Raw genomic sequence first — 60,948 nt, 5'->3', positions numbered from 1 at the left:
TCCCATGGGATGCTTCCTTGGTGCATAGTTTATATTAACTCAAATGGAAAGGCTCAGAAAGTTTGCATGTTTTGGACGCAAGGAAGTGCCCTTCTGTCCTCCACAGAAGCAGTCTCCCTTCTTTGTGCACAGAACCCGGTTCGTAGAAGCAGAAGAAGGAAGAAGGAAGAAGAAAGAAGAAGGAGGAGAAGGAGGAGAGGAAGAGGAAGAAGAGTTGGTTTTTATATGCTGCTTTTCTCTACCAGAAGGGATCTCAAAGCGGCTTACAGAACAGAGATGTGGGGCATCAAACCCAGCTCACCCGGTTAGAAGCCACCTGTCTTAACAACTGCACCTAGCTGGCTCTTAAATTGGGAGATTTTATTATTTGACTTCTGTGCCTGTAAAAATATCCAAAAAATTTTAAAATGTTGAAACTCCATATACCCACACCCGCACGTATACACATGCATATACGAAATCCAATCAAACTTCAGCTGCTCGCTTTCTCCATAGCAATCTGCAGGTTAAAAATAAATGTGCTCAATATTAATAGAGATGTGAACACCTGGGGGGAAAACAGGGCAGGTGGGACCAGGGGAAAAGTTTTTTCTTCCCCTGCAAGATCTTGTCAATTTTTCCTAAGAAAAATTCGGAAATTTTGGAGTCCAAGGGGAGAAAAGAGCCTCCTGTGAAATATTTCTCCTTTTAGAATTAGCGGAATGCTTTGACAGGTATGGTGTGGTGGATATGCTGTAGAGCAGTGGTCCCCAACCCCCGGTCCGTGGACCGGGACCAGTCCGTGGATCAGTCGGTACCGGGCCGCGGCTCCTCCCCCGTCCTCCTCCCTGGCTGCTGCCTCAGTGGCTGCCCTGCCTCTCTGCCACTGGCTCACCTTTGGTGCCCTCCAGAGGCCACCATGGCTGAGGTTCCCCCTTGGCATGGCACTGCACAGCTGCTGCTGGCAGTGCCCCCCAGCGGGTGGCAGGAAGTCAGGGGCACCGGCAGGAAAGCAAGTGGAACAGGGGCACAGGCAGAGGTGGCGATGTCACTCGGCAAAAGACTACCCCCCCCCCGGCCTCAGTAAAATTATCAAGCGTTCACCGGTCCCCAGTGAAAAAAAGGTTGGGGACCACTGCTGTAGAGCAGAGGAAAACTCCAGTAGATCATTGACATCTCTAACCAGCTAACAAAATAAAAGTACAACTGCTAAGGTTGGGGCAGGGTGCATCAGCTTGCTGTTTTCTCAAGGATATATTGGCAGTTTTGCTTGTAAAAAACTAAAGAAGTTATCACTTTTAAATTCCATAAATCCGTCAAAGATAGCAATTCGATATGCTAAGCAAGTTATAATTGATGCATTTTATGTTATACTTACTGTCCTAGTAAGCCCAAATTAACTTTACTGCTTTTAGTTTGGGTTTGCTAGGACAGTAAGTACTGGATATATTTCAATCCCACCCCCTCAAAAAAATTTGTTTTTCTGGAGGAGAATAGGGAGGGAGTCTTTTCTCTGTGTCTTCAAAAATTTTGGATATGTTACATCTCTAATGCTTAGCACCAACCAAGCTCAGGGCCCCGATGGAGCTATTGTAGTTCCGCAGGGCCTGTCAGACGTCACTCTGCCGCCAGGACTATGATTGAGGCCACGGTGGTTTAATTCCATAGGGTCCTCCTTCTACTCCTCCGTGTTTCCCGCCTCTCCTTCCACTGTTGGCACCTACTATCCAACCCTGCAGGGCAGATGGAAAATGGCAGGGGGAGTGGATTTATCTTGGTTGCTGACAGCTGTTAATTCCAGCAATTTTATGATGTTTTAATTGTTTTACTGATTATGGTAGCCTAGCATTATGAACTGCCCTGAGTCACTTCACATAGTGGGGTGGTATACATGCTGAAATATAATAATAATATAATATAATAATATAATAATAATAAACTTTGCTCATTCATTCATTCATTCATTCATTGGTCAAGGGACCAAGCCCTATGAAGATAGGTTGAGGGACTTGGGAATGTTCAGCCTGGAGAAGAGGAGGTTGAGAGGGGACATGATAGCCCTCTTTAAGTATTTGAAAGGTTGTCACTTGGAGGAGGGCAGGATGCTGTTCCCATTGGCTGCAGAGGAAAGGACGCGCAGTAATGGGTTTAAACTTCAAGTACAACGATATAGGCTAGATATCAGGAAAAAAATTTTCACAGTCAGAGTAGTTCAGCAGTGGAATAGGCTGCCTAAGGAGGTGGCAAGCTCCCCCTCACTGGCTGTCTTCAAGCATAGGTTGGATGCACACTTTTCTTGGATGCTTTAGGATGCTTAGGGCTGATCCTGCGTTGAGCAGGGGGTTGGACTAGTTGGCCTGTGTGGCCCCTTCCAACTCTACGATCCTATGATCCTATGATTCTATGATTCTATGATTCTATGATTTATATACCGCCCTCCCCTTGCAGCTCAGGGCAGCTTACAGAGAACATGAAAACCAAACAACAGACGCAGCGTAGAGTCAATAATTGCATCAATGAACTACAACAATAACAGCAATAACAATAACATTGCTAACAATTGAACTGTTAACCTATCAACCATAACTCTGCCCACAGATTTGCCAATGCAGGGATTGCCCCATGGTGTGCTTAATGGGCATGGCTGCCTGGGAGGGGGTTCTGATGTGGATGACAATTGATGTCAATTCAGTTGACCTCAACCAAGTCTCTTCTTCCTTCCCTGAAGCCTACCAAAGTACGGGGGCTGTCCCTGAATCTGCAGAGCCTGCATCGGGCTTCTTTGCTGACGTTTCCCGAGTCAGGTCAAGGTCAGGAAGAGTGCCATGTTTTTTAAAAATGTGCGACAGGACTGAATACGCACCAGGATCAGCTGTGCTATTTCGAAAGAACATTCTTTTGCAGTTGAGCAACGCGAGCTGTCTGCATTATGCTATCAAACACCCAGTTCCCTGAGCAGTTTTTCCTCTTCGGGGCACGCTTCTTAAACATTATGGAATGTGACTCTAATCAGCAGCTTTTGTGACTGCACGCACACACCAGGAAAATGCACAGGTGCGCTGCAATGGTGTGCAGCATGCGTGCACATGACAATCGCGAGCCACTGCCCGGTTTCAGATTTCCCTTTTTGAAAAGCCCTGGAGAGCTCCAGACCTGGGAGAAGTTCAGGAGAATGTCCTGAAATTTTCAGGAAGCAACCAGGAAGTTCTTTCCTTTTTAAGTACTTCTGGAGCCTCCAATGTGGAGTTTGGGGGGGGGGGGACAGGGACCAGACGTTGCTGGAGTTACGGGGGGTCATCAGATGTACAGACCGTCATGCCTTTTCAGCTTAATGAATGTTTCAGATACGACCTGCTCCTTGCTCAGGAAAGAGTATAAGAATCACAGAATCCTAGATCAATAGGAAGCTCAGAATCTAGACCAGATAAAATTGTTGTACTCCTGAAAACCATGGTCATCCCCACCCCCTCCACCTGTCCAAACCTGTGATTCACCTTTAACACCCGATATGAACCAGCACCGTGGACTTAAAAAGAGGTTCGCTCTACTTAGGAACACACGGTCAGAAGGGAAGGCAGAAGCAAAGGTCTTATAACAGCAAATAAAACTGTAAATTGTCAAAATATTGTGCTTAGTTATGGAACCCCGAAAGAAACAGATGTGGGGTTAAACCCCATTGTTATCCTGAGTTCCCCTCACATCCCTTAGCTTAGAAATCTGAACTTTTCCAAGTCAGCTAACGTCCGGTATGTTATCAAGTTTACGGTTTTGAAACTAGCAAGAATTGTTTCGCATTTCCAAACGGACCGTCCGCCCAAACAATGGCGCAAACTTCACACAGTCTGTCACAGATTTCCGATTATGGAACCAAGCTGTTTGGGGGGAGATCTCGGAGGCTAATTGAACCAGGGAGCGATTTGCACGGGAACGGTTTCCTATCTTTCTTTCTTTTCTTTTTTTAACAGAAGGGGGGAAAAAAATCTATGACCAGAGATCAAACATAGGCATTTTTTTAAAGCATAAGCAAAACAGCTGAATGTTAATAGTGATATTATGTCTCCAACTAGTGTGCCTTTAATAGACAAATTCCAGCTGTTGCAGAAGAATGTTTTATTAATCATCGAAACAGCCTCTTGTGAGCAGAAGGGTATTCTGGGATATTCTTATGCAATCTCTCTTATTCCATATGGCGACTACCTGGCCTGCTCCTAGGGGTGCCAACTGCCCTGGGGGGGGGGTCATATCCTCTCCCTTTAATAGAGGTTCTTCTCCAAGCTTATTTATTTATTTCATGGAATCATAGAGTTGGAAGGGACCCCCAGGGAAATCTAGTCCACCCCCTGCCCTATGCAGATAAGTACAACTATCTGCCTACCCACAGTAACCCCAATTCCATGTCACCCCCCCAAAAAACCAGAATCTCTGGCCAGTCTGGCCTGAAGGAAAATTGCCTTGTGACTCCACAGTGGTAATTAGTAGTTCCTTGGGCATGCAAGGAAGGGCCACAAGAGACTAATGCTGGCACATCCCTTCCTGCCCACCCACTCCCAATCTGCCTAAGTTCATCAAGTCAGCATTTCTGTCAGATGGCTATCTAGCTTCTGCTTAAACACTTCCATAAAAGGAGAACCCACCACCTCCTGAGGAAGCCTGCTCCACTGAGGAACTGCTCTAACTGTCAGGAACTTCTTCCGGATGTTTAGCCGAAAATTCTTTTTCATTAATTTCAACCCATCGGATCTGGTCCGACCCTCTGGGCCAACAGAAAACGACTCTGCTCCATCTTCAGCAACCTGGATCTCGATTTTTCCACAGAAGTTGTCCATTTGTAGTTGAATGTTTTTGATTAGCATATCATGTTTCAAAAGTCAGAATATTTATTTATTTATTTATTTATTTATTTATTTATTTATTTATTTATTTCTGGATTTTTATACCTCTGAACCTCTAAAAAACATCAATACAATTTAAAATATCCAAACATAACAACAATACTCCCTAAAATTATTAGAATCAAGATGGCAGTAAAAATACAAACTTCAACCCCAACGTCTGAAGCAGCGGAACCAACTAGAGATGGAGGAAAAAGGAAAAGAAGAAAAATCAAGGAGTGGATCGTTCAGGGGTTCCAGGAAGGTCTAGTACCTAATCCTGGAACCAGGGGGGGGGGAGGGAGGGTCTATTGACCTATAACTATATGTCAAACATCTATTTTTCCCTAGCAAGAGGATGTAGGTTATATTTGGCAGCAACTAAGCAATAAAAAACAGAGCCTCTTGTGGCGCAGAGTGGTAAGCGGCAGAAATGCTGTCTGAAGCTGTCTGTCCATGAGGCTGGGAGTTCGATCCCAGCAGCCGGCTCAAGGTTGACTCAGCCTTCCATCCTTCCGAGGTCGGTAAAATGAGTACCCAGCTTGCTGGGGGGTAAACGGTAATGACTGGGGAAGGCACTGGCAAACCCCATATTGAGTCTGCCATGAAAATGCTACATGGCATCACCCCAAGGGTCAGACATGACCTGGTGCTTGCACAGGTGATACCTTTACCTTTAAGCAATAAAAGATGTCCATGACCTCTGATTTTCAAAAGGGCAAGCATGCTCTTTAATTGCAGTTGGCCAACACAAAGGTAAAGTTTATTCCATCCTTCTCTCAAAACAAGAGAAGGGGTTCCTACTTCCTACTCCCCAGTCACAAAAACAGTTAAAAATATATTTTAGCTGATGTGCTGTGCAAGCAGAAGGTTGTTTTGCTCAATTAGTGGGTCTTGCTAAGTATTACAATTTTATATTCCAAAAGCTTGTTGTTATTAGGTGCGAAGTTGTGTCCAGCCCATCGCGACCCCATGGACAATGATCCTCCAGGCCTTCCTGACCTATACCATTCCTCGAAGTCCATTTAAGTTTGCACCAACTGCTTCAGTGTCTCCAAAAGCTTACAGAATCGATACCTTGAATTGGATCTGGAATTCTATCGGCAACCAATGCAAATTGTTGGCAATCCTGCCTACTCCTGGACCTTTAACAACCTTTTCAACCTTTTCCCCTCCACTGAAAAGTTGTTCACACATTCCTGCCACGCCCCCAAAAGTGATGTCACCCAGACACTCCCACTGGATGTGATCACGCCACTCCCACTGCTACATCACAGGAAGTGATGTCGAGAGGCATCCCCCCCTCTTCTTCTGCATCATCATAATTGACGTGTCTAACCCCACCCCATCCCCACCTACATTCGACTGTCATATATTAATAGAAGTGCACTGCCAGAGTTGCCAACCTCCAGGCGGGGCCTGGAGATCACCAAGAACCACAACAGATCTGCATGGCTTGGGTTGCCAGCCTCCAGGTGGTGGCGGAAGATATCCCCTCTATTACAATTGATCTCCTGGGAACAGAGATCAGTTCAGCTGGAGAAAAGGGCTGCTTGGGAAGGTGGGCTCTAGTATTACCCCCCACAGAAGCCCGTCCCCTCGTCAATCCCACGCTCTTCAGGCTCCACCCCCCAAATCTCCACATGTTTCCCAGCAGAGAGCTGGCAGCCCCAACTTGGCATGTTCGGTGCCCTGCCTAACCATACTGTGGCAAGCAGCCACCCAAATATCTGGGAAAGGGTGAGGAACCCCTGGGGAGCTCTTGCAGAACCCCAGGGTTCCCTTGGAAGCCCTTTCAGGAAACCCTGGTTTAACAGCTCACAATGCACACAAATTTAATTGCGTGCGGAGAAGGGATGGGGAAAACTACCAGTGCTTGATTGATGCATACCCAGCTGTTGCGAAAGACACGGGAATAAGGTCCAGGTTCAGTGCCCGGCATTTCCAGTTTAAAGATCTGCCAGTAGGTGATGTGAAAGAAGAAGAAGAACAGATCTAACAGGACTGTGACTAGCCTAAGATCACCCAGCTGGCTGCGTGTGGAGGAGCTGGGAATCAAACCTGTGTTACCAAATTAGAAGCTGCCGCTCTTAACCACTGCACCCTGCTGGCTCTCCGAGGGGAACCCTCTCTCCCCCTAAAAAATGGCTACCTTAGATATGGCGAAGAAACTCTAGTCCTAGCCTGTGAATCTGTGCAGCGGATTCCAACTTGGAGCTCTTTCAGCAGTGAGGAGGCCGGGTTGCTGCTCTCAGAATAGACATTGTCTCAGCGGGTTCCTTTCAAACTCGAAGGCCAATGACTTCTCCATCACGCTCCAGTTGATCCCGCCAGAAAGCATCTCCTGTGTGGGTCATTATCCGCATAGCCAAGGTATTAAATCATTTCCTCCCCCCAAGCAGGCTTGATGGTTGGGCCTCAAGGTGGGAAGAGCTTCATTCCGACCAGTTTTACAAAAAGAAGAAAGACCCACAGCAATAATACTGTTCTGCAGATCATTCCTTTAGATGAAAATCCCTGCAGAGATTGCGGTCCTGCGTATCTGAGAGACCCACCCAAGGAACACTCTGTTCTTCAAATACCAACTGGTTGGTGGTCCCTGGCCCCAGGGAGGTATGCCTGGCCTCAACCAGGGCCAGGAGATTTTCCGTCCTGGTCCCTACCTGGTGGAAGGAGCTAGCGGAACACATCAAGGCCCTGCTGGAGTTAGCAAAGTTCCGTGGGGCCTGTAAGACGGAGCTCTTCCGCCAGGCTTTTGGTTGGGGCCAAAGTTTACCTCTCTTGACCTCCCTATTTATGGCCCTGCCCACCCATCTGACCATCTCTTTAGGTACTGATTCACTCCCAGACCAGCCTAGATATCTGGGAGAATTCCAACAATCGTAATACCCAGCGGAAGTATCGCTGCTGCTTTAACCTGCCATTTATTTAAATCGATTGTAAAACAATTTTGTCTGTTTTAACGTTGTATTTTATATAATTCTGCACACCGCCCTGAGCCGGCTTGCCAGGAGGGCAGTCTAAAAATCTAATAAAGAAAGATGTCACCCAGCAGGCCTCCTGTGTCTCAGAGTGGCTGACAATGGCCTTCCCTTCCTCTCCCCACAACGGGCACCTTGTGAGGCAGACAGGATTGAGAGAGCACTGAGAGAACAAGGACTTGCCCGGGGAAAGAGGTGCTTGGAGAAGGACCCCAGTGGGGTACGAAGAAGAAGAAGAAGAAGAAGAAGAAGAAGAAGAAGAGTTGGTTCTTATATGCCGCTTTTCTCTACCCATAGGAGTCTACAAGCGGCTTCCATTTGCCTTCCCTTTCCTCTCCCCACAACAGACACCCTGTGGGGTGGGTGAGGCTGAGAGAGCCCTGATATCACTGCTCGGTCAGAACAGTTTTATCAGTGCTGTGACTAGCCCAAGGTCACCCAGCTGGTTGCATGCGGGGGAGCGCAGAATCGAACCCGGCATGCCAGATTAGAAGTCTGCACTCCTAACCACTACACCAAACTGGCTCTCAATGCCATGTTTCTCCAGGAGAGCTGATCTCTGCCGTCTGGAGATGCAATGTAATTCAGGGAGATCTCCAGGCCCCACCTAGAGCTAGTCACAGACTCCTCTTAGAACCTATAAAAATAATTAAAGTGCCTCCTTGGAGGTGCCTCTAGCCACATGCCACACTCCAATGTCAACGCCGCTGCCCTGGCAGAAGAAAGGATTTCAGAAGCCATTTATAAACACCGATCTGTCGTCAGCCTCTATCGCCCCCAGCCCATTGCACCAGCAGACTCTTTATCTCTGATCTCCCTATTATTACAGCAGGAGCCTGCCATGTTCGCGGAGATGTGCCCCCGGGATCTGCACACGCAGCTTGTTCTTGCCACTGATGCTTGGCAGAGCTCTGCCTTGCCGGCCTCGCATTCTCCCGCTTTGATCTATTTAAAGAACCAATTAGGCATGTGCTTATCTGTGGTCATTGAAGCCCAGTTAATATATGCATGAAGCCATTGCCATCTTTTCCAGCTGAGATCACCGGGATCGTTTGGAGGGGCAATTGCTTGCGAAAGTGCTTTTTGGAAATAATCATTGGTAAGGCAGCAGACATGCAGTCTGAAAGCTCTGCCCATGAGGCTGGGAGTTCGATCCCAGCAGCCGGCTAAAGGTTGACTCAGCCTTCCATCCTTCCGAGGTCGGTAAAATGAGCACCCAGCTTGCTGGGGGGTAAACGGTCATGACTGGGGAAGGCACTGGCAAACCACCCCGTATTGAGTCTGCCATGAAGACGCTGGAGGGCGTCACCCCAAGGGTCAGACATGACCCGGTGCTTGCACAGGCGATACTTTTACCTTTAATTGCCTCCTGAAAAGTTGTCGGCTTGGACCCACAGAATATTAGACCGGTATCCATATAAAACAAACTTTCTCAACTTTTTTACCGTTGAAAAACCCCTGAACCATTCTTCAAACTTCGAGAAACACCAGAAGTGGGGTGATTTTGCAGAACATGGTTGAGAAGCAGAGCTGTGGACATGCCCACCAGAGGCCCCTCCCTTTCTCCCCTATTCCAGGCCCATCATTGACCATTGGGGGGGGGGAGATTCTACATCAGGGGTAGTCAACCTGTGGTCCTCCAGATGTCCATGGAATACAACTCCCATGAGCCCCTGCCAGCAAACGCCGTGTGCAGCTGAAGTAGTACAACAAAATTTGAGTCCAATGGCCCCTTTAAGACCAACAAAGATTTATTCAAGACTAGGGGCAAAGTCCGTTGCACCCAGGAATGCAACAGGCACTAGCACATACACCTGCCTTGAGATCTTCCTGGGTTCTGGTCCTCTCCTCCCCCCCCCTCAGTCTTTAGATCCAGTGTGGTGAAGTGGTTAAAAAGTAGCAGATTCGAATCTCAAGAGCTAGGTTTGATTCCTGACTCCAGCTGGGTTGCCAGATTCCAGGTGAGGCCTGGAAACCTTCAGGAAGATGAAAGAAAGACAGGATGAAAGAGGGAGACTGAGAACGAAAGAAAAAGAGGCAATGAAAGAGAGCAACTTACCAGCAGCAAGGCCATTCAGAAAGGCCAGCACCTCTTCCTCCCAGCAAGCAGCAGGAACAGGTAGAAGAGGACAGATAAGCCCCCGGATTGGCCCTCATTGGCAGTGTTCTCGACCTATTAGTTGCACTCTCCCAGGGAGGGCTAATCAGGTAGGGAGTGAGTTGTCCGCATGCAATTTGAACTGATTGGCCCTAATTGGCAGAGTGCAATTTGCACTGCGTGGCTCTAACTAGCAGAATGTAATTTAAACTGATTGGACCTCACTGGCAGAGTGGTATCTCCCTATTGGCAGCACAGTCCAAGGAAGGGCCAATCAGAAAGGGACTGAATTGTCTGCGTGCAATTTAAACTGATTGGCTCTTGTTGACAGAGTGCAATTTGCGCTGTTTGGCCCTAATTGGCAGAGTGCCATTTGAACAGATTGGCTCTCATTGGCAGAGTGGTAGCACACCGTCAGGACCAATCAGGTAGGGAGTGAGTTGACTGCCGGCAACTTCAACTTTATGATGTTTGGTGACATGATTGAGGATAGGTTTAAGTTTCATCTTGAATGGATAGAGTTTACTTAAGCTTGCCTAAGTAGAACTGATCTCCAGGCAACCAAGATCATTTCCCCTGGGGGGGGGGGGGGAATTGCTGCTTTGGAGGAATTACTCTATGGTATTTTACCCAGCTGAGGTCTCCACCCCACCCATTTCCTGTTGTGCCGTGACAGCATGGGGTTAAGAGCAGTGACTTCTAATCTGGAGAACTGGGCTTGATTCCCCATTCTCCCCATGCAGCCAGCTGGGTGCCCTTGGGCCAGTCACAGTTCTCTTAGGGCTGTTCTCACGGAACAGTTCTCTTTGAGCTTTCTCCGCCTCACCGACCTCACAGGGTGTCTGTTGTGGGGAGTGATGTTTGTAAGCCACTTCGGGAATCCCTCGGATAGTGAAAAACGGGTTTTTTTTTTTTTAAAGGCCCTTCTTCGCTTTGCTTTTACACATTTGAGTGGGAAATATAAAGATAAGTACAAGACAAATTGTTTTCCCTGCAGGGAAGTCTTGCAAAGCTAAATTAATTACCACTTGTGGGAAGTATTCAGGGAACGAAGTAATGGGAAACACTTTGTTACTAAATTAGATAGAAGCCTAGATAAGGTATTATTAGTTAACATGTCTAGGCTTTGTAGTATGCATTTCATCTCAGTTGTTCCTCCCCCCCCCCCATCCACCCACAAGGCTCTTCTTGCACCTAAGAGAAGAGCAAATCCAGTCAACACTAGGCAAAGGTTATTAATGAGGCCTCGACTTAATGCCCTACTTTCTCCACTTAATTCTGCACAGAGGGCCCGTGAGGAGGGGTGGGAGCGGTATCGGCATACACATGAACAAGCATTTCAGGAGCAACATTTCCCATGAACAAGAAGTTGAGCAACCATTGCCCCAAGATGTATTAACTGCCACTGTCTTACGTAACTTTTAAAAGACAAACTGTCCGTGCTTCATGGCTATTAGTCATGATACCTTAATGTACCTCTGTCGGTCTTTTTCAACTTTTTGACCGTGGAGCAACCCTGAAATATTCTTCAGGCTTGGCGTAACCCTGGAAGGGATGCCATCTGGCCACTCCCACTTGCCACGCCCCCCGAAGTCACGTGTTTGCAGTGTGCATGGCGTCCTGCATACAGTAAAATGCTTGTTAAATAAGAAGTTAGTTTCATTTTTGTGCGTGCAGTACCTTGCCTGAGCAAAACAAGGAAGCATCAATCTCAGCTGTCATAAAGCCCACTATGCAACCAGCCGTTTTTCTCAGGGGAAATGATCTGTGTGATTTGGGGGACCTTGGGAGATCTTCAGGCAGCTTGCCTCCAGCTGGGCTCTGAGAAGACATTCAGAAAGGGGGGGGGAGAAATGGGAGGAGCTAATGGGGGGATCTTCCCTCCCCTTCCTTTTCCATTGTGTGTGTATTCAACAAAGCCACAGCAGAAAAGACAGATCAGCAGAAAGCCATTCTGGGGCTATGGAGGGTGTGTTTCCTTCATGTTGGGCTCCCTAGATGCATTTGGACAGCTGTGGAACTTCAATATACAGAGGCAATATACCTTTGAATAAAGGTAAAGGTAAAGGTATTCCCTGTGCAAGCACTGAGTCATGGCTGACCCTTGGGGTGACGCCCTCTAGCGTTTTCATGGCAGACTCAATACGGGGTGGTTTGCCAGTGCCTTCCCCAGTCATGACCGTTTACCCCCCAGCAGCAAGCTGGGTACTCATTTTACTGACCTCGGAAGGATGGAAGGCTGAGTCAACCTTGAGCCGGCTGCTGGGATCGAACTCCCAGCCTCATGGGCAAAGCTTTCAGACAGCTGCCTTACCACTCTGCGCCACAAGAGGCTCATACCTTTGAATACCAGCTGTTAAAGAGACAAAGAAGGGTGTATTTCCTCAGGACTTCCAATTGTGCTTTGTAGATGCATCTGTCTACCTGTGAGAGGGGTTTTTTTTGAGGGGGGGTCGAGGTTCTGCTTTGAATTCTATTCAGTTTGCATACCAGATTAGCAAACTGCATTTTTGTCTGGATGAGGGAAAGAATATAGCCTTAGGACATGACTGATGCTATTCAGCCTGGGGAAGAGGAGGTTGAGAGGGGACATGATTGCTGTCTTTAAGGATCTGAACAGTTGAGTGGGGCAGGGAAAGGTTCCTGTTGGCAGCAGAGGAGAGGACCAGCAGTAATGGCTTTAAGTTATGTGTAGAACAATACCAGCTAGATATCTGGGAGGAGGGGGATTTTCACAGAGTAGTTCAGCAGTGGAATCAGCTGCCTAGCAGGTGGTGAGCTCCCCCTCACTGGCAGTCTTCAAGCAGTGGCTGGACAGATCCTTCTCCAGCACTGAGCAGGGGGTTGGACTAGATGGCCTCTCTGGACACTTCCAACTCTAGGATTCTGAGATTCTGAACAGTCTCACACCCTTCTGAGCCCATTAACTACCAAGGGACAATACACGTCAACCATCCCTGGGTCATCTGCAGAATTCTTCCCCAGGATCTCTCCTGTCTTTATTCTACTCACCTGCTTAACTGGGTGACTTAGCCCTGGGTGTAAACTGCACGGAGCTTTTATTCCAATCCCAGGTCGATTCAGTCCCTGCCGTCTACACAGAATACGATTTCCGTTTGGATTTTGGGCGATTTAAAATTTCCTTCTGCAGCAAGAAGGATTGATCCGGAGTGACCCTACCTTTATTGTGCGATATCTTAGAATGCTTTTAACCCTCAATATTTTTCAAATCCGGATTGGGAAAGCAAGCTCCTTGGTAGAGAACCTCTGATAGGCCACACCTGGTCATGTGACAAGCTTGCCTTAAAGGAGAAGCCCCTGATTTCTCTCAACTGCTGTTGATCCTGGATTTTTTCTCCCTCCTCCGCCTTCTTTGATCCTCTCCGCCCCTCCAAGAAAAAAAAGAGGCTCTCTGCTTGGCTCCTCCCCCCCCTTCAAGAAAAGAAAGAAAGAGGCTTGGCTCCCCCCCTCCCTTATGAACTACCCTAACCATGTGCAGAACACTTTTCTGTTTCAATGGGGGGGGTAGGAAGACCCGAGTTCAAATCGATCTGAATTCAACAGGATTGACAATGGAATAAACAACGTAAGTGCAGACTCTGCCCTTGTCTATTTTCTATTAGAGCAGGTCTCCCATTTTTGAACAGTGTAAACTGTATCCCTCATTCAGCAAACAATGGCTGCTTTGTATTGACCCTAATCTTTTCGAGGCTAAAAATGCAATATAATTAATATGTTCCGCTCTGTACCTAGGTGTCGCTCTTTTAAAGGTCTTATCTGGGAACTGTCTAGGATTAGAAAAGACTGTGCAAGATTGGGGGGATGTAGAAGAGGGAGATGGGAGACAAATGGCAATTCCACAGGGCTCAGAGGATCCTTCTTTGGATATGGGACGTGTACCCTCTGACATTTCAGAGTGACTGTAAGAGCTTGTTCCTTGCATCCTTAGGACAAGCCAGTACCTGCCTCCCATGATGTATGTACATGTCATCGAATTGCAATCGACTTGCGGTGATCCCAGCCAGGGACTTGTGTTTGCAAGCACCCATCATTGGATATAACGAAACAACATTTCTTCCACCGTACATAGAGGGAGTGGCGGGGTTAATCGCCAGGAAGGTTTAGCTGGAGTTCAGATACACAATTAACCCGGCAGTGATAGCTGGGATAGGATTGAAGACCTTATCAGTGACTTCTGAATGGCCGTCAGTCAGCGTACAAAGGCAAGTGTTAATGGACAGAAGTCTGGATTTGGGGAGGGGGGGGTAGCCCCAAGGTCAACTCTGGGCATAAACAGGAACTCAGAGACTAGAATGTGTAGTTGTACCTGCCATCCGTTACACCTGAAACAGATTTTGTTAAATGTTGTTGTTGTTGTTATTACTCGATTTATTTCCTGCCTCTCCCCGCAGGCTCGAGGCGGGTGACAACAATCTCAACCCCATTAAAACCCCATTTAAACTTAGAATCATAGGATCACATAATCATAGAGTTGGAAGGGTCCACACAGGCCATCTAGTCCAACCCCCTGCTCAACGCAGGATCAGCCCTAAGCATCCTAAAGCATCCAAGAAAAGTGTGCATCCAACCTTTGCTTGAAGACTGCCAGTGAGGGGGAGCTCACCACCTCCTTAGGCAGCCTATTCCACTGCTGAACTACTCTGATTGTGAATTTTTTTTCCTGATATCTAGCCTATATCGTTGTACTTGAAGTTTAAACCCATTACTGCGTGTCCTCTCCTCTGCAGCCAGCAGAAACAGCATCCTGCCCTCCTCCAAGTGACAACCTTTCAAATACTTAAAGAGGGCTATCATGTCCCCTCTCAACCTCCTTTTCTCCAGGCTGAACATTCCCAAGTCCCTCAGCCTATCTTCATAGGGGTTGGTCCCTTGGCCCCAGATCATCTTCGTCGCTCTCCTCTGTACCCTTTCAATTTTATCTACGTCCTTCTTGAAGTTAGCCTTATTGGTAAGGCTAACAAGAATAAAGATGTATAAGTACCCAGGCAGCTAAAATTGGAACATCAATTTGCATACAGATGTGGGATCCTTCCTTCAGGCACTTACCTTGAGGCACAGAGCCGGGCTGGGTCTGTTGAGTCGAGTCCTGAATTATAGGGGGAGCGGTTTTTATTATGGATCTGTTCTTCTTTACTCTCTTCATGTGTTATTTGATTCTTTTCTTTACTCTCTTAATGTGTTGTTTTATTGTTTTCATTCTGTTGCAAACCGCCAAGAGCCGGCGGGCCCAAGAGTGGCGGTTAATAAACCTAATAAATAAATAATAATACAGGAATAAACGACAGATGTGGGAACTGAATGTGGCCAGTGGTTTCCCCCCCCCCTCAAAAAAAGTCCCAGTTCTTGTTGCTTTGTTAGGGACCTTGAGGATGAGGAAATAAGGGTCTGGTTCAGAAGGGTGCTTGCACTCAAAAGCTCACGCCTTGATTAAATCTTTGTTGGTCTTAAAGGTGCCCCTGGACTCTGATTTTATTGTGGTCATTTGGTTTTCCAAGAGATTAGGAACAAACTGGAGCGTATCCAGCATCAAAGATGGTGAAGGGTTTGGAGACCAAGACGTATGAGGAAAGGTTGGGGGAGCTTGGTCTGTTTAGCCTGGAGAGGAGACGACTGAGAGGGGATCTGATAACCATCTTCAAGTGTTTAAAAGGCTGCCATGTAGAGGATGGCGCAGAAACAATTTATTATTAGAGCTCAAAAATGCTTAAAACCCATAGAAGAATATTGTATCCATTGGGCACTCATAAAACATCTCAGTGGGTACACCACAAACGTCAGCAAGTTCACACCTAATGTGCTTTCATCATACTCCTCTTCATCAGAGGTCAAAATATTTAAAAAACAGTTGTATACAACTATTTTTTCCAATTTACAACTGTGGGGGGGGGGGGAGGGAACTTAAAAATCTGATATGGCTGGTTCTGGTCCTGCAAAGTATTTGTATTTGCAGAATCTTCAGCCAGCAAATATTTCCTTTTCCTCCCCTGGGTCCTGGAAAATCCGGCTGTGCGCCTTCTTTGGGGGAAGGTCCAAAACTTTGACTTTTCGTCGGCCCTCCAGCCGAGCACCTCAGATCGCAGTGCCTGAATACCCTATATAATTTCCAGGAAGCAGAATACAGAGTACCCCACAGCAGCTGAGCCAATGTACAGATTTTTTAAAAAGATACCAGAGTATTATTGAAGCCGTGCTGGGTAGCATTTGGGGCTGTGTGCTGGTGGTCTTCCTTGTGAATGCTGGTCTTCTCCATAAGTAAGTGGGTTAGTCAAGAAGCAAGGTCACACTGTACAAAACGTCCCAAGGTGACCTTTGATTCCTTTGAATGTGGTATTGGAGGAATGTTCAAATGCCAAAAAGACACACATGGGCTCTGGAGTTATTCAAACCTGAATTCTTCCTAAAATGACCAAGCTTTGGTTCTATTCTGAGGGGACAAGACAGATGCAGGCAGGTAGCCGTGTTGGAACCACAAGAACAACAAAAATTCCAACTGGTAACAGTTAGGACCTACAAATTATTTTACTTTTATTGTGCACAATATTTTAGAAGCCACTCTAGGAATTAAAAACAGATGTCCAGCCCATAGGCTGTTGCAAACCAAGAATCTATGCACGATGTGAACCAAAAGACCGACGCATTTCAGCCCTTGTAGAGCCTTCTTCAAAGGTCTGGTTTTAACACACACTGGTTCTTAACACAAATAAAATATGTTCAGCAGCCAATAAAAGCTCCACCGTCAGAGCTGCCAAGTAGCAGAGTCACTTAATGGAAGAAGAGGTCTAATTTTCTGTCATCCGCACTCTTCCAAAGGCGGCCCCAAACTTTCAGGGGTGTGTTTCCTTATTAGTGCATGTATTGCAATGAGCAAAGCTGTGTTGGTCTGAAGCAACAGACCCAAATTTGAGCGCAAGAGCGGCAAAGTTTGATCCTGGATCTGAGTTTCGGGGTGCTCCCACACGGAAATACATTTTGTTGGTCTTAAAGGTGCTACTGGACTCGGACAAAGAGTCACTGGAAAAGACGACAGTGCCAGGGAAAGACGGCAGGAGGGAAAACAGAGACCCCTCCTGAGATGGGCTGACACTGTCTAAGAAGCTGCAGCAGTCCCTTTGCAAGACCCGAGGCCGGCCGTTACGGTCAGGTAGTCCAATTCTGTGAACTCAGGCACATGAGGAAGGACTGTGGCCCTTGGCTCTTGTGGCCCTTCCTTGCATGCTCAGGGAAAGGGTGTGGGGAGGTGCATTTCCTCCAGGCCAGACTGGCCAGGGATTCTGGTTGGGGGGATGTAGGCATGAAATTGGGGTCACTGTGGGTAGGCGGGTCGCTGGACTAGATGACCCAAGAGAACCATTCCAGCTCCATGATTCCAAGTCAACTCTGTAGGGCAGGGGTAGTCAACCTGTGGCCCTCCAGATGTCCATGGACTACAATTCCCATGAGCCCCTGGGGGCTCATGGGAATTGTAGTCCATGGACATCTGGAGGGCCACAGGTTGACTACCCCTGCTGTAGGGCTTTCAAACCAGAGATGGACGGATTTATTCTTTGAGGGGGGGGGGCATCATCTGGGCATGGACCTGGGGCCACTGCGGGCGCGCGGGGTCGTCGCCTGCGTCCTGCAGGGGGCGGGACTGGACGACCCCCGGTTCTGAGGCGATTCGAGTGCGCGCCAAAAGCGCCAGCCTCTCTCCTCCCTGAGCCGTGTGGCCGAGGGGAGGCGTCCGGCTTGGCGAGCCAGCCCTCCCCCCCCCGGGCCGGCCCGGCTGCGCTGCGCTCCCTCCCCGGGCAGGTTGGCGTCCCGCCCCTTCCCTCGCTCGCTCGCTCGCTGGCTCCCCTCCCTGGCTGCCTGGCTGCGCCTCCCTCCTTCCTTCGCTCGCTCGCTCGCGCCCTCCCTCCCTCTTCCCTCCCCGGCTCTGGCCCGCGGGGGCCGCCCGGGCTGGTGTCAGAGCGCGCTGCGCCGGCGGCCGAGGCAGAGGCGCGCTGCGAGGGGGCCGCCTGGGGCTCTGGGCTGTGGCCGCGGCCGAAGGAGAGGAGGGGAAGGGCGATGGCCCCGCGGCGGCGTGGGCGGGGGTCGCGGGCGGCGAGCGTGTGGCGCGGGCTGTGGGGTCCGCTGGTGGCGGCGGCGGCGCTGGGGCTGGCGCGGGGCGCGCGGGGCTTCGGCGAGGCGGACGAGGAGCGGCGCTGCGACGCCATCCGCATCGCCATGTGCCAGAACCTGGGCTACAACGTCACCAAGATGCCCAACCTGGTGGGCCACGAGCTGCAGACGGACGCCGAGCTCCAGCTCACCACCTTCACGCCGCTCATCCAGTACGGCTGCTCCAGCCAGCTGCAGGTGGGTGCCCCCCGAGGCCATCCAGCAGGGCCCCGTTTCGGGGTGTGGGCCGGGATGGGAAGCCCGCCGGAGCTCCGGAGCCGCTCGGCCGCCGAGCCCACGTGCGGCGCACCGAGGAGCCCGAGCCGGCAGGGACGCCGGCCGGCAGCCCGCGGAGTCCGCCAGGCGAGGCGCCGCCTTGACTCCGGCCCGATCCTGTCGCTTGCGCGGGGCCGAGACGGCACAGGATTGCTCGCAGGGGAGTGAAATCGGAACAGCCCTGCCTACCTTTTGCGGGCGATATTTGATGACCTTGGGGCATGCACAGAGGGCTTATATGTGTGTGTGTGTGTGATATATTAATATATTGGTTTTTTATATATATTAATATATTGTAATATATTATTACAGCTGATTTGCAGGCTCTCAAAGTAAAAAAAAACCATCTGTGCATGCCCCAAGGTTGATATTGTTTATTATTATTATTATTATTATTATTATTATTATTATTATTATTATTATTATTATTATTTCGATTCATAGGTCGCCCCTCCCCGTGAGCAGGCTCGGGGCAACTTAACAGTAAAAAAAAAATTAATCATTATATCCTATCAGCATAAATAACGTCTGTTCAAAGCACGGTGACGGCAGCTTAAAATTCTCTGGTTTTGTTGGGACCTGTATTCTAATCTAGGGAATGGATTGTTTGCAGCTTGCTTGCTCCTGCCAAGGTTCCTGCGTCCTTGGACATCTTGCCCTTGAGCAGGGGTGCCCCGAACTGTATCATCCTAGATGTCTGAATGCTGGCTCGTGTTTGTACACAAAGTAGCCTTTGCGCGTGCTCAGAGGTGCTGTAGAATGGGGCTTCCTTCTGAGTAGACCTGCTTAGAATTGCTTCGTTGCCTTTGGCATCTGCAATATCAGAGAGCTATGGGGCTTTTTCTCAGTTGGGGGGGGACAGAAGGGGGTGGGGGGATATTCGCCTCCACGCCACCCTCTCAAAAGCATTCTTGGGAGAGGGGGAAATGCTAATCCACTCCAGGGTGTTTCCAGACAGCAGGCTTGTCAGGGATCAGGCATGTCGCTGATTCATCCGGACTGGAGGGGGGATCAGCCGGGTCCCAGCTACTGGCAGATCCGGGAGGCTGGATCGCTCCCAACGCCCCTGAGTAACTTTTTGGCTCTCACTCGGTGAAAGGCACCTGCCTCTCGGCTGCCTCTGCCACCTCCCACTCTGTGCCGGGGACTTTTGGAGGCTGAGCTGCTTTTCTGAGCTGCCCCCCCCTTTTGAACCTTGCTTTTGGTTGCCATCCTCTTCAAGGGGTCCCCCCACTCCACTCTATCCCGTGCAGCTGAAGCAGCTATGAGCTGCTTGGTCTTTCCGGCTGAAGTTTTTATTGCCACCAAGATGCAACTTAATCATGGCGGGAATCTGCAAATTAACTCAGAATATCATGCGCGGCAATGTAGAAAGGGCCCTCCAGTCACGGCGGACTGAAGACAACCCTGCAGGGCTTCCAGGGCAGGAAGAAGAGCTGGGGGGTTTTTTTGTACCCTGTTCTTCCTACCCGGAGGAGTCTCAAAGTGGCTGGCAATCGCCTTCCCTGCCTCTCCCCACAACAGACACCCAGAGAAGTAGGCAGGGCTGAGAGAGCTGTGAGAGAACTGTGACTGGCCCAAGGGCATCCAGCAGGCCTCATGTGTCTCAAAGTGGCTGCTTTCCTGTCCTCCCCCCACAACAGGCACCCTGTGAGGCGGGCAGGACTGAGAGAGCTCTGAGAGAACTGGGACTGAACCAAGTTCACCCAACAAGCCTCATGTGTCTCAAAACAACTGAGAATCGCCAAGAGCCAACTTGGTGTCGTGGTTTAGAGCCACGGCTTCTAATCTGGCAGGGCAGGTTTGATTCCCTACTATGCCACAGCCAGCCAGCTGGGTGTCCTTAGGCCAGTCACCATCCCATTAGTGCTGTTCTCACAGAGCCGTCCTGTCAGATTTTTCTCAGCCCTCCCTACCTCCCAGGGTGTCTGTTCTGGGGAGAGGAAAGTTGAAGGTGGTTATCAGCTGCTTTGAGACTCCTTCGGGAAAAGCGGCATATAGGAGTCAACTCTTCTTTTTTTCCCCCCTTTCCTCCCCCCTCAACAGATACCCAGTGAGGTAGGTGGGGCTGAGAGAGCTCTGAGAGAACTGTTCCACGAGAACAGCGACATCAGGACTGTGACGAGCCCCAGGTCACCCAGCTGGCTGCATGTGGAGGAGGAGCGGGGAATCGAACCCGATTCTCCAGATTAGCGGCTGCTGCACTTAACCACAACCCCACGCTGGCTGGTGAGCCGAGGTGCTTTGCCCTCACCTGCTTCTGGTCTCCATCTTAAAAGTAACCTGTGCCAACCGAGCTTAGCCTCTGAGCTCAGACAAAATCGGGTTGACCTGGGCGACTCAGTTCAGGCAACCGACGTAGACTGTAGTATCTGTAGATGGCCTTCTCCAAATGCTATGCTCCCCCGTCCTGAAGCCATGAAACCGTTCCCCTTGGCAGTCGTCCCCCCCCAATTCCAGCAACCCTCCCCAAAAGACAGAATCCCTCCAGAGTAGACACCTGCGGTTGCACCTGTCCCCTCTGGGCTTCCCAAAGCCACTTTGCATCCCGGTCCTTGTTTTCGGGGAGCTTTCGGAAAGGGATGCTCCCATGTCCGGCCTCCTGGAGAACCCACACCACTTGGTTTGGTGCGTCCCTGTTCCGTGTGAATTGGGGAGGGGGGCTGTAACGAAGAGCAGGGGATTCTCCTGGTGCAAAGAGAGAGGGAAGAGCGCCACTGTTCCCTGCCTGGCTGCTGCATTTCGGCACGCTCCCTCCCGGCACAAGTGACATTCAAGAGACGTCCACGCCGGAGAACTTTATCCAAGGATCACGCAGCAGAGGAGAGTGCAGGCTTCTGTTTGGTGTTGTACTTTTTTGCGTGCGGGGGGGACGGAGATCACAGCGATGGCTGATAACACACCGCCATTGCTTTTTGTAAGGAGAGCAGGTGTGGGTCGAGAGAAGGACGTGGATAAAATTGAAAGGGTACAGAGGAGAGTGACGAGGATGATCTGGGGCCAAGGGACCAAGCCCTATGAAGATAGGTTGAGGGACTTGGGAATGTTCAGCCTGGAGAAAAGGAGTTGAGAGGGGACATGATAGCCCTCTTTAAGTATTTGAAAGGTTGTCACTTGGAGGAGGGCAGGATGCTGTTTCTGTTGGCTGCAGAGGAGAGGACACGCAGTAATGTGTTTAAACTTCAAGTACAACGATATAGGCTAGATATCAGGAAAACAATTTTCACAGTCAGAGTAGTTCAGCAGTGGAATAGGCTGCCTAAGGAGGTGGTGAGCTCCCCCTCACTGGCAGTCTTCAAGCAAAGGTTGGATACACACTTTTCTTGGATGCTTCAGGATGCTTAGGGCTGATCCTGCGTTGAGTAGGGGGTTGGACTAGATGGCCTGTGTGGCCCCTTCCATGATTCTATGATTCTTCTATGAGAGCCAAGGAGGCTCTCTTTCAAAAGGCAGGGTCCACTTTGGACTCATCGTCCCGCCTTGAAAACCTCTCCCTTTCTGTGCAATGCTTGAGATCCTCGTATGGTCATCCTTGGGGCTTTCATGTTTGATGTTTAAAAAACACAAACCGGAGGCAGCATGCTCCGCTCTGACGGCGGAGGTGTGCGGGGTGACCTTTCCCTTTGGAGACCCCCTCCCCCCAAAAAAGGACTTCCAACCACAAACCTTTCCACTGGGGGTGAATCCACAGATAAAGAACTGAGTTACCAGAGGCATTCCGATCCGGGAGGGGCTGGCAGGACGGGAGGAGTGTATCCGAGAGCTCGCCTCCCCCTCCCCAAATCCCCCAGAGGTTAACTTGCGCAGAAAGTCCAAAGTGGTTAAGAAGGATCGAGCCAAATGGCTCTGTTGCCGGCTGGGCTGGCAGGTTTACCCCGTCCAAGAGTACGTTCCCTCTGGCAGCTGAGGAATTTGGCCCGGGGCTGCTGCCGTAGAGCGCACTTTTGCCTGGGAGTTCATAAACAAAATGAGAACCAGCTCTGCCTTGAGCATGCCAGCTATTTTCACGCCACTGGAGAAAGTCTTCGCGCCGAACGTCTTTGAGCCCGAGAATAGACCCTCTGACAGCGGCCGGAGGACCACGGCGTCCCCCTGAATGTTTCAAGATGACAGGCAGGAGGGTTTTTTTAAACATTGATGGACCATAAAATAATAGAAACACAGTTAACCCCCTAAAAACACCCCTTAGAATCATAGAAACATTGAATCATAGAGTTGGAAGGGGCCACACAGGCCATCTAGTCCAACCCCCTGCTCAACGCAGGATCAGCCCTAAGCATCCTAAAGCATCCAAGAAAAGTGTGTATCCAACCTTTGCTTGAAGACTGCCAGTGAGGGGGAGCTCACCACCTCCTTAGGCAGCCTATTCCACTGCTGAACTACTCTGACTGTGAAAATCTTTTTCCTGATATCTAGCCTATATCGTTGTACTTTACGGGATAGTGGCTAGTGCGGGCAGCATGGTGTAGTGGTTAAAGAGCAGCGGGCTCTAACCTGGACAGCTTGTGTGGTCCCTCACTCCTCTACATGCAGCCAGCTGGGTGACCTTGGGCTAGTCACAGTTCTCTCACTGCTCTCTCAGTCCCCCCTTCCTCTCAGGGTGCCTGTTGTGGGGAGGGGAAGGGAAAGGTGTTTGTAAGACACTCTGGGACTCCTTTGGGTAGTGAGGTATGAAAAACCAGTTCTTCTTCTGTCCCAAGCAGAGTTGCATTTTTACCTTGAAGTTATTTGGGTGTAACTGCGTTTAGGACTATACCATGAACCGCTGTTTAAGAGCACCATTCTCTCTGTCCCCCAGGCTCCTGGAATTGTCGTGGGCGGTTCTAAAAGCCCACGAAACTGTAACCTCTTATTTGTTTTTTTGTGGGTGTGCGTTAAGTGCTGTCAAATGACTGGGTGGGCAGAAAGGATTTTGTCGGTGCTTGGCTCTTGTGGCCCTTTCTTGCATGCCCAGGGAAATGCCGATCGCCACTTGGGGGTCAGGAAGAAAATTTCTTCCAGGCTAGACTGGCCAGGGATTCTGTTTTGTTTTTTTTTAATGGGGGGGGACATCATCTTGGCATGGAATTAGGGTCCCGGTGGGTGGACAGGTAGTTGTGAATTTCCTGCTAACTGCAGGGGGTTGGACTAGATGACCCCGGAGGTCCCCAACAACTCCATAATTCTGTGATTCTAAGTTGCTCCGAACCCTGTGAGTCTGTGTCCTTTGGAACGTCCTGTTGTTGGTAGCCTTGCCGGGGGGTCTTGCAGGACGAGTGCTGTGGCATTCTTGACAGAGTCCAGCTGGGTCTCCTGTTGGGTCTGCCTCTTTTCCTGGTGCCCTCAATTCTTCCTTGCGTTCCTGTCTTTCCCAGTGATTCTGGTCTTCTCAAAGGACAAGGGCCCCAGTTTAGCCGTCTGAATGTCCACAGAGAGTTCAGGCTTGATGTGATCTTGATGTCATGGCTGCTGTGCCCGGGGAGGAGGAGGAGGAGCTAGAGTCCCCCCCCCCTGTTCAAATCGCCTGGCTGTGTCCAACCTGTTACATGGCTGGGAGGGCACCACATTATAGACACCCGGATCCTCTTGGGACATCTTGTTTCGCCCTCAGTCCCCATCTGTAAAATGGGCGCATGGAGTGATTTGCTAAAAGTCCCAGCAGGACCAAGATTCTGGCAGCTGTCAAAATCTGTTCCCCCGGTTTATCTGGTAGGTGTTTCTTAGGAGACGCTGCTGACTTTGGTTCTAGTTTTTTGAGGACTAGGGATCCCGAGGCAGCCTTTCCTGGCTTCTGGTGTCCCCGTCCCAAGAGGGATTGACTAACTTCCATATCAAAGCCATTCCCTCGAGCCGTGGGTTCGAAAGAGAAGATTTCTCCAGGTAGCTCGGAGGGGTGTTTTTGATAATAATATAATAATGAACTTTAAGTGTCTAACCCGCCTTTCCCATTGGTTTAGGGCGGGGAGCATCCAAATTTTAAAATCATAATTTACGTTACAACAACTCCAGCTCCCCCTCCTGCTGGGGGTGTCTGTTGTGGGGAGAGGAAAGGAAAGGTATTTGTGAGCTACTTTGGGGGCTCCCTTTGGGGAATGAAAAAAACGGGTGCAAAAAAAAACACAGCTCGTCTTTTCTGGTTGCCAACAACTTCTTGCATGTAGCGTGTCACAAGAGCTTTCCTTCCTTCCTGCATGTAGGGCTTTCATGCGCTATGTGCTTGGAATTTATCTACTTCATTTATCTATATTTATTATAATTACCTACGGCAGGCAAGACCATTCTCCTTGATTTTATCTTCTTGACAACCCTGTAAAGTAGGTTATGCTGACAGTGGGGATTCGAACCTGGGACTCCCATCTCCCAGACCAGCTCTCTAACCACTACACCATGTTGCCTCTACGAGGGTACGAGAGCCAGCGGGGTGTGGTGGTTGAAAGCGGCAGCCTCTAATCTGGGAAGCTAGATTTGATTCCCTGCTGCTCCACATGCCGCCAGCTGGGTGACCTTGGGCTAGTCACAGTGCTGCTCTCACAGGGCTGTCGGAGCTCTCTCAGCCTCACTTTTCTCACAGGGTGTCTGTTTGTGGGGAGAGAGGGAGGGAAGGCAATCATGGTGGGACTAAAACGGAGGCTGTAGCAAGCTGCTTGGAGGGCAGGGGGAGAGAAGAAGGGCCTGGATGAACAAGCGACTAATTCTCTCTGTCTCTTCCAGTTCTTCCTGTGTTCGGTCTACTTCCCGATGTGCACGGAGAAGATCAACATCCCGATCGGTCCCTGCGGCGGCATGTGCCTCTCGGTCAAGCGCCGCTGTGAGCCGGTCCTTAAGGAATTCGGCTTCTCCTGGCCGGAAAGCCTGAACTGCAGCAAGTTCCCCCCGCAGAACGACCACAACCACATGTGCATGGAAGGCCCCGGAGACGAAGAGGTGCCCCTCCACAGCAAAGCCCCCTCGCACCCCGGAGAAGAGTGCCATACCGTGGGATCTAATTCGGACCAGTACATTTGGGTCAAGAGGAGCCTGACCTGCGTCCTCAAATGCGGCTACGACGCCGGCCTCTACAGCCGGTGGGACAAGGAGTTTTCCGACATCTGGATGGCCCTGTGGGCCAGCTTGTGCTTCGTGTCCACGGCCTTCACGGTCCTGACCTTCCTGATCGATTCCTCCCGCTTCTCCTACCCCGAGCGGCCCATCATCTTCCTGAGCATGTGTTACAATATTTATAGCATCGCTTACATAGTCCGGCTGACCGTGGGCCGGGAGAGGATTTCCTGCGACTTTGAAGAGGCGGCCGAACCTGTTCTCGTCCAAGAGGGCCTCAAGAACACCGGATGCGCCATCATCTTCTTGCTGATGTACTTTTTCGGGATGGCCAGCTCCATCTGGTGGGTCATCCTGACGCTGACGTGGTTCCTGGCGGCCGGGCTCAAGTGGGGCCACGAGGCCATCGAGATGCACAGCTCCTACTTCCACATCGCCGCTTGGGCTATCCCGGCTGTGAAGACCATTGTGATCTTGATCATGAGGCTGGTGGACGCGGACGAGCTGACGGGGCTGTGCTACGTCGGCAACCACAACCTCGACGCGCTGACGGGCTTCGTGGTGGCCCCGCTCTTCACCTACCTGGTGATCGGGACGCTCTTCATCGCCGCCGGCTTGGTGGCCTTGTTCAAAATCCGTTCCAACCTCCAAAAGGACGGGACCAAAACGGACAAGCTCGAGCGGCTGATGGTGAAGATCGGGGTCTTCTCGGTGCTGTACACCGTCCCCGCCACCTGCGTGATCGCGGGCTATTTCTACGAGATCTCCAACTGGACCCTCTTCCGCTATTCGGCCAGCCCCTCCAACATGGCGGTGGAGATGCTTAAGATCTTCATGTCCCTCCTGGTGGGCATCACGTCCAGCATGTGGATCTGGTCGGCGAAGACGCTCCACACCTGGCAGAAGTGCTCGAACCGGCTGGTGAACTCGGGGAGGGTAAAAAGAGGCGAGAAAAGGGCTGACAGCTGGGCGAAACCCGGGAAGGGGAATGAGACCGTGGTATGAAGGCGACGCTGGCAGAAGGCCAGCGTCGGTTCACCTCCCCTCCCCTCCCCTCGGAGAAGTCCCGGTTGCGGCTGACCAACAACAATGTTGTCAAGGTTTGCATATACTGGGGGGGGAAAGGGAATTGCAGAGGACGTCTGGGTTCAGGCGCAGTTCGGTGCATGTCCAGCAGGTGGGGCTGGGGGGCACGCAAAGAGGCCGGAAGATGCTCGCGGGCTGGCCCCTAGTGCCGTGAAGGGGACAAGGCCATTTCTCCTGCGAGAGAGCCCTCAGAGGCATCAGAAAAGCTGTGAAGCACAAAGCTATCGGAGCCCGCCGGGCTTCTGGCCGAAAGTGTCCTTATGTTTCCCAGAGCCGGGGTGTCCCGCACCTCCCAAATAACGCACAACACACGCCCCTCCCCCTGCCTCCTCCCCTCCCGACGGAAGGTCGTATTTTTAGCTGTGCCTTGCAGCAAAGGAAAGAATCCTGAGGGCAAATCTCCTTTGGCATCAAGGCCCCGTTCTCGTGAGCAAGTGACTTCAAGAGACCTACGGAAGGGAGGGCCGGGGATCCCATTACCGCCCCGTGTCACCTTGTAGGCTCGAACCCTCCGGGTCGGCTTTGAGGTTCCCTTTCCGGTGCCCGTCCCTGGGTAACCACAATCGGGCAGGGTGAGGGAAGGGCAGGGAAGGGGGGTTGCAACCGCTGCTGGTATATATAGGAGTCCTTGCTGCCGACGCTGGCTGCTTTCCCAGTTACGGCAAGGAAGCCCTGCTTTCAAGAGGCAGGGCTAGGGGAGGAACCCGTGTCCCCCCTTGAGTCGAACTTAGGCCGCAAGGCTGTCGGCTTAGGATTTGTGTAAGGATGCACTCTGCTGTTAACTCCTAATGCAGGGATGGCCAGGCTGTGGCTCTTGAGAGGTCCATGGAATTCCCATGACCTCCTGCCAATGGCCAGGGGTTTCATGGGAATTGTAGTCCGTGGACATCTGGAGAGCTACAGTCTGGCCAACCCTGCCCTGATGGGAAGTCACTGGTTGAACTGGTTGGGTAGATAATCAGGCCAGAACTAACCGAGCCATTCTGGTCAGGCTACTGGTTAAAAGTCAGCCAACGCATGGCTGTATTTACAGGACTGAGTTCCAGTTCAGGGCTTGAGATGACGAATACTGAAGCAGATCCAGGTCCCGTTTTGCTTTCCTGAAATCCATTGCTGGGATCGGATATTTGGAACGGATGGGTTGAACAGCCTCGTTTTTCATCTACCATTTGACATTTGAAAGTGTGAGACGTTACATGGAATGCTCGTCTGTGCCTTTTTAAAAATCTTGCTGGTCGGTCAGGAGACATGCTCGACTAACATCTCTGGCTGCTAGTTCTCTAAATGCAGGACTTTCCCGTACGCAGGGTCGCTTGGCATGCAGTCTTGCCTGCTCCTCTGTGCTTTTGTTTTTTTCCTTTCCAAAAACGCCTCCCCGCCTGTAGAAAGCTAGCGTGTCATGGGAGACGTTCAACGCTTGTCTCCGGCTGCTAGTCTTCCAAACACAGAGGGGCCCTGGGCATGCGGCTCTCCCACACGCTGCCAGATGCGGTACAGTCTCAGCAGAGCTGTCCCGCATGAGCCTTCTGCAGGCACCGTATAGGCCCTTTGCAGCAAACGGCTTGCCTATCGCAGGTTTTCTATAGGGCTTGGACAGTGACCTTCGCTGCAAAATTCTCGTGTGCCTTCTTGTGGTTTTCCGTGGGTCTTTGTGCCCCTCTTGACTGCATCTACCCGTCTCTTATCAGAAGAGGAGAAAGAATGGGAACGGTAACCTAACCTTAACTTGGCAGCTGGGTGTCCCATTTTCCTTCCCAGGGCCTTGAATCTATAGAATCCCCCACCCCACCCCCCTCACACTCTTGGGTCTGTGACATTTGCTATTTTCCAGACTCCCCCCCCCCCCATGAAAGTGGCACCCTCCCTGGCCCCCACCACGTCTAAACAAGCCCCCCTCCAACTTTATAGCCCGTCTCCAGCATGCGGCCCACGAGGGGACATGGCCGGAGAGTCGCTTTCGGACAATCGGCTCATTCAGAGCTTGCTCGCCTTTATTTTGGTTGTCTGTTTCCTTCTCTCCTTCCCGGGCCCTGCGAGCAAACTTATCTGGCCTTCCCCGGAGACCCGTTGCATTAAGCAATTAGGGCTTAATATATTTCACTCTGCCCCGATTGCATCTGTGTCGACGCCAGTCTGGAGGGAAACGAAATGCTCCGTTCCCTGGCAGCCCTGCCCTTCACACGGATCAGTTGCATAATTCCTGTGTCCATTTCAATTAAAGGGACATTCCCCAGCCATGAGATAGGGGGTACAGCTGACTCCCTCGGAACCAGGACTGGGAGAAGAATGTGAGCTGCTCGCTTGTTCCCGTCTGCAGCCGCAAGGAAATCCTTCCCTCTCGGAAGAAGTCCAGAAGTGGAGCTAACCGCAAGCCGAGTTGCTGTTTTCAGGGGAAAGGCAGAGCCGGGGCGTGGCATGAATCATAGAACCATAGAGTGGGAAGGGACCTCCTGGGTCATCTAGTCCAACCCCCTGCACTGTGCAGGACACCCACAACCTTATCGCTCATCCACTGTCACCTGCCACCCCCTTGAGCCTTCACAGGATCAGCCTCTCCGTCAGATGGCTCTCCAGCCTCTGTTTAAAAATCTCCAGCAAACCCATGGTCCTGCCGAGTTGGGTCCCCGATCCATCGAGTTCAGTATTGCACGCTCAGACTGGCAGCTGCTCACCGGGGTCTCAAGCGGAGGCCTTTCCCATCGCCTCCTGCCAGATAACAGGCGGTGCCGGGGATTGAACCTGGGCCCTTCTGCGTGCCAAGCTGATACTCTGCCACGGAGCCACAACCCCCCCCCCCCTTTAAAGTTTGAGACTTGGTGCTGGCAGCTACCTTTTGCGCTCAGAGAGTTCGCCTAAGTGCTTGAAAGACTTCTGTCAAAGAACAGAGGAGCCTTAATAGCTCACCTTAGTCCTGAGTGTATCAGATCTGAGACGCTCAAGGGGTTACTTATGGGGACCCTTGAGGGAGGGGGGCCCTCGAGGGAGTCCAGTGCCTTAGGGAGACGTCTCCCCCATCCCCTACTGCAGGGGTAGTCAAAGTGCGGCCCTCCAGATGTTCATGGACCACAATTCCCGTGAGCCCCTGCCAGCGTTCGCTGGCAGGGGCTCATGGGAATTGTGGTCCATGGACATCTGGAGGGCCGCACTTTGACTACCCCTGACCTACTGCCTTATCCCCTGACCTGGCTGGCCCAGGCCGGAACGATTTCCTCAGATGTCCAAAGCTAAGCAGGGTTGGCCCCGGTTAGTCCGTGGAGGAGAGACGGCCAGGGAGGTTGCTATGCCAAGGCGGGTAAGGGCAATCACCACTGTTCGTTTGCCACGACCCGGACGGGCCCGGCTAGCACAATTTCCTCAGGTCTCTGAAACTAAGCAGGGTTGGCCTGGTTAAAACCGGGCAGCGGATAACGAAGGAATTCCAGGGTTGCTCTGCAGAGGCTCGACGGCCCCACAGCCGTAGGGAAGGGCAGTATAAAGATCTGAATAAATAAATTTTCAGGAAGAGCAGCATTGTAATGGGAGCCGTGCCTAACCGTATGCATGTCCACGTGCCTTAGGGGTTGCTTCGTGTTTTTTTTTGCCCATGTGCCTTTCTGTGCTTGGTGTGGGGCCTGATTTCAGGGGCACAAGGGGGCATGTTCTCATGGGGGGAGGTTGTGACAGACGCTTGCAGCCTCCCCCCCCCTCCAGCCCCACTGAGCCCCTGTGTGGGTGTAATAATCCACAGTGGTGAAGGGATGTTTTTGGTGCATGCTCGCGCCCCCTGCTGCCTCGTGCAGTTTCCTCGCCTGCCTCAGCTGGCGCGTCGCCGAATTCTCGAACCGAGCGGGTGAAGATCAACCGGTGTCACCCGCCCTGCCTGGATGAATTCGGTCTGACCCGGGTTTCATCCCAGAGAGCTGCCGGGTGGCCCACGGTGTTCTCTCCCCGCCCATTTGGGATCGTCTGCGTTCCTCTTCCATGCAGCTGGTGGGCTCTGCCAAATTTGCACCGGCGCATCATGGCTGCTGCCATGGGTCTTCTCAAGACGCCCAAACTGAGCAGCTCACAGCGTCGCACGGAGGTTCCTCGTCTGTCCCGCAGGCCCCATGCTGAAATCAGGCACGGGACCTGCCTTCCGGGATAAACAAGGGGAGATTGTTCTTCCTGGCGGCCCGAAGGCTGGGGTGGGCTGGGGGGATGACCCTCAAACAGGAAGCTGCAAAAAATAGGTGTGTGGGGGGCATGTTACCTCATCGTGTCCTGAACGAAGCCTCGAGGCCAGGGCCCATTCTGACAACCGGCTGGTTCTTTGCTGCCTCTTCCTGTTTTCTCGCCCAGAGTCTTCCATGTGCAGGACAATCATCTTTCAGGAGGGCACATGGCAATCTTACATATGGCCACCTTTTCTGCCTTCCGGGATGCTTGCTTCAATCCAGGTGGCCATAGCAGCGGGGAGCTCCTTACTCTCCAAATGACCACGGACTACATGGCCAGTGGGCTTATGGCGGTTGTAGTCCATGGACATCTGGAGAGTCGCAGTTTGGCCACTCGTGTTCTAAAGGAAGCTGGACATCCAGTTTGGGGTTATGGTTCACTTTAGTGCACTCTCTCTCCTTCGTATTTTTTGTCCTCTCCTTCCTTTTTTGAAAAATGGCCGATCCGGCGTCCAAAACTTGTTGTAACTTAAGCACCTTTACACCCGTTCTGTTTTTTCCTTTACAAAATTCTCTTCCTATCTGGAGCAATCCCTGGCCTTTCTCGTCCTTTCTTAACCGCCAGAATAATAATCAATTTTTTTGTTGTTTTAAATGCAGGTTTTTAAAAACCTCTCGACACATAGGTACACATCCTTACTTATGTTAAAGACCGTCCCGTCCCCGTCCCCGTCCCCGTCCCCGTCCCCCCAACACACAAATCTTTTAATGGTAAACGGACACTGATTTTGTTTTTCTTCTTTGGTGCTGTACAGAAAAGTATCTACGTCTATTTGTAAATTTATAATTTATCGTTGTACAAAAAGAAAGAGAAACTTTGCTATTTAATTTTTGTATCAAAATTAAAATTCCGTTTTATTAAAGTGTGTCCCGGAGTCATGAGTTCTTTTATAACCCTCACTGTAGTATGGCTTTGAGGAGTCAAATGTATTTCTACAGCACTCCTGGGGGTGCAAGGATTAAGAGCATTGGACTAGAGCTGTTTTTTTTGGACCCTGCTTTTTACTACCTGAAGAAGTCTCAAAGCGGCTCACATTCGCCTTCCCTTTCATCTTCCCACACCAGGCACCTTGTGACGAAGGTGAGGCTGAGAGAGCCCTGAGATTACTGAAGAAGAAGAAGAGTTGGTTCTTATAGGCCCCTCTTCTCTACCTGAAGGATGCTCAAAGCGGCTTACATTCACCTTCCCTTCCTCTCCCCACAACAGACACCCTGTGAGGTGGGTGAGGATGAGAGAGCCCTGATATTACTGAAGAAGAAGAAGAATTGGTTCTTATATGCCGCTTTTCTCTACCCGAAGGAGTCTCAAAGCAGCTTCCAGTCACCTTCTCTTTCCTCTCCCCACAACAGACACCCTGTGAGGGAGGTGAGGCTGAGAGAGCTCTGAGAGAATTGTGACTGGTCCCAGGTCATCCAGCAGGCCTCATGTGTCTCAAAGCAGCTTACCATCATCGTCCCTTCCTCTCCCCACAACAGGGACCTTGGGAGGCAGGTGGGGCTGAGAGAGTTCTGAGAGAACTGAGATAAACCAAGTTACTCAGCTGGCTGCACGTGGAGAAGTGGGGAATCAAACGCAGTTCTCCAGATTAGAGTCCACCGTTATTCACCCCCACACTGGGCTGTCTGTCTGTGGTCACCTCAATTTGTCTCTGGTCACCCCCAGCACTGGCAGAGGCTCATGGGAATTGAAGTCCGTGGAGTTCCTTCTGGGCCATATCTCTGCCTTTCGAAATCCTGTTTGGTTTCTCCAACCCATTGGTTGGCTCTTTCGTATGGTTCCTCCCTTGTCCAGTCTCACAAAGTGCATTGGTCATATGCTTAGGTTGCACAGCCACAACAGCTCTCTGGAGCCCCTGGGTCCAGGTCCCCCCATGATTCGAACCTGGGTCTTTGGAATCCTAGTCTAACCGCTAAAGCAGGGGTAGTCAACCTGTGGTCCTCCAGATGTCCATGGACTACAATTCCCATGAGCCCCTGCCAGCAAACGCTGGCAGAGGCTCATGGGAATTGTAGCCCATGGACATCTGGAGGACCACAGGGTGACTACCCCTACACTAAAGGACACTAGTTCGGAGATTCTCTTGGTCATTTGCGGATTGGAATTGCATGCCCGGCCAACACGCTCTTTAACCCGTGGGCTGTTCTGAAACACCACTCTGGAGCAAGCTGTTCTCCCATAGCATGTTTGGACATGTTTAGTGCACTTTGGGGCTGTGACACCACTGTTTTCTGCAAACCCGTTAGAAAACAGCCCCTCCCCTCCGGCCTTTTTTATTTATCCGCAGCCGGCTTCCTGACGGGTCACTCCCGCTTCCGGAGGCTTATTCTGGGACAAGAGGCATCCTTCCTGAAATTAATTGGCCGTCTAATTTGCTGCCAAACTCTACAAGGCATGCAGCGCTTGTCAAGAGGTGGGAGGCCAAACCTGGAGTCCAGGGCACCTTTAAGGTCAACGAAATTTAATTCTGGGCCTAAGCTTTCGTGGGCCTGTGCAAGCTGTACATGGGCTTTCGGATGCAGGCCCACAAAACCTTATAAAAAGGTAAAGGTATCCCCTGTGCAAGCACCGGATCATGTCTGACCCTTGGGGTGACGCCCTCTAGCGTTTTCATGGCAGACTCAATACGGGGTGGTTTGCCAGTGCCTTCCCCAGTCATGACCGTTTACCCCCCAGCAAGCTGGGTACTCATTTTATCGACCTCGGAAGGATGGAAGGCTGAGGCAACCTTGAGCCGGCTGCTGGAATCGAACTCCCAGCCTCATGGGCAGAGCTTTCAGACTGCATGTCTGCTGCCTTACCCCTCTGTGCCACAAGAGGCTCATTCCTTATACCCAGAGTTAAAATTTTGTTAGTCTTAAAGGTGCCACTGGATTCAGATTTTATTCTACTGCTTCAGAGCCACATGGCTTGTTTTTAATATTGTATGGTGTGAGTAAGAGCAGAGGCTTCTAACTACCCTGAGCCATATGGGAAGGCGGTATAAAAATCAAATAAACTGGAGAACTGGGTTTGATCCCCAACTTTTGCCATATGCTGCCAGCTTGGTGGCCTCGGGCCAGTCACAGTTCTCCCAGAACTCTCACAGGCCTATCTACCTCATGGTGTATGTTGTGGGGAGATTTCTCATAAGAAGAGCTAGTTTTTTTATATCCTGCTTTTCACTCCCTGATGGTGTCCCAAAGCGGCTTACAAACACCCCTTCCTCTCCTCACAACAGACACCCTGCAAGAGACACGAGGCTTAAGAGAGCTCTGACAGAACTGCTCTGGGAGAACAGCTCTAACAGGTAGAGTAGCCCAAAGTCCAAAGGTCACCCAGCTGCATGTGGAGGAGCGGGGAATCAAATCAGGCTCTCCAGATTAGAGGACACCGCTCTTGACCACTATGCCACACTGACTCTCGCAGCTCTATGCAAAACTGAGCCTCTGAACATTTTACTGTTTACACCTAAATGTGAGTCCAAAGGCGAACGCGAGAGCTCACACCTGGAATAAAACTTTGTCGGCCCAAAAGGTTCCTGTGGACTCACATTTTGTTCGGCTACTTCAGACCAACATGGCAACCCATCTGAATCTGTGTTCCCAACTAGAAATCAAAGTTCACCTGTTTGCTTATTTTGAAAACTGGAAAACAGCGGCATCTAGTGGTAGATTGATGCACTCAAATCATGCACTGTCACAAAGGCAGGCTTATGGCGAGGGGTTTCCAGAGCAAGAGACTACCAATGTTGGTTTACCCTCGTCTTCTTCTGTGTAGCAACCATAGACTCCTAGAATCCTAGAGTGGGAAGGGGCCATCCAGGCCATCTAGTCCAACCCCCTGCTCAATGCAGGATCAGCACAGAGCATCCTAAAGCATCCAAGAAAAGTGTGTATCCAACCTTTGCTTGAAGACTGCCAGCGAGGGGGAGCTCACCACCTCCTTAGGCAGCCTATTCCACTGCTGAACTACTCTGACTGTGTAAAAATTTTTTCCTGATATCTAGCCTATATCGTTGTACTTGTAGTTTAAACTCATTACTGCGTGTCCTCTCCTCTGCAGCCAACAGGAACAGCATCCTGCCCTCCTCCAAATGACAACCTTCCAAATACTTAGAGAGAGCAATGCTGTCCCCTTTCAACCTCCTCTTCTCCAGGCTGAACTTCCTGAGTCCCTCAGCCTTTCCTTGTAGGGCTTGGAAATACACACAAGGCTAACTCAGAGGAAATCAGGGGAAAGAGGGGGAAAGCAGCCTTGGGGGGGGGGGGGTGAGCACAGCCACCAATCTTGAAGAAAGAGATCTGCAGAGGCAGCAGCAGAATGAGTAGCTTTTCACATTGAAAAGAAGAAGGACCCAACAGAACAGGGGTTCGTATCATGTTTTGGATCTGAGAAAATGCATGCGCTGGCATGGAGGAGGATGCCCTAAATTATGGGGGATTTTTCCCCTTGGGACAAACTGACATATTCGTCCCCCAAACAACAAGTCGATGGTTCCAGAGGTGGACAATGAGTTGGGAGAAGCTTGAGGGGTCATTTGACAGAGAGGCTTTGGGTAGACAGGTGTTCACTCCCAAATTAGGCCAAAGAGTGAGGTGAATTCTTTTTCATTCATTCATTCATTCATTCATTCATTCATTCATTCATTCATTCATTCATTCATTCATTCATTCATTCATTCATTTCTTGCCTGCTGATCCCCGAAGGTCACAGTTGTCAGAATAAAAGACCCTATGAAAACCCCCTGAAAACAGACATAAAAATCAGATCACATATATCAAAACCCTTAAGACACGGCGGCAAACTCACCCCAGCTCTAACAATAGCCCTAATATCATCTAGAGGGGGAAGGAGGAAGAGGGTGCAGATGGAATTTCCTACCGCCGCCTCTATAGTGGGGCCCTGATCTACCAGCCCCCCCCGGCCTCAACTGTAGACCTGGCGAAAGAGCTCTGTTTTGCAGGCCCTTTGAAGGAAGCGGAGGAGTCAAAGGAAATCAGAGGTGTATTTCCTAAGATCCATGAGTGAGAGAAAGAGCTACTGTTATCTCCAAAAGCTGTGAGAGACCAGTTCCTTCCATAAGGGAGAAAGTAGTGGTAGGAGGGAATCGTATTTTTCTTTCGAGGAACCAGGGAGAGTTCAGGGGAATTCTACAGAAGACAAAGATCAGAGGGGAAAAAAAACATACTTGGGTAATCAATGCAGTAAGGAAAACTCTCGGTTAAGAACATCTGAAAGTAAAAGCCCAAGGACGTCTGGGAAAGCCTGCCATTAAGAACGGAAACCAAAAACAAACCGGTTTGTAAAGCGAAACGGGATTCCTCAACACCAGCGACCCTTTCCCTTTTGTAAATCAAACCTTCACTTTGCTTGTTTGGAAGAGGGGGGAAAAAAACACCCTTGGTGTTTTGCTGGCAAAGGGTTTTTTTAAGGAAATGCCTTCCCAAATGCTCCCAGCGCCGAATAAAGCCAAAGGGATCAAACAGTGACCGAGCAGCACTTTGAGATTAATTTCTGTGAACTTAGGTAGATGGTGGGGGGGGGGGGGGGCAGAAGGGGTTGTATCAGTGCTTGGTTTTGGTGGCCCTTTCTTGCAGGCCCAGGCCACCGTGAGGTCAGGAAGTGAATTTCTTCTAGGCCAGGGGTTCTGGTCTTTTTTGGGGGGGGGCATTATCTGGGCATGGAACTAGGGTCATTGCAGGTGAACAGGTACTGGTGACTTTCCTGCATTCTGCGGGGGGTCGGACTAGATGACCCTGGAGGTCCCTTCCAACTCTTCTGATTCAATTTACATCAGCGCGGGGGAAGGGTGTGGAGAGGAATCCGTCATAGATATAATCTGATAGGATTGCTTTAGGATGCTTTGGGCTGATCCTGCGTTGAGCAGGGGGTTGGACTAGATGGCCTGTATGGCCCCTTCCAACTCTATGATTCTATGATTCTAGGATGCTTTGGGCTGATCCTGCGTTGAGCAGGGGGTTGGACTAGATGGCCTGTATGGCCCCTTCCAACTCTATGATTCTATATATTCTCCACACACACACGCACGCACACACCCCTTCATCTCATCTCAAATAGTTCTTTGGAGAAACTTGAGAAGAGAGACCATCAAGGGACGAATGTTTGCACTTGGGTTATAGGGCAATCTCTTGAAGAATACATCTTCTGCGATCGTGAGGAAGACCAAAGGCGTGGGGCCTTCTCTGGACAGCCTGTACTTCCTATTTTTCCCCCCAAGGCCCGAAAAGAAATTCACATCTGGCCGTGTCTTTCAGCGAAGCCATTACAAACCCCCCAAAGAAAACCCTGAGAAGATTTTCGTGGTGACTCACAACAAGCCTTCCAAAACTGTCAGTGAAAAACGCTTCTATACTCTCTTGGGGGAAAGAGAAAGACATCTGAGGTTGGCCGAAAGGGATTGCAATTAACCCCTGAACAAGAGAAGAAAAGTCTGAGGACGCCCTCAATGACCAGCGGATTGTAGGTCTCTATAGACGAGTTGATTGGGAAGGGCGAAGGAATCTCCATCGAAAAGCTCTCCTTCGGGCAAAAAGAGCCAGAACAAAGGTGAGTTTCCACCCGCTGGCCCTTGAGGGTCTTTGTTCCCTGCTGTGTTGATGCCATCTAAAAATAATCCCTCTGCTTTGAAAAAGACAAAATCTCGAAGGCTGGACGGTCTCTTCTTTTGTTAGATAATCACACATGCAAAAATAAAACCCTATAATTTGCTGATGCAGACAAATGCTTCAAAATCTCCTCCCTTCCCTGGGAGAGGGTGCAACTCCGGCCCAAAAGCACAATATTCATTTCCGCAAATGCAGAAATGAATCCAAGTGAACGCTGGAAAGGAAGGCATATCCCAGAGAGGGAGCCAAGCGAGTTGGTTGCAAGCAGAAGAACAAAAGTCACATGGCCTCTTAGAACTTGTCGTGGTTTAAGAATTTGAGAGTGTTAAAGTTGCAGCTTTGGATTGTGAAACTCTTAGAAATTTGGGGGGGCAGAGCCTCGTGAGGGCAGGATTTGGAGAGGGGAGGGACCTCGGTGGGGTATACTGCCTTAGAGCCCCCCCCTCCAAAGCAGCCATTTTCTCCAGGGGAAGTGATCTTGGTCATCGGGAGATCCATTGTAGTAGCAGAAGATCTTCCGGTGGAATCTGGAGGTTGGCAGGCTGGCAAAGGAGTAGCCGTATCACAGCAGGAAAAAAGGGCGCGGCTAAAATGAATGGGATTTTAATGCAGCGTCAGGCTTCATGGGAAAAAATCCCATGTTTTATTTATTCTCTCATGTGATTACTCTGAGATGCAATGTGGATCGCATAATTGAACAAACCCACTTAATATTTCTGGTAAGGCCTTGGAGGAAGAGCATGTCTCATGGCTCAAGTGCCACTCAGCACTTAACACCCACTCAGGAAAGCTATCCCATTCCTGAGTGCCTCCTCCTCCAACCTGCTTGCCTGTCTGTCCAGCAGCCAGCCAATCGCATTCCGTCCCCCACCCCTGACCACTCCCTCCTCCTCCCACTTCCCTCCGAGGCTTGGAGGCTGCAGATCCCTGCTGCATGAGTGATATCCCTTCCGGTGAGTTCCCTAACAGCTGCCTGCAGCCTTTCCAGGTCCTGGGAAGAGAGAGGCCATCCGCAGAGGTCTTCCACCCTACCCCCCCAATCTATCACCCGTTGTATTCCTGGATGCAACGGGCTTGGCCCCTAGAAACATGATAAGTGTCAGAGTGACACGTACCGGCATTAAAAGGGAATTATTAAGGCAGAGCGCAGTGGGAAAAGGAAGCTGTAACTGACCCAGCAGATTTTCCAGCTGAAATTCCCCCCTGCTTCTATTATCTCATTGGACAAAATACAACCCCCCCTCCTCCAGTGTGGAAAGAATCAGAGGGGGCAGATATTTAACGGGGGGAAATGGCCAATGGGGGAAAGGTTAAGAATCCCCTTCTCCCCAAAGTGGGTAATGCTTGGTGTCATTCCCAGCCACGAATCACCTTTAGAGGTTACTTTGAAAGCATCCTAATCATTTTGACGGTCACAAACACGCATGTCCACTAGATGTCAGGATTGTGTAGCACAAATCAAGACAATTCTCCCCCCCCCTTCCCTCCCCTCAAAGAAGAAAATTTTCAAATGACATTTTCTCCCCACTTTTCAAAACAAACACATCATCTTTTGTAAGCGTCAAGCTGCGAAATCCCATTAACTTTCTGGAAATTTCCATGAAAGTGTGAAATTGTCAGGTAATTAAGATCTGGAAAGTTCAGGTTGGAAACTTATTAAGTTGTCCTTTGAGAGGCATTATCGGGACTGGAAAGTTCACTGAAAGATCCATTACTAACAGCTGGAGGTGCCTATTAGCTAATATTAATATATTTATTAATACTCGTGTGTTAATTTGGAATGGTTCGTTTGGAGACGGAGAGAGATGTTTCTAGCGCTGGCCAGTAGTTTGCTGCTCCAATGGCTGGTATTTAATCTGGGAGGGCTGGAAGGTGACCTTGGGGGGGGAGGCTCTGCAAAGGAAGGTCATGGCCAACATCTGCTTCTCCTGGTGTCCTCAAAGCCTCTTGCTGGGGTCATTCTAAGTCACCTGCTTCCTGACAGCACTCCTGTATAGAATCATAAAATCACAGATTCAGAGTTGGAAGGGGCCATAGAGGCCATCTAGTCCCACCTCCTGCTCAATGCAGGATCAGCCCAGAGCATCCTAAAGCATCCAAGAAAAGTGTGTATCCAACCTTTGCTTGAAGACTGCCAGTGAGGGGGAGCTCACCACCTCCTTATTCCAGCAGCCTATTCCACTGCTGATTAGATGTATGCATCTAATCTGGCCCTGCTGCGAAGGGTAATTCACTATACGCCCTTCAGGATTCTAGTATTTATTTGTTTATTTGTTATTCAGTTTACATCCTGCCCCTCCTGGCCACGCTGGCTCAGGGCAGTTTACAACAGATAAATATAGATTAGATTATTTTATTCACAGTCATTGACCAGCATCAAAGTATGAATAAAACCAGCAGTTAAAAACACAATACAACAATCCCACCCAAGTAGAGCATCTCAGTTTCTGTTTTTTTGGGGGGGGAGGGGATCTGAACAGCGGGAGCCCAAAATGTTAATCAAGCTGTCCGGATGTTCATTGCTCCTGCCAAATGCCTGGCGGAAGCGCTCCGTTTTACAGGGGCCAAGCCCATTGCATTAAGGAATACAAGGGGTGCTAGATTGGGGGGTGGGGGGGTGGAAGAACTCTGCAGACGGCCTCCCACTCCCCCCCAGAACCTGGAAAGGCTGCAGGCAGCTGTTAGGGAACTCACCTGCAGGGGGAGCTCTCACGCAGCAGGGATCTGCAGCCTCCGAGCCTCGGAGGGAAGTGGAAGGAGGAGGGGTGGTCAGGGGTGGGGGAGAAAGAGCATGACTTATTGAGACTTCTCGGAAGAAACAGGTCCACCTGCTGATTCCGTGAACTTAGGCAGATGGTGAGTGGGTGCGCAGGAGGGAGTCTGTCGGTGCTTGGCTATTTCGGTCCTTTCTTGCATGCCCAGGGAAATGCTGATCTCAGGTGAAAGACCTCAACCTGAGACTCTGGAGAGCCACTGCTAATCTGAGTAGACCGTGCTGATTTTGATGGGCCAATGGTCAAGTTCACTGTAATGCAGCTTCAAGTGTTCCTGTATGAGCTGGTTTGGGTAGGAAAGAATGGAATATCTTCCCGCTTGTCCAGGACCAGTTTTCATTCATGAAGCATTAATGAAATGCTGATTTCACGAACTTAAGCAAATTGTGAGTGGGTGGGCAGGAAGGGATGTACCCGTGTTTGTCTCTTGTGGCCCTTCCCAGGGAATTGCTGAGTGCCACTATGGGATGGTAGCTGAATTTCCTCCAGGCCAGGCTGGATTCTGGAGATTTTTGGTGAGGGGATCACTTGGGCATGAAATTGGGGTCACCGTGGGTGGGCAGGTAGTTGTGAATTTCCTGCATTCTGCAGGGGGTTGGACTAGATGGCCCTGGAGGCCCCTTCCAATCCTATGATTCTAAGGGGAAAATCCCTGTACACATAAGTGGAGAATCCCCCCTCGGTCTCCTTTAAACTAATTCCGTGAACTAATTAGGAGACTGCCTCTATAGCTAATGGGGCAGCTCTGCAGATGGAAGAAGAGAACAGTTTAAGCTGCTTTTCCCTCTGAAGTCTCAAAACTCCCATGCCTGTTGGTCTACATGGGTCCCATGTCCCTGGGAATAAAGTTTTCTAGGGTAGGACATGTTCCTTTTTGGAGGGAAGGGAACTATGATTTCTGCAGCTTTATGAGTCACAGAATCCAGATCAAAGTTCTACGTTCACCGATCACAACGGAGGTTTTGCTAATGAGACATTTCTGCCTTTTCTCGTCAAATGGCAAGATTTGAAGACCAACCCCATAAGAGGTTATCTGTTTTTCACACCGCACGGCAGGTCAGAGGGAAGATGAAATGCTGGACTGGGTGACAGTTCTCAAATTGCAGGAAAAGGCTGGGAAGAGCTGCCGTTGGGAGAAGAGGAGGAGAAAATCTGGGGTTTTGTACCCTGCTTTTCACTTCTGGAAGGAGTCTCAAAGCGCCTTACAATCCCTTCCTCTCCCCATAACAGACACCCTAAGAGGGAGGTGAGGCTGAGAGAGCTCTGAGAGAACTGTGCCAAAGGTCACCCAGCAGGCCTCATGTTTCCCTAAGCAGCTTACAGTTACTTAACAATCACCCTGTGAGGTAGGTGAGGCTGAGAACTGTGACTGGCCCAAGGTCACCCAGCTGGCTGCATGCGGAGGAGCAGGGAATCAATCCCGGTTCTCCAGATTAGAGGCTGACGCTCTTAACCCAGCTACACCGAGACTGCTACCTTGATCCTAGTTTGGTGTGGAATGAACTTCATTCGTAGGGATTTAACAGAGAATCCAGATTATCTCAGTGTTCTTCTACTGCATCCAGTGTTTCCCTTGTTATCCTACTGCTTATTTCCACATTGACTGTGCAGCAACGTTTAGACGTGTAATGTAAAACACAACTGCGGAATTCGCCTGTCCACTCAATGCCTTCTTAAGTTGGTTTTATTAGACCCAACTAACTGACACGAACTCCGCTGAAATACTGTGCTGGGTTGCAGTTTAATGAAGGCACTGAGAATTCTGTGTCCAATTCTGCTTGCCTGTTTCCTCAAACTCAGGCAGACAGCCGTGCTGGTTTGACACAGGAGGACCAAGTGTGAGCATTAGTGCTTTGGGTTCCACGAAGTCTTATTCTGGGTATAAGCTTCCGTGTGCACTAGGGATGGGCACAAACTGAGGGAATCCAGTGAGGTCCATGGCATGCCTGGCTTGCAAACCACAGACTGTCATGAACTTTTTGACATAACCATTTGGTTTGCGAGGTTCATCATGAAGAAAAATGCCCCTTGGCAAGCAGCAAAATATAATTGTTGACATTTGTGGTACATAATTACGGCTTATGTTTTACCCTATTTGAATGGTTAGGTACTCTTTGTAATAAATGGTGGTGTTACCTTTTGGAAAACGTTTTTGACTATTTTATTTCGCTGTCACTATTGAGAATAAGCCTCAAACCAGTAGCTTTTCTGCTGTTACTCAAAGTGGAGATGCCCTTGGAAAGCATGTTCCAAATAAATAACTCCTTGGCAAGAGCGGGAACATAATATTGTTTCATCTATTTTGTTTCCTTGGATGGTGTTTGTTTATGCCAACAAAGGTTTTATGAGTCTGAGTCTGCTATTGTATTCTGTGCTCAGACATGCTCTGTGCTCAGACAATCTATTATTGTAAATTTCCTTGGCCCCAGGGATAGAATAATTCAACGTCTATGAGCTGAGAGGCCCCTGGAAATAACAGAACCAGTAGCCAAATTTATGGCTACTGTGATATAAAAGGGAAATTGCATACGTAAGAAATAATTCTTGTTGTTGTTATGTGCAAAGTCGCATCCGACCCATCGCGACCCCATGGACAATGATCCTCCAGGCCTTCCTGTCCTCTACCATTCCCCGGAGTCCATTTAAGTTTGCACCTCCTGCTTCAGTGACTCCATCCAGCCACCTCATTCTCTGTCGTCCCCTTCTTCTTTTGCCCTCAGTCGCTCCCAGCATTAGGCTCTTCTCCAGGGAGTCCTTCCTTCTCATGAGGTGGCCAAAGTATTTGAGTTTCGTCTTCAGGATCTGGCCTTCTAAGGAGCAGTCAGGGCTGATCTCCTCTAGGACTGACCGGTTTGTTCGCCTTGCAGTCCAAGGGACTCGCAAGAGTCTTCTCCAGCACCAGAGTTCAAAAGCCTCAATTCTTTGACCTCAATTCGGCCTTCCTTATGGTCCAACTTTCACAGCCATACATTGCAACTGGGAAGACCATAGCCTTGACTAGACGCACTTTTGTTGGCAGAGTGATGTCTCTGCTTTTTAGGATGCTGTCTAGATTTGCCATAGCATTCCTCCCCAGGAGCAAGCGCCTTTTAATTTCTTTGCTGCAGTCCCCATCTGCAGTGATCTTGGAGCCCAGGAAAAGAAAAGAAATAATTCTAGGCCATTGGAATTTATTTTTGATGTAATCCATTTCTTATCGAGCATATTATGGAGGAATGGCTAACTGGTTATTATTTCTTTCTTATCGACCATCTGTTTCCTCTCTCAGTTTAGGAAAGTATTGTTCCTCATGTAATGATGTTTCTTTTATATGCCATGAAAGGTTTTGGAATATATTTGGGGGGAACTTAAACTGTTGCCTCATTTTAATTTTAAACTTCATTTTAAATGACATTTTTTTCTAAGAAACTTTAACTTTAAATATTTTATGTTGATCTAAGAATACGATGGCCACTGGCCTGAGCCAGCTTGCTGGGAAGGTGCTGTAGCAGTGGTTCTCAACCTGGGGGTCGGGACCCCTTTGGGGGTCGAATGACCCTTCCACAGGGGACGTGGCAGGGCAAGCAGCTTGGCCGGGGGTGGGGGCACCATCCACACAACAGCCTTGCGGGGTAGATTGAGATGGAGTGTTCGTCTGTCTGGAGCAGCGGAAAAGAGCGAGATCGGCATTATGGGACAAGAGGCAGAACTGGACTGAGAAACCCCGGAAAATAAATAATAAATATTGAAATCATCAATACATCCAATGTTCTCATTGTCAATCATAACTTTGGTGCTACTTCCAGTAGTTGTCATGATCTTGGTCTTTTTGATATTTAGGTATAGTCCCATGCATTAATATGACACACCTTTCAAGCTATGATTATAGGACACGTATTCAGTTTGCTGGAGCCCGTCCTGATTATCACGAATTATGTTGCTAGCGCATTGCCGGAAGCCTTCCCAAAAGGATCAGACGCACATGATTTAGCTATGACTGATGGCCCCAGAGGAAGATCTCACCCCTACTGTGTAATTTTTCTTTGCCGCTACACACAATATCAAAGCTCCACAGGGATAAACCCATTTTGAGGCAATGTTTAATGAGTTCCACTTTGAGAAGCCAATGAGAATAGCGCGGCAGTACGGTAATTAGCAAAGATCAGATGGCCGGGCAATTTTTGAAAGAGACCCTCTGGTCAGAGCTGCAGAGAGGATCAATGAAGGATCCGGAGGTGCCGTTCTGGCTTTTGATGTTCTTTGCCAGCTACTTACCAGAGCCGATGATGTCCAGCTTTGATTGTTTTTGCGAGTGGAACGAAAGAGCTTTGGGGAAATATATCTTCATCAAATAGTGACATAAAGGGTGTCATTTCCGCTATTCGGAGTGCCGCATGGCCTTCAGAGAGGATTCTGTTCAAAGGGAGGACAAACCAAAGAACTGGGCAATTCCAAATACATCGTCTCTCAAGTGGCGAATGACTTTTGTGAATTTACCCGCAGGCGAACGATGGATCCAAACCATCTTGCCAAGTGCCTTTGAAGAGCGTCCTGTTTGCAGGTGACCCGTGCCCATGTTGGGCACCATGTTGGCAACTTTTGCAATAGCCTGTCTTTCACATTGCAATGCTTAATGTTGAAGAATACGGGGTGGGGGGGATCCAAAATAATCAATGGCGGCTAGACACTTTGGGAATGAATGGTCAACGAAGTGGCCAAAGCGCGCTGAAGCGCACAAGCCTAGTAAACACTGCCATGGTTAGAAACACACAGAAGAAGAAACAGAAGAGTTGGTTCTTATATGCCTCTTTTCTCTACCAGAAGGAGCCTCAAAGGGGCTTCCAGTTGCCTTCCCTTTCCTCTCCCCACAACAGACACCCTGTGGGGTGGGTGAGGCTGAGAGAGCCCTGTTATTCCTGCTCAGTCAGAACAGCTTTATCAGAGCCATGGCGAGCCCAAGGTCACCCAGCTGGCTGCATGTGGGGGAGCGCAGAATCAAACCCGGCTCACCAGATTAGAGGTCCGCACTCTTAATCACTATACCAAACTGGCTCAACATAGCCGAGACACCAAGGAAAGAGACTGGGGTTCACCAGTAGAGCATCTGTCATGAGTAGGCAGAATGGCCCAGTGTTCCTAGTTAAAGGATCAGGTAAAGGTAAAGGTATCCCCTGTGCAAGCACCGGGTCATGTCTGACCCTTGGAGTGACGCCCTCCAGCGTTTTCTTGGCAGACTCAATACGGGGTGGTTTGCCAGTGCCTTCCCCAGTCATTACCGTTTACCCCCCAGCAGCAAGCTGGGTACTCAGGTAGGATCAGGTAGTAGGTGATTAAAATGGCCAGCTCCAAGTTGGGAAAATGGGAATGCACAGGTTGAAAGGGGGGATTAAATATATTTGTGGAGGATAGACAGAGAGAGAGACAGACAGACAGACAGACAGACAGACACCTATAGCAATTCCCGGGTATGTTCATGGTGGTTTACAGACAATAAAAGAATAAAAACATGATAAAATCCCATAATTTCCCTTAAAAATACTACTACAACTACTAAGGCGGCAGGCAAAAAGAACCGCTTCTTTTAGTAGTCAGTGGCTACTAGCTATGGTGCCAGAGGAGAACCTCCACGTTCAGAGGCACTGATCTTCTGAATCCCAGAGCCAGGAATCAACATCAGGGGAAGGCCTTGGCCTCCAGGCTCCGCTGTTGGCCCTTCAGAGGAACTGTTTGGCCACTGTATGAGACAGGAGGCTGGACTAGATGGACCATTGATAAGATCCATCAGGGCTCTTATGTTCTTCTGAAGGCCTTGGAATATATGCCCTGCTGTTGGTTGTCCAAAGGTTGTCCTGGGAATCTCCAGCCACCACCTGGAAGTTGGCACCCTTACCACTAGACTGCTGAGCTAGATGCTGAGCTAGATGTTGGCACCCTTACCACTGTGATTGCTGATCCAGCAGGGCTCTTCCGATGTCCTTGGAAGGAACCTTATCAATGTGCTTCTCATGAGGAAGCTCCCAGGTTCAAACCCCATTTCCTCCACAGAAAAGGGTCTGCTTGAAGGCCACGGGGAAAGTCCTCTTCTACTTTCTGGAGAGTCACTGCCAGCCAGAGACAAGCCTGACTTCGAGATATGAAGGTCCTGACTCAGTAGGCAGCTGCTTCATCACTGGATCCCCCCAGTACTGATTTTGGTGCCTCTTAAAACACTGACACATTGCTGGGATTACTTATGGTGTTTTGGCCTGCCCTTCATCTATTGAAGTCTTTGGAGGAGAGGGGTGTGCTGGGAGCCAAGGGTTTTGACAGGTCGTTAGGTAAACAGTGATCAGAACAGGAGGGATTTTAGGCAGCATTTCGGAAAAGCCAGCGTGGTTTGGGGGGCCGGAGATGGCGACGAGCCAGACGTCACCTTTGTTTTCCCGTTTGCTTGCTCCAAATGCTAATAATTAACAACGGTAATCATGTCAGAGGTGAATGGCACTGTAATTAGCTGTGGCTTTTTAGCTGCAAATGTCAGTAATTTTGCCTCTGCCGTCACAAAGGGCACAGGCTTTTTGCGCCCCGTGGCAGGCGATCCACGCTGCGAAGGGGGCGTCCCAGATGTACCTGCCTTTCACGGCAGAATGCAAAGCTCGTGGGCAAGCAGTTGCTTGATCAGACAGAGGGCCATTAGAAATCAGCGGGTTTCTGGCTGGACAAACCATCTGAATAGCCTGCTGCAAACAGAATCATAGAATCATAGAAATCATAGAGTTGGAAGGGACCTCATGGGTCATCTAGTCCAACCCCCTGCACTATGCAGGACATTCACATCCCTATCACTCATCCACTGTAACCTGCCACCCCCTTGAGCCTTCACAGAATCAGCCTCTCTGTCAGATGGCTCTCCAGCCTCTGCTTAAAAATTTCCAAAGATGGAGAACCCACCACCTCCCGAGGAAGCCTGTTCCACTGAGGAACCGCTCTAACTGTCAGGAACTTCTTCCGGAAGTTTAGACGGAATTTCTTTTGAATTGATTTCCTTTTTCTTTTGAATTAATTTTAAGTTCTGGACCGTCCCTCCGGAGCAAGAGAGAACAACTCTGCTCTGTCCTCTATATGGCACTCTTTTAAATACTTGAAGAGGGCTGGCAAGAGTTGCAAACTCTGGGTTGAATAACACCTGGAGATTTGAAGAATGGGGCTCTGGGAGGGGAGAACAGGGGTGCAAGGCCGTAGACCCCACCCTCCAAAGGGGTCTACTCCCCAAGGGATTTATCTATGAAATCTGCAGATTTGTTGTCATTCCAGGAGATCTCCAGGATCCTATGGAGGTCCCTTAGGCAGGCAGATTTCATCACCTCTCCATTTCTTCTGCTGCCTCGAATTCCTCCTGAAATCTTGTTGACCTAAGAGGAGTCCTGCTGGATCAGACCAGTGGTCCATCCAGTCCAGTATCCTGTCTCATACAGTAGTCAACCAGTTTCTCAGGAGGTCCAATAAGAGCTGTTTTTTTTGTACCCTGCTTTTTATTACCCAAAGGCATCTCAAAGCAGCTAATAATCACCTTGCCTTCCTTTCTCCAATTTTTTATTTTTATTTTTCACACAGAGAGTGATTAAAATGTGGACTTTCTGGCAGAAGAAGTAGTGCTAAAGAAGAATTGATTTTTTTTTTGTGCCTGCTTTTTACTGAAGCGGTTAAGTGGCTTACAATCACTTTCCCTTCCTCTCCAACACAACAGAAATCCTGTGAAGTGCGTGAGCATGAGAGAACTGTGAGAGAACTGTGACTAGTCCAAAGTCACCCAGGTGGCTGCATGTAGAGGAGTGGGGAATCAAACCCAGTTCTCCAGATTAGAGGCCACTTCTCTTAACCACTACACCAAGCTGGCTCAGGCCTCCCCCTGATGGGGCCTACAGGGTGACCTTGGGCCAGTCACAGTTCTCTCAGAGCTCTCTCAGCCTTACCTGTCTCACAGGGGATCTGTTGTGTTGGAGAAGAAGCGGGACCCTGTCCCGTCCCCCCACGGCTCCATCCCAAAGTTTCCAGTGTGGTGCAGTGGTTAAGAGTGGCGGCTTCCAACCTCGTGAGCTGGATTTGATTCCCTGCTCCTCCACATGCAGTCACCTGGGTGACCTTGGTCAGCTGTGCTTCATATGTGCTTCGAACTTGCTGCTTTATATGTTCCCATCTTCCAGGAACAAGATCTTTCTCACGGATCACTTTGTCTAACTTTCCCTCTCGATTTAAATAACAATATTAACAATACTGTCGAAAATCAGGGCCTTTCCGCACAAGGACCAATGTTGCCAATTGGTCCCACAAAGCAGAAACACTATTTTAAAAAGTGCAATCTCGGCGTTACGCATACCTGCCTTTGTAGTGGAATCCAGTAGCGTTTCATTTGTTTCCCACAGGTTTCCGGTCTCGCAAAAATTGTTAGAGAGGAAGTGATTTCTTCTGTGCTTGGTCCCACCCCTGGCCGTCAATCAAATGAACAGCCAGTGGGCGGTTGTTATCATGCTCCCGAAAAGCCCCTTTCCCTTTAAGCACAGGTTTTAAAAAAACAACAACACACATTGCAACGAATATGCCTTGATTCTTCCTAATGTAGAGACCCATCTAGCAGGCATGTGAACTGACGAGTCATCGTTACCACGCTCCCCCCAAGTGAACCCCCCCCCCCGCACGGGCGCAATTTTCGGCCGAAAATAAAGGGAACTTGCAAACAGGGCTGTGTTGTGCTTGGGGACTTAGGAGAGCTTTAAAGCAATTCTGCCAGAGAAGCTTCGCTGGGTGAATGAAGCCTCGCTGGTTCGTTGCTTTCCCCACTCGCTCCGAGAAAAAAAAATGGCGATCGCTTCGCCGGAAGTTCGGAGGAGAGAGCCAGGCGGAGGGACTTTGTTGGAACCGCAACAATGGGAACGCACAGGTCTTTTTCGCTAGTGTTGCAGATTGTTTGCAAGAGTGTAGCGCTTTTCGGAGGGTGAATCCACTTTTCCCGATTTCCCTAGAAGTGCTACAACAAATCGCTTTTTGCGGAACTGTTGCAGGAGTGTTGCAGATTGTGTGCGACATCTTGCGGAACTGCAAATTAGTAGCTTTTACAATTTGAAAGCCTTCTGCTACATTGAAGTCATGCGGAATGGACTTCAGTTCTGAGTCAAGGGAACGTGGAAGAACAGTTCTTGGTATAAGCTCTTGGTCTAAGTTGAAGCTGGCTTCGCATCTTTCCAGCAACCAGCACATTAGCAAGCAAAGATCTCTTGGTGTGAAGGGAAGATTTAGTCTATTCAGAGCATGCAGATATTCCGCTGCATTATGTTAAATTTCTGAGGATGTTGGTGGGTCAGTCTGGTCACTCCCTCCTTTGCACTTGCTACGAGGCTGGCTACAAATAAAACACAGTATTTGCAATCTACTCCTTGGGAGGATCGTTTTCCTGAACGCAACATTGCACTTCTAGGACTGAGCAATTTCGGCAATATGATCCCAACATCCTGCACCTTTTCTTTCAATTTGTGGAAATTAAATTTTCATGCAAAGCCACACCCCTATTCAGCAAAAACCACGCAGTTCGAGGAGAATCAGCAGGCGAAATGTGGAACTGGACAAGATGCACTTTAACCCTGCCAGCTATTTAGGAGGGATGTTGCTTCAGGAGAACATTGGTTCAGCGGGCAGCAGAGTAGCGACAAGGGTCCCACCTGTGTATCGCATACAGAACAGTTTGTCAAGGGATAGATCGAGGCCAGACAAAAATTCTTGGGAATAGACCTAACAAGAGATGGGCACATGCAGAAAACACATGAGGAAGGGGAGATTCAAATGGGTAGCCGTGTTGGTCTGAAGTAGCACAATCAAATCAGAGTCCGGTAGCACCTTTAAGACCAACAAAGATTTATTCAAGGCGTGAGCTTTCGAGTGCAAGCACCCTTCCTCAGACTGTGAACGGATGGTCACAAAGTCATATCAGAAATAAAACTGTCAATACCAGTGATCCACGGATTCCACCCTCCTTATTTTATTTACCATGTGGATTTTTGAAATCGCTAACTTTTACACAACTGTTGTTTATGATGTCCCTCTGACAGTTTGTCACCGGAGAAAATGTTTTTGAAAACGCTGAATCAACAGTCAGCATTCTGGCATACTTTCATTTTGGAATAAAACAGGACTTTCCTTACTGAATTCACCGGAGTGGCCCACTTGTCACCTTCCTTGATTATTTGCTATCCACCAGTCTGGCAAGTCATAGAATCCTAGAGTTGGAAGGGACCTCCTGGGTAATCTAGTCCAACCCCCTGCACTATGCAGGACACTCACAACCCTCTCGCTCCTCCACTGTCACCTGCCACCCCCTTGAGCCTTCACAGAATCAGTCTCTCTGTCAGATGGCTCTCCAGCCTCTGCTTAAAAAATTCCAAAGATGGAGAACCCACCACCTCCCGAGGAAGCCTGTTCCACTGAGAAACTGGTCTAACTGCCAGGAACTTCTTCCGGATGTTTAGATGGAATTTAGAATCATAGAGTTGGAAGGGATCTCCTGGGTCATCTAGTCCAACCCCCTGTACTATGCAGGACACTCACAACCCTATCGCTCATCCACTGTCACCTGCCACCCCCTTGAGCCTTCACAGAATCAGCCTCTCTGTCAGAGGGCTCTCCAGCCTCTGTTTAAAAATCTCCAAAGATGAAGAAGCCCCCACCTCCCAAGGAAGCCTGAGAAACTGCTCTGTCAGGGACTTCTTTCAGAGGTTGAGACAGAATTTATTTTGAATTAATTTCATAGAATCATAGAGTTGGAAAGGACCCCCTGTGCCATCTAGTCCAACCCCCTGCACTATGCAGGATACTCACAACCCTATCGCTCATCCACTGCCACCTGCCACCCCCTTGACCCTTCACAGTACTTTTCTCTGTAACCTCCAGGCGGCAGCTGGAGATCTCTCACCATCACAACAGGGATCAGTTCCCCTGGAGAAAATGGCCGTTCCAGAATTTGCACTCCAGGGCAGTATGCCCCAAACCCCGCCCTCCTCAGGCCCCATCCCAAAAATCTTCAGGTGTTTCCTAATAACCCAGAACCGGCAACCCTAAACAGATCCGTGCCAAGTTCACACCTCGCCTTGCACAGCAAAGAATCTTGGGACAGCTCTGGATGGGTCATGGTGAAAATGTACATTTGGATTTGCGGGCAGACATGGGCAGACAGCTTAAGACAGCATGTCGTTGCCTTACCACTCTGCGCCATAAGAGGGATTATTCTCTCAGATATAACCAGCACTTACTTATTATTTGGGCTGAACCTGCACTGAGCAGGGGGTTGGACTAGATGGCCAGCATGGCCCCTTCCAACTCTATGGTTCTATGATTCTATGATTATTCTGTTCCTGCACTGATCTTTCTCCAGCATATATTGCCTTGACACCCAGCATAACTTGACAGCATAACTTGACACCCAGCATGCCTTGACACCCAGCATAACTAGGCCCAGCTAACAGTCCTAGCACAGAAATTAGCCTGGAGACTAATTTTGAAAATAAAAAGGCCAACCATGCTATTAGACGCAATCCTGTTCATTTTGCTGTTTACCAGCATGCAGCTGCAGCTTCTAGAAGTCGGAGTTTGTCAAGCAGTTCCAGGGTCAGGCATCAAAATACATATTCAAGGTTCAGGCACAGGTTAGGCACCACTCACCACTTGAAGCCCAAAGGGAATTACGAGAATAAAGGTGCAGGTAAGGATTAAAGACACCCCATCCCCATCAGAGCACAAGAAATCACCAGAAACCAACCACCGAACAAGTTGCTTCCAAGTAACTACTCTCTTCTCTGTTGCTTTTAAGCACTGCACTTTTAAGCACAGCAGGGGCTCATGGGAATTGTGGTCCACGGACACAGAATCATAGAATCATAGAGTTGGAAGGGGCCACACAGGCCATCTAGTCCAACCCCCTGCTCAACGCAGGATCAGCCCTAAGCATCCTAAAGCATCCAAGAAAAGTGTGTATCCAACCTTTGCTTGAAGACTGCCAGTGAGGGGGAGCTCACCACCTCCTTAGACAGCCTATTCCACTGCTGAACTACTCTGACTGTGAAAATTTTTTTCCTGATATCTATTCTATATCATTATACTTATAGTTTAAACCCATTACTGCACGTCCTTTCCTCTGCAGCCAACGGGAACAGCCCCTGCCCTCCTCCAAGTGACAACCTTTCAAATACTTAAAGAGGGCTATCATGTCCCCTCTCAACCTCCTTTTCTCCAGGCTGACATCTGGAAAGCCACAGTTTGTCTACCCCTGCTGTAGTATATCAATAGCCTGCTGGCTGTCTCAGTCCTGCTCCTGCAAGCGCTCATCCTCACGGTTGATACTGGGCCAGTGCTGTGTTGCTAGGCAGGCACTGGGCCTTCTGATTTGAAGGTCTCTCTTCATCTTCCTCCAACGGGTATCCCAAGGTTCTGGTAAGGGGTGTGTGCATGAACTGATGGGCACCTGGTCATACTGATCCCTCTGCCTTCCAGCCCTGAGAATCAGTATGCAGGAGGATTTATGTCTGGCCCCTCAAAGACTTCTGCAGTTCTTCTGTGCCTGTCCATAGATTGGAGTCAGGTCTGCTGGCTGCTTCTTCTTCCTCAGAGGAGTCTGATGCATCTCTTTGCTCAGCTGAATTTGGCTGGTCCACAACGTTAGCTTCAAACGGAAATAGTCTCAGAAGTTCATGGAAAAAAGCGTTCTTTTTCTTTTTAAATTGTTTTTACCAGGACTCTTCTCCCCTGACAGCCTTCCCACCAGCTGCCAGGTCCTACCTGACAAACTTATATTGACAGAACTGGGGTGAACAAGGAGGGAGAGACCTGAGGATAAGATAATGCACAGTTAGGCTTCACAGGAGATTAGATATCAAGTTATTTATAGATCGATTTCAGTCAGCCACCAATAAAGATAGCAAATTTGTTGAAGAAGAAGAGTTGGTTCTTATATGTCACTTTTCTCTACCCAAAGGAGTCTCAAAGCGGCTTACAGTTGCCTTCCCTTTTCTTTCCCCACAACAGACACCCTGTGAGGGAGGGGAGGCTGAGAGAGCCCTGATATTCCTGCTCAGTCAGAACCGCTTTATCAGGACTGTGAGAAGCCCAGAAGTCACCCAGCTGGCTGCATGTGGGGGAGCGCAGATTCAAACCTGGCTCGCCAGATTAGAAGTCCGCACTCCTAACCACTACACCAAGCTGGATGAAACAAAGAAGATGGGTCCTGATTTCTTTAATGTTCCCACCTCGGGGAGGGTGTGTGTGTTTAATTTATTAAAAGGCATGGTCCATCAAAAATGTGTAATCAGAGATCTTCCACTGGAAAGGGGGAACCTTAAAAGTACTTAGAAAGCCAGCCTGGTGTTGGTGTTAGAGTGAGATAGAGTGGTCCAGGTTCAAATCTCCACTTTGCCATGGATGCCTGCAGCATGACATCACAATTTTCAGTCTGGCCTACCTCCCTGGGTTGTTGTGAGGAGAAAATACAGGAGGGGAGAATGTTGTAAGAAAATCATGCCATGAATATCTACATGAGTCAAAGACACAACGGGCAGCTTTGATCAGAGTCCAAAGTCTATTTGGAGCTCAAATCTCACATACTGAAGAACTGCAATCTTAAGGGCTTGGATCTCCTGTTCATTTTGGGCACTGCCCTCACGTGTCTCCAGATATTCCTTTTTAGAAGAAGAAGAAGAAGAAGAGTTGGTTCTTATATGCCGCTTGTCCCTACCCGAAGGAGGCTCAAAGCGGCTTACATTCGCCTTCCCTTTCCTCTCCCCACAACAGACACCCTGTGGGGTGGGTGAGGCTGAGAGAGCCCTGATATCACTGCCCGGTCAGAACAGTTTTATCAGTGCCGTGGCGAGCCCAAGGTCACCCAGCTGGTTGCATGTGGTGGAGTGCAGAATCAAACCCAGCATGCCAGATTAGAAGTCCGTACTCCTAACCACTACACCAGACTGGCTTTTTAATGTATTAAAGTAATTAAAAGAGTTCTAGATCAAGTGGCACTTGAGTTACAATGCCTGGGTCAGTTTCTATGCATCTCCTTCTCCCTCCAAGCCCCTTGGTCTGGACATTAGAGGTCCCTCGTTCTTGGCTCCCTCCTGCCAACTCCTTGGTTATCAAGAGGTCCTTTCCAAACATTTTGTTAATGATAATGGGCCATTTCCCTCAGGTGCATTTGCCTCATGGCAGTGCTTTCCCAAGACACTTTCTGCTGCCACAAGAGGTTCTGTTGACAGCTGTGTGCGTTCAAATGCATCAACCTTTTTGTGTCACCGTAGTACATCTGGCCTCAACCAGGGCCAGGATGTTTTCTGACCTGACCCCTGCTTGGTGGAATGAGTTCTCAGAGGAGATCCAGGCCTTTTCGGAACGGACGCAGTTCTGCAGAGCCTGTAAAATGGATCTCTTCCGCCAAGATTTTGGTTGGGACCAGTGAACGGATAATATTTATTGGGCCCCCATTAGAACCCCCATTAGAAATGCCCAAGTGGTGAGATGAGCTGGAAGGCACCTGAATAATTTTGACCAGACTGGTGCTAGTTCAATTGTTCAGCTTCTCCGGCATGCTATCGGTGGCTTCATTAATATAGTATTTCTGTGTCATTAGTTCAAGTCATAATATTATTCTGCGGAGGGGGAGGGGGAAATTGCGTAACAGAGTTGCTATAATTAAGCTTGCACAAGTGCAGGCTGCATAATTCATGCCGCGAGATTTTCATGTCGCCACACCGACTAATCAACGACTTATTTAAGAAATTTTAGTGTATTGCCACTGGTTTCCTGGGAAATTAATGAATCCGCTTTCCTTACATTTGGTAGGCATCTGCTTCCCGGCAAGCCCCCCAAGGAGAAAGCGAGGAGGAGAAAGTCCCCTTTCTTGTTCTTGAGGGTGTATCATGAAGACTCAGTGTAAAGACACAGACGGTCCAAATCCTGCAGGAGATTATAAAATGTGAATGGGAGAGAAATGCTCTTTCTTTGCATCCAGTTTTCGTGGGAAAGAGTTCTGAGATTTGGAACTCATGCTAGGGAATGTGGTTCAGGGTGTAACGATGCAAAACCAGTGCTCGCCTGCTTAATCTATGCTTCGGGAATCTCATGGCTGGGCTGCTGCCCTGGGCGCTACATGGGTCTGTCCGGGATCAACGACGGGTCCAGAATTTGGCTGCCTGCCTGTTGCCCAAGGCTAGCCCCAGGGAGTGTGGGTCGCCCACTGTGAAACAGCTGCATGGGTGGCCAGTCTGTGTTCCGATGTGCTCCAGATGGTGGTTATGAAGCCCTGGGAAGCCCTCCATGAACTGGGTCCGCATATGCAGAGCTCTGATCCACTCCGTATGTCCCTGCGTGCCTTTGGGTGACCTTCTGCTGATTGTCCCACTGCTTAGCATGGCCTGTATTGCATCGACCCAACCCTGGGCCTGTTCAGGCTCCAGCTCTGTGGCCTGGACTCCCTGGAGTGGGAAGGAGAGCCCCTCCTTGGAGATCTTCCGGGGGTGTGAATGGCAGATATCTTTTACAGGGGGAGGGAGGACAATAGAATCAGAGTCCAGTAGCACCTTGAAGACCAACAAAGATTTATTCAGGGCGTAGAGTTGTGGTCTGGGCTTTTTCTCTGGTTTTAAGTGGAATCGGGTTTTTAAACATTATTATTGTTAGCCGTAGAGCCTCTTGTGGCACAGGGTGATAAGGCAGCCGACATGCCGTTTGAAGCTCTGTCCATGAGGTTGGGAGTTCGATCCCAGCAGCCGGCTCAAGGTTGACTCAGCCTTCCATCCTTCCAAGGTCGGTAAAATGAGTACCCAGCTTGCTGGGGGGTAAACGGTAATGACTGGGGAAGGCACTGGCAAACCACCCCGTATTGAGTCTGCCATGAAAACGCTAGAGGGCATCACCCCAAGGGTCAGACATGACCCGGTGTTTGCATAGGGGATACCTTTACCTTTACCTATTGTTAGCCGCTTTGAACCAAGAGGAATTAATCAGTAATTAACTGGTTTTAACTGGAATTGTTTGTTTTTTAAAACTGTTATTGTAAGCTGCTGTGACCCAAGAGGAAAGGCAGGCTACAGATCCCTTAATGTTTTCACAAGCTGACTGGAGTAGAGGGTAACTGTCGGTTTAACACAATCTGTGGGATCTGTTTAGGATATATGTTGTATGGAATTGTGGGTTTTAACTTTTATTCCTTTTTATGGAGTACTCTGTTTTTATTGCTTGTAAGCCGCCTCGAGATGACCTAGGAATGGCAGGGTACAAACGCTTTAATAAATTAATCAGTGAAGAATGTTTTTAAGGAAGGTGTGTTTTTTAAAAGGAGCTCCAGGAAAACTTGGCCCCAGTCCTGCTCTGATCACACCCCACTAGTCGTGTGAAATAATTACTGAATCAAGGCGAATATTACCATCAAAGACTCATCTTACCATTGCAATGGAAGGAGGGGAGGGGCTTGTGTACAGAAGGTCCCAGGTTCAATCCCTGGCACCTGCAGTTAAAAGGTGATGTGGAAGACAGCCTAAAACCTAGAGGCTGGATAGCCATCTGACGGAGAGGCTGATTCTGTAAAGGTTCAAGGGGGTGGCAGGTTACAGTGGATGAGCGAGAGGGTTGGGAGTGTCCTGCATAGTGCAGGGGGTTGGACTAGATGACCCAGGAGGTCCCTTCCAACTTTATGATTCTAAATTCCATCTAAATATCCGGAAGAAGTTCCTGACCGCTAGAGCAGTTTCTCAGTGGAACAGGCTTCCTCGGGAGGTGGTGGGTTCTCCATCTTTGGAGATTTTTAAACAGAGGCTGGATAGCCATCTGACGGAGAGGCTGATTCCGTGAAGTTTAAAGGGGGTGGCAGGTGACAGTGGGTGAGTGATAGAGTTGTGAGTGTCCTGCACAGTGCAGAGGGTTGGCCTAGATGACCCAGGAGATCCCTTCCAACTCTATGACTCGATGTTTCTATGATGAACTTGCAGCGTTTCTAGCTGTAGAACTTATGACATTTTAAACTATAGAACATTTATAACTTTACAACTCTGCAACTGTGTAACTATTAACTGCACAACTGTCGTTCAGTTCCTTAGCTGGTGGTAGGCGGGGCCTCTGGGCTCAAGTTGGTGGCTGTACCATTGGCCTTGACTGAAGGTTTGGTGGAAGAGCTCCATTTTGCAGGCCTTGAGGAATTGATCAGCTCCGCCAGGGCCCTGATCCCTTCTGGCAGCTCATTCCACCAAGTGGGGTCCAGGACCGAAAAAGCCCTGGCTCTGGCCGAGGCCAGACAAGCCTCCCTGGGACCAGGGGATCACCTGATTGTTGGTGTTTGTACATCGCAGTGCTCTTTGGGGGGCGCAGGCGGAGGGGCGGACCCTCAGGTACTCAGATGGTTTGGGCACAGAGACAGTCTCTGCATGAAGGCACTTGCTGAGATTTCAAGTCCTGGAAAAGCTGACAGCTCCCGGGGCTAGCAACATCCACACCGGCTCTAGTTAGTCACAAAAGATCAAAAAACGAGGCTGCACATCAAAAGGCCTCATATTGCGGCAACGGAATGGATTTGAAAGTCCTGCCACAGGCACGACCACGGACAAGGACCAAACCACGGAGCGGAAATGCACAAAACAAACCCCAGAGCTGGAATGCGCCATGTAAAACGTCACGGCGTGTAGCATGATGAAAACACGACACGATGCGGCATGGCGCACGCAGAGCACCAGGGATACACGGCAAAAGCATCTTGGGATTTTGACGCCTTCCTCCCAGGGGGTCCGTTGTAGAGCAAGGAAGGGAAGGCGATTGGAAGCCACCTTGAGACACGTTTGGGGAGAGAAAAGTGGGGTATGAAAACCAACTCACCTTCTTCTTCTGCACTCAAGGTAATCAAGAAAGGCTAAGACAAAAAAGAACACACATTAAAATATGCAGTGCTAACGTACAAAACCTCAACTGTACTTTAATTATGGATTTAAGGCATTTCAGAATCGCATAGTAAAGGTTCTGCATGTATAAGTACCTAGGCCAAATAGAGAGAGAAACGTCTAAGCATATGAATACAGGTTCAAAGGTACAAATTATTTCCATCTAGCATGTCAGCAAAAATGCTTCCACAGTGGGATAGATTCCAATTCAGACCTCCATAAATTAAACTCATCGTATACAGGCTGGACCAAAAATATGAACCTTACTCAGAAGCACCCGTTCACCCATGGAGTAAGTGGAAAGAAATGTCCTCCATCTGCAAGGTGGGCAAACCATCAGGGTGTGCAGTATGTCCTGGATCTGCTTGGGCTCAGGGAGACTAGGGGAAAAAACAGCCCTTGGAAAGAATCTGCCTTATGCAGAATCAGACTTTTGGTCCATCAAGATTGAGATGTCTCCTCAGCTGCACCTTGGTGTTGGGGTTAAGAGCGGCAGCTTCTGATCTGGAGAGCCAGGTTTGGGTGACGCTGAGCTAGCCACAATCCTGTTCTCCCAGATCAGTTCTCTCCAGAGCTCTCTCAGCCCCACCTACCTCACAGGGCACCCGTTGTGGGGAGAGGAAGGGGAGGTGATCCTCAGCCGCTTTGAGACTTCTCTGGGTAGAGAAAAGCGGGGTATTAAAAACAATTCTTCTTCTATTCCCCCTCCTCCTCCTCCTCCATTGGACAAGGCAACCAAGCAGAGGCTGTGCCACGGATTCACCAGCTCTGCCCTGCAACTGGCCTACCCCGCAGGGTTGTTGTCGGGATTAAACGCGAAAAAGCGCCAGCCAGCGCTCCTAGGAGAAAAGCAGGGCTCTCTTCAAAAGGCACCGCTCACCCGGCGGATGTGGCCGCCGGCTTTCAGGCGCCGGGTGCGAAAGAGGGGGAGCCGCAAGCCTTCCTCGGGGGGGGGGGGGGAGAGGCAGCTCCACGCCCTCCCCCTTGCGCGGCCGATCCGGAGCGTGGCCGAAGCGCGCAGCCATGGCGAGGCGGGGAGGCGCTGCGCTCCCTCCTCCTCCGCCTTTCCAGCGGGCGCAGCAGAGCCGCCGTCCGACCCGGTCGCGTTCCGACGTGCGCGGAGCGGCGGCCCCGAACACGCGGGTCGAGCAGGCGGCCGCTCTCTCCTGGGCGCCGTCCCTCCTCGCGAGTAGGACTCCGGCGGACGGAGATGGACCCCCCGGCGACCCCCCGGCTCTGGCGGCTGCTGCCCTCGATCCTCCTGCTCTTGGCTCCTTCCTCCGGCGGGGAAGGTGAGCCGTCGGTCCGATCGGGGCGGGGATGGGGTGGGGGGCTGCTGGAGGAGGAGGGGGGGGTCTCGGCTAAACTCCGGTGTGCCCCCTCCCCGCACTCAGACACACCAGGCAACATCATAAAGCAAAGGGCTACAGAGCCCCCTTCCCCATATAGAAGGAGAAGGGCAAGCCAGGGGAATGGGCAGGATTGGAACCCAGGACCGGCGGGCGTGGAGGCGGAGGGGCATTCCCTCCCCAAGGGAGGAAGGGGGGGAGGGATGCGGGCACTCTCCATCTCTGCCTCCCCTGCCGCCCCGTTCTTTTCCTTCGATCTGGCAGCTAAAGTGAGGCGAAACCAGCACGCTTTCCCACCCGGGGGTCCCCGAAGAACAGGGGAGATGCGAAGGGAGCCGGAAAAGGCCAGAGGAACCCCCGGCCAGCCTTGCCTGCTTTTAAACCAGCCCCTTTCACCTGAGGACAGGTGAGAAGCCACCCCGGATCAGGCCAATGCCCCATCCAGGGTAACTCCCTGCGTCACACAGTGGCCAAGGGTCCATCCGGAGGTCCACCGGCAGAGCCAGAACTCCAAAAGCCCTCCCACTGACGCCCCCCAAGAAGAGAGAGTATCCCAGACAGAGCAGAGTTCGAGTCCAGCCGTCCCTTTACGTCCCACAAAGTTGTATTCAAGCCGTGAGCTTGCGTGGGCAGGCACACTTTGCCAGAGCGTTCCACGGACACCTTGTAGCTGAGAGCCACAGTTGGGCCTCTGCTCCGGACATTTCTCCGGACATTTCTCCAGCAGCGGTGAGTTCCACACGTTCATGACCCTTTGGGCAAAGAAGGACTTCCTTTTCTCCGTTCTAATGTCACTGAGCGCCCATAAGTGCTTGTATGGTGATAAAGAGAGAAAAGGACTTCTTTCTCTGCCTCCTCTCCCCTGTGCGTAATTTTCTCAACCTCTGATCAGGTCACCCCACAGGCATCCTTCCCCCATGCTAAGGAGCCCTGAACCTTTGCAACCTTCTTCAGAGGGAAGGTGCTCCACTTCCTTCATTGTTTTTATTGTTGTATTGCACACCTTTTCCAAGGCTACAGCATCTTTTCAAACGAGGCTGCAACCATAGATTTATCCAGGGGCATTAGGATCCCGTCTGATTGGTTTTCAATCCCTAATAACCCCAGCCTACCATTTACCTTATTTTATTGCCGTTGCACACTGAGGGCATTTCCACACATCAGTAAAAATAGCGTTATGCCAGCTGAATGGCAAAGCGCTAAATTTTATCACGCTTTCCAGTTTCTCCTCAACTTTTTGCTGTCTTGTCTTTGTCTGCTGCTGTTTCACGCATCTCACCTTCCACATCCGCTGCTGGAAATGACGGAAGAGAGCAATGTGCCTTATGCGCGACTCGCTTCCACCTGTCAATCAATTCAGGCAACCAATCCCCTTCGCCAACAGTTTAAAGGTCCTGCGTTGCCCGCTAATTTTTTTAAAATTCATACTTCTGTGTTGCAATGCCTATGCATTGAATCATAGATGCATAGTGCTTTTTGAATGCCACCCTGTATGGGATCACGAGTCCTTTGATATATCTAAAAAATAATAACGTTCCTGATTTTTGGGGGGGAAGAAAGTTTTCGAGAGACAGTTATGTTAGAACTTTGAAAAAAATATTATTTTATTTTTGGCATCACCTACACGCTTGTCCGCCTATTCGTTGCTC

At 49.8% G+C, this 60,948-nt stretch overlaps 1 protein-coding gene across 1 annotated transcript; it reads left to right on the top strand.

Moving 5' to 3' along the window:
• Positions 1-17,856: 17,856 nt before the first annotated feature.
• Positions 17,857-29,522, top strand: FZD4 (frizzled class receptor 4). Its single transcript, XM_077341405.1, has 2 exons — positions 17,857-18,284; positions 25,053-29,522. Exons 1-2 carry the CDS (start codon positions 17,994-17,996, stop codon positions 26,382-26,384), a joined length of 1,623 nt encoding a protein of 540 aa, XP_077197520.1. The 5' UTR covers positions 17,857-17,993; the 3' UTR covers positions 26,385-29,522.
• Positions 29,523-60,948: the final 31,426 nt, after the last annotated feature.

The sequence above is a fragment of the Paroedura picta genome, chromosome 6 (assembly GCF_049243985.1).
Source record: "Paroedura picta isolate Pp20150507F chromosome 6, Ppicta_v3.0, whole genome shotgun sequence".
NCBI lineage: Eukaryota > Metazoa > Chordata > Lepidosauria > Squamata > Gekkonidae > Paroedura > Paroedura picta.
Note: the sequence above shows the minus strand (reverse complement) of the source record. Positions and strands in the feature narration are given on the sequence as shown.

Excerpts from the sequence above, each read along its gene's own strand:
- FZD4 (XM_077341405.1), top strand. The coding sequence starts at position 17,994 with ATGGCCCCGCGGCGGCGTGGGCGGGGGTCGCGGGCGGCGAGCGTGTGG. Across the intron at positions 18,285-25,052 it reads GCTGCTCCAGCCAGCTGCAG|TTCTTCCTGTGTTCGGTCTA; the intron begins GTGGGTGCCCCC and ends TGTCTCTTCCAG.